The sequence below is a fragment of the Apium graveolens genome, chromosome 6 (genome assembly GCF_009905375.1).
Source record: "Apium graveolens cultivar Ventura chromosome 6, ASM990537v1, whole genome shotgun sequence".
Taxonomy (NCBI): Eukaryota; Viridiplantae; Streptophyta; class Magnoliopsida; order Apiales; family Apiaceae; genus Apium; species Apium graveolens.
The window spans coordinates 8,182,658-8,254,746 of NC_133652.1; the positions used below are offsets into that span (position 1 = coordinate 8,182,658).

General features: G+C 36.8%; 5 protein-coding genes across 14 annotated transcripts; 2 read left to right on the plus strand and 3 right to left on the minus strand.

The window, feature by feature from the left end:
• Positions 1-22,157: 22,157 nt before the first annotated feature.
• LOC141664508 (uncharacterized) lies at positions 22,158-22,562 on the minus strand. The gene has a single exon (XM_074470461.1). The coding sequence runs from the start codon at positions 22,560-22,562 to the stop codon at positions 22,158-22,160; it is 405 nt and encodes a 134-aa protein (XP_074326562.1).
• A 6,297-nt stretch (positions 22,563-28,859) lies between these two features.
• Positions 28,860-34,213, minus strand: LOC141666404 (uncharacterized). 3 transcript variants are annotated; one of them, XR_012552197.1, is made up of 3 exons: positions 34,065-34,213; positions 31,241-33,321; positions 28,860-29,711 (listed from the first exon to the last, which is right to left on the minus strand). XR_012552197.1 is itself a non-coding variant. In XM_074472389.1 (2 exons), the coding sequence occupies exons 1-2, from the start codon at positions 34,150-34,152 to the stop codon at positions 31,412-31,414; spliced, it is 1,998 nt and encodes a 665-aa protein (XP_074328490.1). In that variant the 5' UTR covers positions 34,153-34,213; the 3' UTR covers positions 31,053-31,411. The 3 variants fall into 3 exon arrangements, 2 of the variants coding, with proteins under 2 accessions (XP_074328490.1, XP_074328491.1); XM_074472389.1 differs by lacking the exon at positions 28,860-29,711 and having other exon boundaries at positions 31,053-33,321; XM_074472390.1 differs by lacking the exon at positions 28,860-29,711 and having other exon boundaries at positions 31,053-33,321; positions 34,055-34,193.
• A 660-nt stretch (positions 34,214-34,873) lies between these two features.
• On the plus strand, positions 34,874-38,339 carry LOC141664196 (actin-related protein 3-like). Of its 5 annotated transcripts, XM_074470097.1 has the most exons (5): positions 34,874-35,895; positions 36,062-36,112; positions 36,664-36,741; positions 37,460-37,570; positions 38,081-38,339. In XM_074470097.1, exons 1-3 carry the CDS (start codon positions 35,755-35,757, stop codon positions 36,739-36,741), a joined length of 270 nt encoding a protein of 89 aa, XP_074326198.1. In that variant the 5' UTR covers positions 34,874-35,754; the 3' UTR covers positions 37,460-37,570; positions 38,081-38,339. The 5 variants fall into 5 exon arrangements, 3 of the variants coding, with proteins under 3 accessions (XP_074326198.1, XP_074326199.1, XP_074326197.1); XR_012551877.1 differs by having other exon boundaries at positions 34,874-35,039; positions 35,749-35,895; positions 36,062-37,570; XR_012551878.1 differs by having other exon boundaries at positions 34,874-35,039; positions 35,762-35,895; positions 36,062-37,570.
• Positions 38,340-45,621: 7,282 nt separating this feature from the next.
• On the minus strand, positions 45,622-50,863 carry LOC141665904 (uncharacterized). 4 transcript variants are annotated; one of them, XM_074471890.1, is made up of 3 exons: positions 50,806-50,863; positions 47,847-49,934; positions 45,622-46,287 (listed from the first exon to the last, which is right to left on the minus strand). In XM_074471890.1, exon 2 carries the CDS (start codon positions 49,927-49,929, stop codon positions 48,013-48,015), a length of 1,917 nt encoding a protein of 638 aa, XP_074327991.1. In that variant the 5' UTR covers positions 49,930-49,934; positions 50,806-50,863; the 3' UTR covers positions 45,622-46,287; positions 47,847-48,012. The 4 variants fall into 4 exon arrangements, with proteins under 4 accessions (XP_074327991.1, XP_074327989.1, XP_074327990.1 ...); XM_074471888.1 differs by having other exon boundaries at positions 50,680-50,810; XM_074471889.1 differs by lacking the exon at positions 50,806-50,863 and adding an exon at positions 50,670-50,787.
• Positions 50,864-52,557: 1,694 nt separating this feature from the next.
• Positions 52,558-53,295, plus strand: LOC141664509 (uncharacterized). The gene has a single exon (XM_074470462.1). It carries the CDS (start codon positions 52,558-52,560, stop codon positions 53,293-53,295), a length of 738 nt encoding a protein of 245 aa, XP_074326563.1.
• The last annotated feature ends 18,794 nt before the right edge of the window (positions 53,296-72,089 follow it).

Below are 72,089 nucleotides of genomic sequence, written 5' to 3' on the forward strand. Positions count from 1 at the left end.
CCTTATTGTATATAAGTAACTGGGAATGTAAAATGATGCGTTACAGTTTGATGAGTTAGCTTAGGGGATAAGCTGTGTTGTCGGGCCGTCAGGTAGAACGAAACCCATCCTAAAAAGGGATTAAAGTGTTTAAATGTGAACTATGTTTTGTTATATGAAATGGAATGTTTAAGTAAGTATTATATTCTAGTGACGTGTCAGTTAGAATAAAGAATTTATTGTGAAGCATAAATGAAACGCTCAACGTCGGGTCGTCAAGCAGAACGCACCCCGTTACGCGGAAAAAGGGGTATAATAATAAAAAGGGAAATTTTGTGATCATATATGAGTTGTGATGTGTGAATATATGTGTTAGCTTGTCTGTGTGCATGATTATGTGATCTGTTGATTTTTAAAATGATTTAAGGGATTTATTTGCTTAAAAATGGGGTTTATTGAACCTTTATACATTTTTATAAAATTACCCGAATAAGGTCAAGGCGTGAAATTTGTTTTGTTAACTTCAAAATAGTCCTAGAGACTTTCTAAAAATGATAGACGGATTTATTTCATGATCGGTGTATTTTAAAATGATTTAAGTGAGTTTTATCTCTATTTTTAGCGCAATCTTGTAAAATCTATAGAAAATAAACCCTACACTCAAAAATTATTTTAAAAATATGGTTGGAAAGATAATTTCGAATTCTATATTTTAAAATTGATATTACTTCCATTTTCATCTTTTTTGAGAGAGCTTTATAATATTCAAATTCGTTTTTGGGATTGAGAATAAAAGAAATGAGAAGTGAAAATCAAATTATGGCATAATTACCATACTACCCTTGCCACACCATTATATAAACCACTCTACCTTCTCTTCTTCCCTCACTTCTCTCCTCTCTCTCTCTCTCTCTCTCTCTCTCTCCCTCTCTCTCTCCATCCCTCTCCTCTCTCTTACATGCAACCTCAAATTCAAAGATCTACCCATCAATAATCATTATTTTCAGCCCTCAATTCATTTACACTGTGCATGTAAGTTTTAAGCAACTTTTCGTAGCTTCATCTCTTTGGTCATATTCAAGAAAGTGCAATTTCTTGGTATGTGATCATGAGGGAATATAAACAAGAGTGTTTTGTGATTCTAAGGTCCAAAACTCAAAGAGGAGACCCGTGATTGGGCACTCTTGAGTTCGACAACCACCAGCTGTGATAAACGGAGAGCCGGTGGGATTTTAGAAGTGTGATGTTTCTAGTGCTATAATGAAATCTTGTTAAGATATAAATTGCATGTTTGATATTTGATGAATTCTTGAGTTTTGATGATAAATGAAGTTTTGTGCTTAGAAGATGGGATATAAGGTTTATTACTAGATGATTTTGTGTTTAGTTGAATGAAATGGGATGCATGCCATAGGGATCTATATGCATGTCACTAAAAGTCATTGCATGTTAATGTTCTAAGTTTCTTTTGGTTTTGAACATTTGATAGGTTCGAATTTTTCTTAAAAATTGTGTGGGAAAAATGATTTTGATATGTGATCGTATGAATGGTAGCATTAAAATGGTTGCAAGTGATTTGGTTGGTTTTGTGTTAGTGTTGGGTTCGAATTTTTATAAATAAAAGGAGATGAGTAGTTGTTTGCTTAAGGTAAATAAGGTTTAAGTATCAAAGAATCTTTTGTCATGATTAAATGGTTTTTAGTTCAAATTTTCACTTTTTTTTTAAAAAAAGGGGTTTTTTGATTTTGATTCAAGTTTACAAAGGATTTTGGTTTGAGGATCTAAACTTGCTTCGGTTTTCTTTGAAAAAGGTTTTAAAGGATAAATTTTGGCTCGAACTAAAGATTATAAATGACCCTTATACTTGCATGTCAATTTGTGGTGTTGCATGTGATATTTCTTTGGAAATTCGAATGGTATAAATCAAACTTATAGAAAAATTAAGATGAATTATGTGCTTAAAGAGTTGCTTATGTGTTTCCATGAATTATAATGATAACCAGGAGTTAGATTTGGATGAAATAATGATTGCATGTTAAGATATGAGGTTGTATTTGACAAGATTAGAATCTAAAAGAATCATTGGATTTCTTGTTTGTGTTTTGTGATAAAGCCGAATGGATTATGGTTGTAAAATTAATTGATTTGAATCCAATATCTTACCAAGTGAAGGCATGTGAGATTTCTAAGAATTATGTGATTTATTTATTTGTTTTGGTTCGAATTAAGTGATATATAAGGGGGGTTTGAGTCGTCTTGATATGAGGTTATATATTTGATATGATAACTCAAGTATAGAGTTTGAAATACAAGGATTTAATGCTATATGTCGTATTTGCATCGCAATACGTGATTCGAAGTCTATTTGGTTAAAGTATGCGGGTTTTGGTTAAAGTATTGCGATAAAGGGAATTTTTAAGCATTCTGGGAACGTCGAGTGAGAATCTAATTAGGGTTTAATTGTTGAATTGTAGATTCGGAGCGTGAAGGCATTCGGGCTAGGAAAGGGAAAGGTATACTAGGTGGCAGTAGTTCAACCTCTATGAAACAGGAAAGCGAATTCAGGCACGTAACTCTACTTACTTATGTAAAATGTTTTAGAAAGGATATTGTTCATGCCATGGTAGAGTATTAAACTTTTATAGCGTTGTACACCTATCATTGATTCTTGAGATGCCCTGTCATTGTCCTTGTGAAATTGTTATTGATAAGATTATTGTTCAAACCTTTTTGTAACCTTTTCTTATCCTGGTCACCTGTTAATACCTTGAATTCTTGTAAACCCTATAAGAACCTTTACGAACCCCTTGTGTAATGATCCTTCATTCCTTTGTAATCTTATCCATGATGATCCTTAAAACTGCTATGATTCTCTAACTTGTATACCCTGTGATCATTCGATCAAGATCCATAGCATTGAACTTTTCTTATCCTTAATTCATTCACCTTTTTTGAATTCTTGAAATTGAACTTAAGAATGAGTTTCGACTTGAAAGAGTCTGAATGATTTCATATTCTTGGTAATGATAAAGTGAATTTAGTAAAACCTTTCTTTTCCAACACAAGGTTTTCCAAATGAATTCCTGATGGATTGGATTTGAGATGTAAGAGACTAGTGGGAATAGTCCAGTCATATAAGAGGCTAGCGGGGCTAGTCCAATTTAAGGCTGAAATTATGCCATAGGTACCTTAAAGACCAGATGGAGGTCGGTACGGGCTGATCACCCGTATAATTATGAATTGAAAGTTAAAGTAGTCCAATCAAGGGTTCCATAATTATAAGAGGAATTGAATTCCTTATTCAGTAATTGATTGTTTGAAAATTTAATGGCTTATAATGTTTTGAAAAGAGTTGATTATGATATTGATTAGCATACAGTTTGTGAACCCTGATTCTTATAACATTATCAATCATAAAATTGATTTCCAAAGATGAATAGATTCTCGCTTTCCATTTGAAAGATCGTTTGAGATCCTGTTAATGATTTGTGATGAATGTCGGCTTTCACCCTATCTTGAACTTTGTATCCTGAAAGCCCAAAGCCTTTCTTCATAACCCTTTCATAGCCCAAAGACATAAATCTGCCACCTAGAGATATTAAAGTAGAATGCCTTGAAAACAATAATGGTATATTTTGGATTTTGTATCGTAGAATTGTTATATAGTTACTTGCTGAGTTTTATACTCATATGTTTTTGCTTTGATCTAACCATGGCAATTAAGCAAGAGGATGGCCAGACTTAGGTGCACTGCTCGTAAGAGCGTACCTGGCGGTCCCTACCGTGTTGTAGGTTTCCAGATGCCAGAGCAGGTAGTACAGGTTATGTGTGAACAAGCGTTTATCCAGAAAGTTATAGAGATATAATGGGTTATCTGTCGGTTCCAAGTCGGAATCGATTATATAAACTTGGTTTTCTTTTGGGTTGTAATATGGTTGGTAGTTGTAATCTTGTCTCAGACTTTATCCTGTTTGATCCTTTTAGTATTTAATCGGGGTTTATGCTTATTTATTCATAATTTAATGGTGTGTGGGTCCTCATTTTCTAACCCTGAGATTGAGTGCGTCACAATTATCAAATCTTATACATCATAAATGAACAATGAACAAAAAGTATCCAGAGAGATCGAGAGGGAACGAGAGACAGAGAGAGAGTGGAGGGAGAGGGACAGAGAGAACATAGAAGTGAGAAGCAGATGAGTGAAATGATAAAAGTGTTAGGTCACACTTTCACTGTAGAGGGAGTGAATACAGTGTTTATTACAATCAAATCAAACTTCAAGAACTTATGTAACAGAAAACAAACTTTATTTAAACAATAAACTCTGTTACAATCTGGAACTGTTATCTCTCAGTGATGAACAAAATATCACGAGAGCTTCTAGAGTTATAATAAATAATATTCTCGATAATGATAACACCTCTAGTGTAAACTCTATTTCTGTGTTTATATACTACACAGTTACAAGATATTCGCTAATTGATATGGAATATAATTCTGCTTCCTAAAATATATCAATCAGATATCTTCTATTCCAAGTATTCCATTCTTCACGGAATTCCTTCTTCATGCATATCTCTTCTTATGTTTATCTTGATCTTCTTAACTTTAATCAGCTACTGTCCTTATCTGATCGTCCTTCAGCACTTAAGTTCTGATATCTATCTCCTGATAACATAAGTACTGATATCCCTTAAGTTCTGACTTCCAGTACCTTAAGTTCTGACTTCCAGTATAAGTACTGATCAGTTAAGTACTGATTTGTTCTGTTCAAATAAGATCTGAAATCTAAACATAAAACATATTAGCCATGACATTATCAAATATATCTAACAATCTCCCCCAACTTGTAAATTAACAAAATATACAAGTTTAACAGATATTTGATGATGTCAAAAACATTAAGTACAAATGCATGAGAAATAGACAAGATAACTACAACTTACAGTCCTTAAAGTTTTTACCAATTCAACTTCTGATAACAACTTCAACCTGTATAAATATCAGAATTTAAGCAGTTGTAGATCTTCGACTTGGCTTCATCATTTTCTGATCTCTCTGATGTCAGGAGTTGTTCTGAGATAATTCTTCAACAAACATTTCTCAGCATATCTGAGTTCATCAATCAATCTCCGTTTGACATCTTTAAGCTCTGCAGTATCTTCACCAGTTTGAAATATTGCAGCTCTGAGATCATTAATCTTTGCTTTTCTCAACTCCCGATCTAGTCTTATGACATAAGCTTTGTTAGACTCTAGATTGAATTCAAGCCCCTTAATACCAAGATATGTTCTGATCTGTGCAGTATTAGGCTTCATATCAACAATATCACCATTGTGATTTCTGTACTTTGGAACATATCTGCTGTCAGACTTAACAGAATAAAGTCTTTTCTGTCTCTGAATCTGTTCCTTTAAGTAGTTTGCAGCAGTCTCTGTTATTCTGTCATCCACTTGAAGTAAGAATAATACATGCTCCAATTCTTCAAAATACTTCAATGGAATGGCATTTTGTCTTATATGATAAACCCTACCATCTGTCATGAAATACAACATGATGTATTCTTTCAAGTAGGTATGGTAAACCATCTGTACAGATTCTAGTTGATTCAATCTCTCAGGAGTTGCTCCAATACCTGGTTCACTCAAGGAAGTTGGATCATCAGTAGTGTTGTGTACTCTTCTTTCATCAGCACTTCCCAATCCAGTTTTATCTCTAGCTTCCTTTCCAGTAACTACTCTTGCTTCAAAACCACTTAAAGTAGTCTTCAAAGATTGAGTCTGTTTTGCTTTAGTGAATCCTGGTAGGAGTGTTTTAGATTTATCTTCTGATATCAAGTTAACTTGAGCACTGTCAGAGGTTACTTGCTTCTTCTGAATATCAGAACTTACAATTTCTTGACTCTAAACAACTTGAGCCATGTCAGAGGTTGTTTTAAGAATTTTTCTTGAAGTCAGAGCAAGATTATGTTTTCCATCAGTAATTTCTTCTTCCTCAGGAGGTACATAAGGCTTGATAGGTTCACCAACCTTTTCTTTACCCTTGGATCTTGGATCTATCTGTGGTTGTGATCTAGCCAAAGTTTCTTCAGTATGTATCCTCTCTTTGATCACAATGCCTTTAGGTTTTGGAAGTAACTTTTTACCAGAAGCTTCAGATTTAGATGTGATTTTCTCTGATTTAAGTCTGGCTTCTTCTTCCTTTAAACTTTCCAAGTCCATCCCTGGATTTTCTTGAAGAAATAACTGTCTTGACATTTCCTCATCAAGATCTAGAAGTTCATCAGAACTTATCCTTTTACCAGCAGCAGAACTTATTCTTTTCCCAGTATCAGAACTTGTTCTGTGACTAGCTTGTCTTGATGTAAATCTTCTACCTTGACTATGACCACTACCCATTCCAGAGTTTCCTTGGTCATCTTTTCCATCATCCTTTCCTTGCAGTGACTTGTTGGTTTTGCATTTGGACTTAATTACCTTCTCCCCCTTTTTGGCATCAGCAGGTAATAAAAGAGAGATAAGTAGTTCCACTGAGGTCTGGATTTCAGTAAGTTGCGATTGCTGAGAAGCTTGATTTGTCAGAATTTGATCAATCTGAGCTTGTTGCTTCTCTTGAGTTTTCTCAATATAAGCAACCCTGTCAATGGTAGGTTGGAAGAACTTTTTCTTATCAAGTTTCCAAACTTGTTCCTATTTAATAAAGTTCTCCTGAATCTTGTGTAGCTCTGCATGAGTGTTGGAATGAAGACCTTGTAGATGTTTAGTACTCAATGCAGTGACTCTAAGCTGGGTTTTAAAATCATCAGAATTTAACATTTCATCAGCTTTAGTCAAGTGCTCAGCAAGATGTAAAGCATTTGGAACACATGAAACTGAGTTCCATTCCTTAGTCCACTCCTGTCCTGCAGGAGTTTCACTCCAAGGTACTGGTGCATCCCTGATAACAAACTCCTTTAGCAGTTCAGACTTAGGAAGAGTCAGTGGAGGAGTATGTCCTGAAGGACCTGCTGCATCAGCATCTACAGTTGTAGCAGCTTCACCAGTATCTCCAACATTTGCAGCATCAGAACTTAAAGAATCAGTATCTTCTGATAAGACAACTGTATGAGTAGCAATGGAGGCTTCAACATCCTCTAATTGCTGATCTGATACTAAGTTCTGATCAACAGCCATATCCTGATGCTCACCTAAAATCTGATCATCATCTTGATGCAGAGAAGGTGTTAGTGATAACTCAGGAGTTTGAACAGCATCAGTAACAGGTGTTGTGGAAGGATTATTTGCTGTTGGAGCTTCTAAGAAAAGTATTTCAGGCACAACCAAGTTCTGAATATCAATTTCAGCACTTGTGCCTGGATCAACAAGAGATAAAGAAGGTAAATTAGCCTTGTCAGATACAGGTTCCTGAAATGGAGTTGATGGAGAAGAAGTGACTGGAGCAAATTCCTTGTCTTGTGAGATCAGAGATTCCTGATCCCCTTCCTTAGCAGCTTCCTCCTCATCATCTGAAACTGGCCTCTGTGCCCTCTGTTTCTTGTACTTCCTTGTTGATTTGGATTCCTTGGGAGTTGCAGGAACAGTCATACGTCTAAGCCTCTTGAGAAGCCTAGAACCCCCAATTGCAGAATCCTTCTGAGAAGTTGCCTTCTCAGCTTCATCAATCATAGGTTCTGAAGAAGGAACCTGATCTTCAGAATCTGTTTCATCTCTCAAAGTAATCCTCCTCTTCTTCTGAGATGTTTGAGGAACAGTCTTTGTTCTCTTTGGCTTAGAGGATGTAGGCTTCACAGTAGGTGCTGAAGAAGAAGGTTGAGCAGTCTGTGAAGTGGAGAGATATGATTTGAGATAAGTTCTGAGGGTAGGTTGAGTAGAATGAGAGGTAGGGACTGAGGTTGATGGATTTTGGTTATGGTGAGTTGGTTGAACATTTGAGTAAACAGATTTGTAAGTAGCTGGATCAGCATTTACCAGAATCTGTTTCACAGACTGAGGAATCTGTAATTGTCTCACCATTGATTTCTTTGTGTCAGCATTTATCAGGTCGTTAAAGTACCTTTTTGCAACCTTAAAAGGTGGGGTTTGAGTGCTGACTAACTGGGGTTCAGCAGTACAATACGTATAAATAAGTTGACAGAATCTAGCAAAATAAACAACATCTCGATCCTCTGTCATCCTATCCCCAATAAAACCAATTATTCCAGTTGCAAAATCAAAATGAGTTTGATGGATAATAGCATACCCGATGTGCTGACTCAGAATTGGGATAGCATCATAATTAGAACATTTGTTCCCAAAAGCCTTGGTGATGCAATCGAAGAAGAAACTCCATTCTCTTCTGATATGAGCCCGTTTCAACTGTCCAAGTTTCGTCAGACTATGTTCATATCCCAAATCAGTCATTAACCCCCGAAGTTCTGATTCCTCTGGTATAGAGAAGGTACAATCTTCTGGAAGATGTAATGCTCTTCGTACTGTACCAGGAGTGACTACATAGGAAGAATCACCCACTTGGAAGATAATACTGGGAGTTCCTCGTTTACCACCATCATCAAAAATTCCAGTCCTCCAGAACCGCAGAACTTGTTGACTTGAAAATAATTCAGGCTGAGTTAAGGCGTACCCAACCTCACTATGTGCAAGAAGATCTTGCACAAAATGCAATTCAGATGGAGCGTCAGCATGATCAAGAATTGCAGCATAGTTGTTTGGAACAAACTTTGCTCCATCAATGATTAAATCCTTTGGTGCCATGTGAAAAAAATATTGAAATTCAAGTATGCCTGTTAGGTGTTTGAGATAATATCTGTATGAAAACAACGGAAATAGTAAAGTGAAGGAGAGTAAAAGTAAGAAGAGAGATAGAAGATGAAGAAATTAAAAAGATTAAAGAAATCTTCTCTCTGCTGTACTTATACAAAAGAAATATTACCGTTGGACACCTGTCAGACATGCAGTAATAACGGATAGTTACTGGGCTCGAGAAAACAGTAATCATGACTTACCCATTTGCCGAGTTTCAAGGAAAAACTGTTCCATTTATCAAGGGAAACAATTCAAATTTTAACCCGTTATCACTGATTGGATTATTTTGCACTGCAACATTAATATTCTGAAAATGAATCATGTTAAAAATGACCGAGATAATTTCGATGAATAAGTGCTGACAAAGAATCAGAACTTAAATCAGAACTTAAGACAAAATTTAAATGGTCATCAGAATATCAAGCAGGATTTAACAACACAAGATAAAATAACTCAGAGACAAAATCTTGAAGTAAAAACAGTTTTCATTAATATATCAAGTCAATACATAGATGAAATAGAAATTACATCAATACAAGATTTTTCCTAAGCTTCTAATCCTAACGTCAACAGCTTTAGTCCTAGCTAAGAAGCCTGACAAAGCTGAGGATGAAGAAGAACAGGAAGAAGACGAGATTAAGTCATCTTCCTCTTCCTATCTTCGACAAACAAGATGGCGAGTCGAATGATTCGCTCTTGCTGACGGATAGCTTCCCGCCGTTCCGCCTCCAATCGATCAAGATGAAGCTGGTAGTCCATCTCGAAGAACAGAAGTTGGTTCAGCACCGCCTGTGGGACAGAGCCCCATATCTCTTCAGGAATGGCAGTTACATGCCACTCCTGCTGCCAGTCGGCGCAGCTTAGCTCCATATGAAAATTTTGGTAATTCAAAAACATGTTGTATCGAACCATGATGCTTTTGAAAAAGAATATGAAGTTAAGATTGTGAGAAAAATTAATGAAAGGGCTAAAGTGAAGTGGCTGATTATATAGGCAAGAGAATGCCAGGAGACGCGAAGATATTGAATGCAGACAGGTAGAATTAAATCTACCTCGTCTCCCTAGACTTTGAAAAAGAATAACAGTCATTGGAAAAGGAATGTGCACATGGAACAAGAGTGAACTGTTCAAGGACGAGTGCCATTATGTTTTAACCATAGACTATTAATCTTCCACTTCAACATTTCGAAATTAATCTGAGACTGTTACCAAATTTTATTTACAGATAAGTCAAGTAAAGGGTTAGACTGAAAAATCAGAACTTAGACCTATATCAGAACTTAACAGTCATCAGAACATAATGTCTTAACTCGAACAAGGAATATCTATCTTAGTAAATACTCATACAAGTTCTTAGTTATGAACGTCAGAAATTAATCATCAGAACGTGTAACTAGAACTTGTCCTCAGAATTTGTGCAGAAGTGACACAATGACTGTTTATCTAAAATAACATAGACCACCACAGAAATTTCATCATTCATATGGAGTGATGTGTGTGTGCATTAAGCTAAATAACAGACAAAGAGTAAAGTCTGATCTACTTCAGTACATCTTAGAAATAAGTCATAATTAAAATTTTGCTAAAGATCTGTCATTATCCTGAAACCTACTGATAAATGAGTTCATGCATGAGTTCACCTCTACTGTTTTTGTGCTAATTTTATGCATCTTTTGAAATTCTATTTTACAGAGGCTTCTCAGTGTAAGTGAGTCACGACTGTTTATTAGAATTTATGCTATTATCAGAGTATTTCTCCAGTAATCATAGAGTGTGAAAAGTCACCAAGAAAATATTTTGCTTTTCTAATGCATATTTACTTAATACCAGCAATGCACTTGGGTCGTCCCTTTCACATTTTTACTCTAGATCTCAAAGGAGTACCTGATATTATTCTTTGATTATTGTTCTTCTTCTTTTGATAAGTGAGGTTTATCAGCACTTAGTACATTCAGCAGTTTTACTAGAATCAGAACTTAAACAGATGAGTAGCATTATTCTAATTTGTGACTTAGTAATAAGATATACAAAGTAAACTTAACTAAGCTCAGTTATCAGAATTTGCTTGTGTCATAAGATTTCCACAGAAATAACTACTTCTTTCATGGGATCATTTGTTTATTGAAGACTAGTAGGTCAGTATCTAGCACAGTTATCCTCATAGGATAGAATAGTTACTGAAACAGACATATCACTTATCAGAGTTTAGACACATATATCAGACAACAGTCAGTACTTGAAGACATTTATCAATTAATGCATAGAATATACAAAGAGATTAATTCTGTAAATACTAATCATAAAGTCTGATAACATAGAACAAGTTTAAGCAGATTTAGAGAAAGAACCTGAAATCATTCCAAGTTCATTTACCAATTTTGAAAAGGTAGCTTCACACAGTGGTTTTGTGAAGATATCTGCTACTTGTTGATCTGTGGGAACAAAATGCAATTCCACTGTACCTTCATCCACATGTTCCCTGATGAAATGGTACCTGATGCTGATGTGCTTTGTCATAGAGTGTTGAACTGGATTACCTGTCATAGCAATAGCACTTTGATTATCACAGTAAATAGGGATTTTGAAATATGTTAACCCATAATCCAGTAACTGATTCTTCATCCAGAGAATCTGTGCACAGCAGCTTCCTGCAGCAATATACTCTGCTTCTGCAGTTGATGTGGAAATTGACTTTTGTTTCTTGCTATACCAAGAAACCAATCTGCCTCCAAGAAATTGGCAGCTTCCACTTGTGCTTTTCCTGTCAATTTTGCAACCTGCAAAATCTGCATCTGAGTAACCTATTAATTTAAAATCTGATTCTCTAGGATACCATAATCCTAGATCAGCTGTTCCTTTAAGATACTTAAAGATTCTTTTTACAGCTGTTAAGTGAGGTTCTCTTGGATCTGCTTGAAATCTTGCACAAAGACAGGTAGCAAACATGATATCTGGTCTACTAGCAGTTAGATAGAGAAGTGAGCCAATCATACCTCTGTAATCAGTAATATCTACTGAATTACCAGTATCCTTATCCAGTTTTGTTGCAGTGGCCATGGGAGTGGATGCACTTGAACAGTCTTGCATTCCAAATTTTTTCAGCAAGTTTCTGGTGTACTTAGATTGACAAATAAAAGTTCCTTCTTCACTCTGCTTGACTTGAAGGCCCAGAAAATAACTAAGTTCTCCCATCATACTCATCTGATATCTTGACTGCATTAGATTGGCAAACTTTTTGCAAAGTTTGTCATTTGGAGACCCAAAAATGATATCATCAACATAAATCTGGATCAAAAGTAAGTCCTTGCCATGGTTGAGATAGAACAATGTTTTGTCAATAGTTCCTCTGTTGAATCCACTTTCCAGAAGAAACTGAGCTAAAGTCTCATACCATGCTCTAGGAGCTTGCTTAAGTCCATAAAGTGCTTTATCAAGCCTGTAGACATAATCTGGATGTTTGGAATCTACAAAGCCTGGAGGTTGTTCAACATATACTTCCTCTTCCAATTCTCCATTGAGAAAAGCACTTTTCACATCCATTTGAAAGACAGTAAACTTTTTGTGAGCAGCATAAGCCATGAATATCCTTATGGCTTCTAACCTAGCAACTGGAGCAAATGTTTCATCATAGTCAATTCCCTCCTGTTGAGAATATCCTTTTGCAACCAGCCTTGCCTTGTTCCTTACAATTATGCCATCACTGTCAGTTTTGTTTCTGAATACCCACTTTGTACCAACAACCGATCTATTCTTGGGTCTTGGCACTAAGGTCCAGACTTTGTTTCTTTCAAATTCATTCAACTCTTCCTGCATTGCTTGCACCCAATCAGCATCTTGAAGAGCTTCTTCCACTTTCTTTGGCTCAGACTGAGAGAGAAAAGAATTGTAAAGACATTCATTCGAAGTACCTGTTCTAGTTCTGACACCTGCCTCAGGATTTCCAATTATTAAATCAGGTGTATGTGATTTTGTCCACTTCCTTGCTGATGGAAGATTTTCTCTAGAACTGGATGCTCCCCCATAATTCATGCTGTCTTCGATTTCATTTTCTGATGCTCCCCCTGAAACTATGCTCTCTGAGTTGGATCCTTCAGTATTTAGATTTTCAGCACTGTCAGTACTTGGCTTATCAGAACTTGACGAATCAGAATTTGACGAGCCAGATGTATGTTCTGATGCTTCTTGAGATTTGATAAAATCTTGAGTATGCTCCCCCTGCAATGGTGCATCTTCCTTTGACGTAGTCACCACAGTTTCAATAACATCAGAGTTTAATCCATCAGAATTTACAGTATCAGGACTTAGACTGTCAGGACTTGAGGTATCAGAATATGAATCTTCATTTTCAAATCTCAGCTTATCATGATCAATGCAATCTTCAAGTCCAGTGATCTTCTTGTCATCAAAAGAGACATTGATAGATTCCATGACCACTTTTGTTCTCAAATTATAGACTCTGAAGGCTTTTGTAGAAAGTGGATATCCTACAAAGATTCCCTCATCAGCTTTTAGATCAAACTTGGATAGCTGTTCAGGATGAGTCTTGAGAACAAGACACTTACATCCAAATACATGAAAGTATTTGAGATTTAGCTTCTTGTTCTTCACCATCTCATATGGTGTTTTTCCATGCTTGTTAATGAGTGTTGCATTTTGAGTAAAACAAGCAGTCTACACAGCTTCAGTCCAGAAATAGGTTGGAAGCTTTGCTTCTTCAAGCATTGTTCGTGCAGCTTCAATTAGAGTTCTATTCTTCCTTTCAACAACTCCATTTTGCTGTGGAGTTCCAGGAGCAGAAAATTCCTGCTTTATTCCATGATTTTTGCAGAACTCTTCCATTATCAAATTCTTGAATTCAGTGCCATTATCACTCCTCAAAATTTTCACAGAATCTTTGATCAATTTATCCAGATGTTTGACATGATCAATCAGGATAGATGCAGTTTCACTTTTTGTGTGCAAGAAATACACCCATGTGTATCTGGTGAACTCATCTACTATGACCAACGCATATTTCTTCTTTGCAATAGACATGACATTCACTGGACCAAATAGATCAACATGAAGTAGATAGTAAGGCTCAAGAATTGATGATTCAGTCTTGCTCTTGAACGAAGATTTTCTTTGTTTAGCCTTCTGACATGAGTCACAAAGACCATCAGGAACAAACACTGATTTTGGCAGTCCTCTCACAAGATCTTTCTTGATCAGTTCATTTATCTTGTTGAAGTTTAAATGAGAGAGTTTCTTGTGCCAATTCCAGCTTTCTTCAGTTGAGGCTCTACTCACTAAACAGATTGCAGAACCATCAGAACTTGTTGAAAGCTTAGCTTCATAAATGTTACCACACCTGAATCCCTTCAGAACAATTTTTCCTTTAGATTTACTAACTATTTCACAATGTTCTGCAAAGAAATCAACATGATAACCTCTGTCACAGATTTGACTTATACTCAGTAAGTTGTGTTTAAGTCCTGAGACCAGAGCTACATCTTTAATAATGACATTCCCAAGATTGATATTGCCATATCCCAAAGTTTTTCCAATGTTGCCATCTCCATAAGAAACACTTGGGCCAGCTTTCTCCACAAAGTCTGATAGCAGGGCCTTATTTCCAGTCATATGTCCTGAACATCCACTGTCCAGAACTAGAATATTTTTCCTGTTGCCCTGCAATCAAAAAGACCACTAATTATTAGTTTTAAGGACCCAGACTTGCTTGGATCCTTTGGCCTTTTTAGGTTTGTTAACATTTGCAGCGGATTTAACATCAGATTTTATGTTAACAGTTTTCTTATCAGACCTTATACTAGAAGGAACAACAGAAACTTTCTTTAAAGAAGGTTTTATTTGATAATAATCATAGTACAAACTATGATATTCCTTACAAGTATAAATGGAATGCCATAAACTACCACAATGAAAACAAGGATTTTGTGGTTTGTATCTAACAGACTGACTCTTAACTCCTGACTTTGTAGATAAGGAGTTAATATTCTTATTCTTCCTGCAAAAAGAAGCCAGATGGTTAGAACTTCCACAGTTATGACATGCTTTCCTAGGAGCATCAGGAACAGATTTATAGTTATTGCTTTTATTCACACCTTCCTTTCCATTCCTGTTTTTCCTAGGTGATTTTACCTTGTTTGCATCCTTAACATCTTTCAGCTTATGCTTAAGCTGCTTCTTCGTCATTAAGCCTATGTTAACTTCAGCTGTCTTTTCCTGTTTTAGTTTGTCAGAAGCTAATTCCTTTTTAACTTCTGATTTCTCATTTTCGGATTTTTCAGTTACAAACTTAACAGGTTTTAACTTCGGCTTTTGCTTATCAACAGGCTTAATTTCTACAGTTCCTTTTTTATTTTCTCCATAGCCTAAACCCTCTTTCCAGTTTCCACTGCTTAGCAAATTTTGAGTTGTTTTGCCAGAGTTAGTCCAAGTTCTGATAATCTCTCTCTCCTTTTCTAACTCAGTTTTTAGAGATTCATTCATTTTTAGCACTTCATCCCTAATATAAAAAGCATTATCTCTATCCTGCTGAGTTTGATGAAACATGACTAACTCTTTTTCTAAGAAATCATTTCTTTTCTTAAAAGCAAGATTTTCAGAAGTTAATCTTTCACATGTTAAAGTTTGATCTCTATAACTAATAAACATGGTTTTAAGATATCTTCTCAACTCATCAATATCATCAGTATGAAAAGCATAAGTAGTCTGAGGTACCTTTGTTTCAGCAGCTTCAGAACTGCTTTCAGAACCTGATTTATCAGCATTTGCCATCAATGCATAGTTCTCCTCACTTTCAGAGTCTGAGGTGTCTGTCCAGCTTTTCTGCTTTGTGACAAGAGCTTTGCCTTTGTCATTCTTGGTCTTCTTGCAATCAGGAGATATGTGGCCTTTCTCACCACAATTATAACATTTAACATTAGCGTAATCTCCTCTGTCAGACTTTCCTCCTTTTCCTTCAGATCTTCTGAAATTCTTCTTATCAGAACTTATGCCTTTCCTGGAAAACATCTTTCCCTTCCTGAACTTCCTGTATGCAATCTTTGTGATTCCTTTCACCATAAGAGCACACAGCTTCATCATCTCCTCATCAGCATCAGTTTCAGGCAAGCTTTCAGAATCTGAGTCATCATCACTCTCAGAACTTGATGACTCAGTATCAGATTTTATGATAAGAGCTTTACCCTTATCTTTCTTTGAGGAAGGTGGTTTGGGGGATTCCTCTTCAACCTTGAGAGCAACTGTCCTTGACTTTCCTCCTTTTCTCTTGCTTCTTTGTTCCATCTCAAGTTCATGGGTCTTGAGCATTCCATAGATTTCATCAAGAGTTGTTTCATCAAGATTGTAGTTGTCTCTTATTGTTGTTGCCTTCAAATCCCAACATTCAGGAAGAGCTAACAGGAATTTGAGGTTTGTATCTTCAAGATCATACTCCTTATTTACTAATGACAAGTCATTCAAGAGTTTGACAAATCTATCATATACATCAGTCAATGACTCATTAGTCCTAGAGTCAAGGTGTTCATACTCTTGAGTGAGTATTGTCTTCCTGTTCTTCTTAACTGTTTCAGTTCCTTGACACCTTGTCTCCAGTGCATCCCATATCTCCTTAGCAGTCTTGCAGTTGATTACCCTGTTTGACATTACATTATCAATGGCACTATGCAATAAGTGACGTACCTTGGCATCCTTAGCAATAGATGCTATATCTTCAGCAGTGTAATCAGTCTTTTCCTTTGGTACGGTCATTGCTGCTTCACCTGCAACTACAACAGCGAGCTTGGTAGGTTTGTGAGGCCCTTCCCTGATTCTATCAAGGTATTCTGGATCTGTTGCTTCCAGAAACATGGTCATCCTTACCTTCCATATGGGATATTCAGATGGTCTCAATATGGGAACTCTGATAGTCTCATATCGACTCTGAGTTGATATCTTTGATGATTCCTCAGTTTTGGTAGGCTTAGTTGGAGTTTCTGTGTCAGACATGATTGTGTTTGGATCTTTAACTGTATGTGTGTTAACAGATAGCTCTGATACCACTTGTTAGGTCACACTTTCACTGTAGAGGGAGTGAATACAGTGTTTATTACAATCAAATCAAACTTCAAGAACTTATGTAACAGAAAACAAACTTTATTTAAACAATAAACTCTGTTACAATCTGGAACTGTTATCTCTCAGTGATGAACAAAATATCACGAGAGCTTCTAGAGTTATAATAAATAATATTCTCGATAATGATAACACCTCTAGTGTAAACTCTATTTCTGTGTTTATATACTACACAGTTACAAGATATTCGCTAATTGATATGGAATATAATTCTGCTTCCTAAAATATATCAATCAGATATCTTCTATTCCAAGTATTCCATTCTTCACGGAATTCCTTCTTCATGCATATCTCTTCTTATGTTTATCTTGATCTTCTTAACTTTAATCAGCTACTGTCCTTATCTGATCGTCCTTCAGCACTTAAGTTCTGATATCTATCTCCTGATAACATAAGTACTGATATCCCTTAAGTTCTGACTTCCAGTACCTTAAGTTCTGACTTCCAGTATAAGTACTGATCAGTTAAGTACTGATTTGTTCTGTTCAAATAAGATCTGAAATCTAAACATAAAACATATTAGCCATGACATTATCAAATATATCTAACAAAAAGGAGTGAAAAAATGGGCTCGTTTAGGCCCATTGTCATGGTCCATCTCCCGCGAGTTTTAAATCAAGATTAGGTCACTTAATATTGTCAGCTCATCAATAATATTAATATATTATTATTTATTTTTTTAATTATATTTTTGACACTATTTTTATTAAAATTTATTTCAACAATTAATACTTAAAATTCATAAAATATGTATATATAAGTATAATTTAAAGTAAATATCAAATTAGAACTTATAACATCGTTTCCATGAGAGTGCCCTGTCACGTTCTTTTTCAGCAAAAGAGACTAATAAAAGAGTGATTGATATTTCAAATTGGGTATAAAATTGTTATTCCCAGATTCCTTCAGAAGGATGAACAGGCTTTGGCCTCCGTGATGATGCCTTCGACCTTGACTAGAAAGTGAAGAGAATGCGAAGGATTGTTCCCCCGATTCACCTCTAGTGTGAGAATAAGAACCTGGTTGTAAAGTGGGTAGAAAATACAAGAAAAGTAGAGTGTTGAGAGAATCAGTGTGTGTATTTCTTACTTTCCAAGGGATTTTATACCCATATTTGCTATAAATGTTCTTCCGTTAATCATCATTAAGGAGAGAGTGAAAAGGGGGCGTTACGCTTCTTTGTTACCAACGGTTTGGAAGGCGAAGTGGGCCACATCCCGTGGCCTTCCGTGGGCCTTCGGCTCATGGGCATGGTGGACCTTCGGCCCAATAGTGCAGTTGTCAGATGGGCCTCCGTTCAGTGGGTCGTATTGGACCCATAGCCAACATGTCCCTGTCCTTCGACCGGGACTCTGGCCGGGCCGATGGATATTAGTTTTGGCCCATATTGAGGCAAAGAAACCCTAGGACGACTACTTCAGTTTTTCCTCGATCTTCGTTCTTACACGTGGCAAGATTTTGGAAACTTGTGGGTGCATTAAAGTGACATCTGTTGGCACGTCGTTCCATGGCTCAATCTCGGCCATTGAATCTCAACCGTTTCAATCTGGGACGTCGATTTCAAAACCCCCCAAACATCACCCTTTTTACCACTTAAACTCATTTCTGGGCGCCTATATAAGAGTCATAGTGTGTTTCTTTTTAGCATTTTCCAGTCCCTAATCACAAACAACAACAACATTGTCGAGTTTTCCAATCACGGGCAACAACAACTCTGTTTTTCAGACCATCCCATTTCAATCCAAGAGCATCTTCAAATCAGTAAGCCCCCTTTTCCCTTTTAGTGTACTTTACATTTTCATGCATGTTTTCCACTTTTATTGTTTTTGCATGTGAGTCCAGAGGCGCTTTTCTGGGCTTTTATATGTGTTTTGCTGCTTTTTGGTGTATGGGATATTTTCTGGGTAGTTTATAGGAGTTATATGGGTTTTGTTTGTCTTAGGGGTGCCCCATAGGTTTTAAGATGGCATGCGAGTCGTTTTCTGGCCAAGAACTCTCTTCGGGGGGTTCTTGGCTTTAGAACATCCTTCGGGAGCCGACCCAGGGTGTAGATGTTTGGTCTGAAGTTTAAAGATGGCAGGCAAAGGGGTTTGGGGGGCAAGAACTTCCTTCGGGAAACTATTCTGCTGGAACACCCTTCGGGAGCCGACTTTAGGCTCTTTCTCTGTTCGCTCGGTTCTAGGACATGTACTCGGTCCTTCATCTTTTTTACTTTTCCTTTTGGCTTAATCTTAATACATGGACTAATGTCTCTCTGTTTCCGAATACAGGGACATGGACCGAGCGAATTACCCACCAGAGACTTGGGACCCAAGGTCAAACAGTTTGGCTGGGTCATCTTCTATTCGTCCGGAGAGGACGGGACGAGAACTCTTCGGTTCTGCGGTGAACTACCCGGCGACGAATAACCGATCAGAGTTGTCGAAGGAGAGGGTAATTCATATGTACTCTGACTTCTTCGTTCCCCGGGGCTTCTTCTAGATTTATGCCCCCAAGGAGAATGAACGGATCTACGACACTCCAGGAGTGCTGGAGGGGTATGATGACTGTGCCGTTGGAGTTTCGGAAGCGACGTTCAAGTGCGGCTTCAGAGTGCTGACGCTGAAGATTATGAAGCATCTCTTCAGCCATATAGGGATCGTCATAGGGCAGATGGACCCCAACAGGTTCATCCATATTAATTGCTTCCAGAATAGATTCCTTCACGCCGGAATTACTCCCAACACGCGACTATTCTGGCATCATTATGACTTTTGGAAGAATTCGAAAAGCCCAGGTTTCTACACCATCGCTCGTCGGGCTGGCCGGGCGGATTGGACGACCACTAACTCTAGCAACAAGACTACCCACACTCACTGGTGCTTCGTGAGTGGGTCGAGGCTGGCCACAATGTCTGTCTGGCGTGATGTAAATGCTTCGTTGCTCCTCATGCCGAGTTTAACAGAGGAGGAGAAGGAGAATTATGCGGCTCTGGTTGATGTCCGCGTGAGCAAGCTGGGTCCCGAAGAATTTCGGGACAGAGACTGGCTGCTTAGTTTGTGGGGTGGGGTAACAAACTTCACCTTCGTCTATTTCCTTGTAGCTTTGCTTTTATTATTTTTGTAGTTTTTTTCCTTTGTTCGTACACTAACACCTTCATTCTGTCTTCCTTATTCACTTGCTTCTGTACATATTGGGACTGACTTACACTTTGTTTTATGTTTTAGTGTCTTCAAGGGAGGCTTTTATTGAGAGGAAGAAGGCCAGGGCGGCCGAGAAGAGGGCCGCGGAGGCGGCGGCGAAGAAGAAGGCTGCTGAAGAGAGAGCTACGCCGAATCCTTCTGAGGAGACGAAGGAGAGGCCCCAGGCTGAGAGGGTCTCGTAGCTTCGCCAAGTCCCGCTTGCTTCGGAAGGCGGCGAAGGGGATGACTTGGAGTTCGTGGGAGAAGGGAACCCTTCTAAGAGGACCCGTAGCCGAGAGGGGGTCGTTCAGTCTTATCTCCCTGGATGGGGTGTGTTGACGTCCGACCACACAGTCTACCCGGCGAGGAAATCTACGAAGGAAGTGACCTCAGACTTATGCCACGACCTTCAGCTCCCTGCCGATCTTGTGACCTTTGCTTCGGCTTCTACGACCAAGGCTTGTACTGAGATTTTGTCCTTCTTGTCCCTGGTACGTATTTAAATTTGTTCATTTTTATCCTTCTGTCGGTTTCTCTTATTCGACTGACATTTATGCCTTGTGTATTTTTGCGCAGGTTGCTCCGGGCTGCAGCCGTGGAGGACAAGGTTAGGGATATGGAGACTCAGATGGCCGAGGTAAAGGAGTTGGAGAAGAGGGCCACGACGGCCGAGCAAGAACTTGAAAGGGTGAAAACCTAGAATGAGGTGATGGATGGTCAGGCCACCGTGCTGAAGGGTGACAAACGCAGGCTGGAGGAGGCCCTCGAGAGGGCGAATAGGAGGATCGCCCACCGAAATATCCAGCTGAAGAATTCCCGCAAGGAGCTTCGGAAGAATAAGAAACAGTTGGACCTGACGGAGGAGCGCTGCTTCCAGTTCAGCGCTGATTATATCTTGGAGAAGGCTCACGACCTTAACTGGGATTATAAGCAGATGCTGGACGATAGCCTGGAGGATCCTATCGGCCGTCCAGCAGTCGAAGCCCCTCCTGTCTCCTCCGAAGAAGACGAAGAGCTCTCGGATGAAGACCCTCAGGCCTATGCTTTCAGCCCCGAGGTGCTTGACATGACTGAAGATGATCTTGTTGTGAAGTCTGCTGTTGGTGTTTCCATGGTCATACCTAACTCCTGCAGTTGCTTCACTCGTTCATATTTTCTACTTGTAAATTTGTTTTTGTAATTGGTACTCTTGCCTTCGGGCTTTTGTAATTTAACTAGCCTTCGGGCTTATATATTTTAATGCATCTTTCATCTTTTTCCAGCATTGTTTTTACTATATCTCTGTATTTTATTGCATCTCCGGCTTTATTTTTTTATTTTTTTTGCCTTAGCAATTTTAACAGTTTTAATCGTATCTTCGGCTTTATCTTTCGCCTTAGCAATTTTCAGAATTTTTGCTTATGGCCTTGCTACTTCTTTCTGCCCCAAGTGTCAAAGGCCGAAGGGAACTTCGGGTTATTGGCACTAAGGAGGGCTTTTGCCGTACGAAGGAATAGGGATGATGATCGTCTTTTGATTGCCACTTGACCTCGTTCCTTCAGTCAATATTGGTACTTGTGAAAAGTAGTTGTTATTAATCCAAAAAGAGGATGGGCTGGTCTTCTTTGGGATCGTTTCTAGACCAGGCCTTCATCGCTCTGTATATGTAGCGAATACATGCATGATCGAGGCCGAGGGACCTGTCTTCTTTGGGATCACCCCTAGACAGGGTTTCCTTCGGTCTTCTTTAATATCGTTATTGTGAACCATAAGGGAAGGACGAAGGAGAAGATCTTATCTCAGGATTGCCCCTAAAGATTCTTCATTCGTCCTTGCCACTTGAATATAAAAAATTAAATAATAATGGTGGAGCGAAGGATGTTTGATTTTCGTAGGATTGCCCCTATATTTTTATTCATTCATCCTTCGTTAAGAAACAAAACAAATGTGTTGGCCGAAGGGTTTATCTTCTTCAGGATCGCCCCTAGATAATACTTCTTTGGCCACTCAGTTTGTATTTAATAAAAAAATGCGACAAAAAGTGCATTCTTATTCATCAATAAACTTCCTTACACTTTTCATATAAAATTCAAAATACAAATTTACTAAAGGAAATTTCTTACTGACAGAATTTTCGAAGGCGACTGACGTGCCAGGTGTTTCTGATTGCTTTGCCTGTTAGCGTTTTAAGCTTGTATGTTCCTGGGCGAACGACTTCAATCACCTTGTATGGCCCTTCCCAGTTCGGCTGAAGCTTCCCTTGTCTTGCTGGCATAGAAGCAGCCAGCTCCCTTAGGACTAGGTCTCCCACTCCGAACGACCTATTCTTAATGCTAGAGTCATAGTGCTGGGCTGCCTGTAGCAAATATTTCATGTTTCTTTGGTGGGCAGCCTCTTTTTCTTCTTCCAACAAGGCCATGTCCGCCCTTAGCCCAAAGCTGTTAGTTTCCATATTGTAGACCTCAGTTCGGTATGATTCCAATCCTACTTCGATCAAAACTAGGGCTTCGGTCCCATAGGCCATCCTGAAAGGAGTTTCCCATGTTGAAGACCTAGGGTCGTTCGGTAAGCCCACAATATCCAAGGGAGTTCTTCCGACCACCTTCCTTTAGCTTCGCCCAACCTCTTTTTTATCCCTTGAAAGATTATTTTATTTGCTGCTTCGATTGCCCCATTCCCTTGCGGGTGGGCGACTGAGCTGAATCTTCGTTCGATTCCGAAGTGGTGTAGAAACCTTCGAAACTTGTTTACAATAAATGAGTCCCATTATCAGAGATGCAAATCTTCAGAATTCCGAATCAGAGAATAATCTGCTCTAGGAAGAACTTCTTTGCAGCTTTTTCAGTTATAACCGACAATGGTCAGGCTTCGGTCCACTTGGTCATGTAGTCGATGGCGATTATGCAGTATTTTGCTTGTTTCGTGCTAGTGGGGAGAATTCCAACTATGTCCACGACCCACATGACGAACAGAATAAGGTTGAGAACTGAAGTCATTTCTTCAGGGGGTTGCTTTGGAACAGTGGCGAACAACTAGCATTATACACACCTCTTAGCATAGTCGATGACATCGGCCTTCAAGGTTGGCCAAAAGAATCCTTGATGAAGGATTTTGAAGGTGAGGGACCGACCAGCCAGGTGCTCTCCACAAATTCCCTCGTGTACCACTTCAAGAGCTTGATGTTGTTCTTTGGAATTTAGGCATCTGAGGAGGGGCTGGCTGACAGACCAGCAGTACATTCTTCCATTGATGATGGTGTAGCTCGATGCTCTTTATTCTACCTTTAGCGCTTCTCTTCTGTCGGGAGTCAGGATGCGCTTCTCCAGAAAGTTTCTTAGTGGGGTCATCCAATTAGCTCCTTGGTGAATTTCCATACATTCATTCTTCTCGATCGAAGGTGTCTTGGCTTCGGTGAGATAGATGGAACTAGTTAGGCTCTATGTCTTAGCCGAAGCTAGCCTAGAAAGGGCGTTTGCCCGTCCATTGTTCTCCCTGCCAATTTGACTTAGCTCAAAAGTTTCAAATGACAGAGAAACATCTTTTACCTTGGTGGCGTAAGCCCTCGTCCGTGGGTCCCTTTGCTCATATTCTCCTGAGAAGTGCATTACTACCAGCATAGAATCGTTGAAGGCCCTCAGGTGCTTCTCCTCAAGTCTTCGTGCCAACTCCATTCTTGTGAGGAGTGCTTCGTACTCTGCTTCATTGTTCATTAGAGGAAAATCGAATCTTATATCCTGACATATCTCAAACCCTTCGGGGCTGGAGAGTATTAAGCCGACCCCACATTTCTTCCCGACGACCGATCCATCTACAAAGAGTTTCCATTTCCCGGGAGTCCGAATGAGCTGTTCCTCCGGGGCGATATCCTGCGGCCCCGAAAATGTGCATTCAACCACAAAGTCAGCTAAGGCTTGGGCTTTAATCTCCGTTCTGGGGATGTATTCAAGATCGAACTCCCCTAGTTCGATGGACCAGGCTACCACTCACCCGGAGGCTTCGGGTCTTGTCAATATTTTCTTCAAAGGTTGACTAGTGATAAATTGAATCGTTCGGCTTCGGAAGTAGTGTCGCAATTTTCGGGAGGCCATAACCAACCCATATGCGAATTTTTCAGCATTGGGGCACCTTATTTCTGCATTTATAAGGACATGAGACACATAGAACACAAGGTGCTGATTGCCTTCATGATTCTTCACGAGAACCGCCCCTAGTTTTCTGTCGGACACAGTTAGGTAAAGCTGGAGGGTTTTCTTCGGATCAGGCCTCATCAAGAGTAGTGCCTTAGTGAGGTACTCTTTCACTTCTTCGAATACCTTATGACATTCAGGCCCCCACTCAAAATTCTTTGACCCCTTAAGTACGGCGAAGAATGGGAGCGCCTTCTCGGCTGATCTGGAGATGAAGCGCCGAAGGGCGGCAAGCTGGCCGGTCAACTTTTGGATGTCTCTGATGCTTTTAGGGGCTTCCATGTTAATAACTGCCTCGATCTTCTCAGGGTTCGCCTCTATCCCCCGGGCGCTGACCATATAGCCCAGGAATTTGCCACTAGACACTCCGAAGGTGCATTTGTTCGGATTGATTCTCATGTTATTTCTTCGGAGCGTCTCAAAGCATTCTTTCAAGTCTTCGACGTGATCTTGAACAATGACTTTACAATCATGTCGTTCACATACGCTTCCATGTTCCGGTCGATCTGCTCCTTAAAGACTTTGTCCACCATCCACTAGAATGTGGCTCCAGCATTCTTGAGTCTGAAAGGGCATTTTAATATAAGCATAAGTCCCCTTCAGAGTTATGAACGCTGTCTTGGGCACATCCTTGTCATTCATAGCGATTTGATGATAGCCAGAAAAAGCATCCAAAAAACTAAGTACCTGGTAGCCAGCCGTTGCGTCTATCAGCTGATCGATGTTGGGCAGGGGGTAGTGGTCCTTCAGACATGCCTTATTGAGGTCCGTCTAATCTACGCACATCCTCCACTTCCCGTTCGATTATTTGACAACCACCACATTGACTAACCAGTTTGGGTATTCAATTTCCTCTATGAACTTGGCCTCCAACAGTTTTTCTACTTCGGCTTTTATTACCTTCTGTCGTTCGACTGCGAATGTTCTCTTCTTCTGCTTCACCGATTTGGCCTCGGGCTGTACGTTCAAGCAGTGCTTAGCCGTCTTGGGATCCAAACTGGGCATGTCTTCCGGCCCCCAGGCGAACACATCATGGTATTGCCGAATTACAGCTATCACCTTCTCCTTCAGATCTGATCCATATTTTTCCCTATCCGAACCATTTTTCCCGAATGGCCTGCGTACAGCTCTACCTCTTCGGTTTCTGCCGCGGGTTCGGCGATCGGACTTGAAAGATCTGCCCCAAACTTTTCTAACTCAATATTCAGTGTTTCTCTGCTTCCCCTGGGCTCTGCTTCGGCCCTTTTTCTTTTCCTGGTTTCGTGCGACCTCTCATATTCTTGATCTTTTTCCAGGTCTTCCAGCATTATAATTCGGGCAGTTTTTTGATCGCCCCTCATTTCTCCTACCCCTTTCTCAGTTGGAAACTTGAGTTTGGGGTGGGGTATAGATTCCACTACTTCAAAGGTTGACAAAACGGGTCTTCCGAATATTGTATTGTGTGGACTCTCAATCCGAACCACATAAAACTTCATCGGCTTTTCAACAGTATACAGAAGTTTGCCCAGGAGGACGGGAAGAGTGATTGTTCCCTCAAACTATATGGGGTGTCCTCCGATGGCATAAAGAGGAGCCTCATTATAGGGCTCCAACTGTTCTCCAACCAAGTTCATCTTGCAGTAGGTCTTGTGGAACAGTATGTTGGCCGAACTTCCGGTATCTACCATCACCTTCCATATTTTATTCTGCTCGATGATGGGGTTAATGATGAGGGAGTCTTCGTGCGGATGAATACGTCCTCGTAGTCTTCAGTGGTGAATGTCATGGGAATGTGAGGCTTCGCCTGACCGAACTGATAGAGATTGTACACTTGTCGGGCATAATTTTTCTTTGCTGTCTTGCTCTTCGGCTTCTGCTTCCGCCTCTTGGTTTTCCTTCGATCTCAGTCTGTCCCTCAGATCTCGGACGAACTGATTAAGTTTGCCTTCTTTGATCATTCGCTCAATTAGCTTTTTGAGGTGATAGCATTCATCAGTATTATGCCCATTTGTCCCTATGATAGTCGCAGTATTTGTCGGGGTTCTTCTTATGATTGAGGACCTTCATCTTGGCCGGCCGAACGAACCCAGGCTTGCCCTTGATTTCATGGAGAATCTTGGAGATTGGCGCATTCAAAGGAGTGAATACGGCCGAATCTTTATCTCGGCACCGTTCGACCCCGCGATCCGTCTATTTTCTTCCTTCTTTTCTACCATCCATTCGGTCAGAGCCTGATCTTGAGCTTTCGTATCTGTCAGCTCGCTTCGATCGGTCATCCCTTCGGGGGTCCTTATATCCCCCAATAATTTCCATTTTTCGGCGAATGTTCTCGCCCCTCACATATATATCATTGAGGGATTTTGGGGGAAAATCTTAAAGAGAGGAGCGAAGCTTTTTACATTTGTAGGGGTCCAGCTCCGCCGTCAAGAAGCCCATTGCTTTGACCTTGTCCAGATTAGTGATCATTCCAGCTTCTTCTTTAAACCGAGCGAGATAATTCCCCAACTCCTCGTTCTCCCTTTGTCTGCAGTGGACCAGGGCTTCAGTATCCTTCGCCTTCCAGCACAGGTGCGAGTAGTATTCAGAAAATTTCTTTTCAGTTGCTCGTAAGACCCGACGGACCTAGGTTTAAGGTAATTGTACCACATCGAGGTTGATACCTTCAGATAGATCTTGAACATTTTGCAGAGCATGATATCATTGTGCCCCATCCCAATCATCAGCAATTCGTACTTTTCGCAGTGGTCCTCAGGATCTCCCTTTCCGCTAAACTCACTCATATTAGGGAACTGCCTCTCTTCGCCTGGAGGGGGATGATACTGTTCAATTTCTTCTGTCACGATCGGCTCTCGGTCAGCCCTCCTATCACCGAATAAGGCCTTTTCTAGGCGAGTGAGCCTGAGTCGGGAACCATCGGGCTCTTCGTCCGAATCAGATGAAAAGGGTTGCTTCGTCCTCTTTCTTCGGGGATGCGAATCAGAGTCAGACTCATTTTCTTCGTCATGCAGCCTAGGGTCCTTCTTGTGCTTATTCGTCCTTTCTGGCTCGTCAGCCCGCAACGCTTCACGTAAAGCTTTTTCTTGCAACTCAATTTCTTCTCTTTGCAGCTGTAGGGCCTTCAGCCGTAACACATCAGTCTCTCTTCGTTTTGCGCAGGCCTCTGCCTCTTTTTCCATCTGGTCATTTTTGACCTTGCCCTTCTTCACAGCCTTTTCCGCCCGGATCTTTAGGAGCAAGGCTTCTTCCTCAGGGGTGAATGTGATGACTCCATCGGCGTCCACCAGGGTGGCCGGCTGCCCCTTTTCGGTAAAACTTGGTGGTGGTGAATGCTCATGAATTATTTCTGTCATTGTTTCAATATCTCGTCTTGTGATTCTCGTAATTCCTACAGACGGCGCCAAATGTTACGCCCAGAATTCCTTCAGAAGGATGAACAGGCTTCGGCCTCCGTGATGATGCCTTCGACCTTCACCTGAAAGTGAAGAGAATACGAGGGATTGTTCCCCCGATTCACCTCCGGTGTGAGAATAAGAACCTGGTTGTAAAGTGGGTAGAAAATACAAGAAAAGTAGAGTGCTGAGAGAATCAGTGTGTGTATTTCTTACTTTCCAAGGGATTTTATACCCATATCTGCTATAAATGTTCTTTCGTTACTCATCATTAAGGATGGAGTGAAAAATGGGCGTTACACCTCTTTGTTTCCAACGGTTTGGAATGCGAAGTGAGCCACATCCCGTGGCCTTCCGTGGGCCTTCGGCTCATGGGCCTGATGGACCTTCGGCCCAATAATGCAGCTGTCAGATGGGCCTTCGTTCAGTGGGCCGTCTTAGCCAACAAAAATATTTTTACAAGATAACGTGATATAGGTGAAAGTGAGTATTGTATACCCAATTTTTATACCTCTAAATTTTCTTATTAAAATTTAGATGTATTGTTTACTTGATGCGTTATACAAACAAATCAAATTTTGGTTGTCAACAATAATTGAATCGGAGCCAGGAACATGAGACGAAAAGAGATAAACCCTTGACCCAGTAAAGTTGATATCCAATTATCCATAAATATGAAAATAAAATGTGTGATTAATAAGGATAGTTAATAATTATCATTACTGAAAATATTGTGCTGGTAGAATGAAAACATGAATGCCCATTTTCTTGAGAGCCGTATTGATTTACCACTAAGATGAAAACCAAGTAACTTGGCAAAAAGTTAAAAAGTTAAAACCGAGTAAACTTCCATAAATTTCACATTTTTTATATAACATGCCCTCTTTCTTTTTCTTATTCCCAGGTTCATCTTTTACATTTTTCTCAATTCACCACATTAACAGAAAACAAAAGACTGCAGGAAAAATGATGCTAGCCATTGGACTAACACGCTTCAAAGCCAATCACCATTCTAAAGCCCTTTGGTGATCAACAATCTTGCTCAGAACAATTGTAGAACATTATAGTTGACAAGCAAGCAAGTTCACAAATCAGCATCAAATCCAAAATTCCACTCTAACACTACATGCATGATACATATATTCATCCTAGCGCCATCAAGATGACACAATTCAACAATGCAGCTAAAGTTGAAACAAATACTGGATACTGTATTTCTATTAAAAAGGGCGAGTCTGAATAACATTGTGGCTGTGGAGAAGCAAAAAACTCCAAATACAAAGATTACATTTCTCGGTTAATGATACAAATATGACGTCTGCATGAAGCTGCATCGACAGATCACTCCATAACATACTTCAACTTCTTTCAAACACAGTAATTACAATGTAATACCATGCCCGAAAGAAGATCATAAATCTTCTTCTAAAAAATAAAGATTATCAGATGAAGTACAAAATGTTGTGCTTGTATACTCCACCTCAATCCACCTCAACTACAGGCGGATAGAATACATCACCAAATATTCCTAGATTATGGTACAGGGGGGAACTTGAATGATTATATCACCAAGGCTAAAAATACAGAGAACAGTCTGATTCAGCACCAGCCATGGCTCCATCCAGCTTTACAAGTACTAAATAAAAACTTTCAGTCTTGACATACAGACAGATAGACAGGCATGCATGCAACCCTTAACAAAACTAGAGCCCTACAAATTACAATATACAAGCAGGTTACATCCAAAAAAATATAACCTACAGGGAAATGAACAGCCATAAGAGGCGATGCTCATACTACATGCCTACCCGACCCCATTAAAAAATTAACAAGTTAGAAGACAATCACCATTACAACACACTCACAAAAAAGGAGATGAGCCGGATTACATTTTTTGAATCTAATATAAACAACTATGAACTACAAAAATTGGTGCTCTATATGCAGATTGATGGTCTCTTTCTAGACATAGTTTTGAAGGAACATAGAATTTTAGTTCTCCCCAATTAAAAAAGATAATCAATCTCATATATGCTGCTTTGGCAGACCACAACCAATTTCAGAACCACCCAAGGAAAGCAGCAAATTTAGCACACCTTTCTCCAGATAACCACATGGCTGATTCATTAGAAAAACAAAAGGTTACTCATTCTCAAATAACCAGTTATTACTTAGCAAAAATAACCAGTTATTCCTTCTCAACAAAAGAGGTAAATTACAAGGGGTTACTTTATTGTCATAGATTATCAAGCTCCCTAGACATATAAACTTTTTCCTAATTGCCAAATAACTATGCAAACTTGTAGAACTATGCATTTGACCATTACTAATATGACTGACTCTCACTCAGTGCTCCCTTACCATGTTCCTAGATAGTCAAATGAATAAAAAAGAATTTTATCGCACATCAGATGATGGCATGTGGGAAATATAACATATAATAGAGGTGAGATTTTAACTAGAAGGTTAACAAATCCTCCAAAAAAACACATTAGACATTTATGATTTCTCAAATAGAGGTGAGATTTTAACAAGAAGGTTAACAAATCCTCCAAAAAAACACATTAGACATTTATGATTTCTCATTCAAATTGTAAATTCTTATTTAGTCAAGTTTGAGGGACAAAACTATAGACATATTCATGCATGCTTTAAAAGTTAATCCCTGTAGGAAATAGAACATTTAAGAGAGGTGAAATGATAACTAAAATGTTAACAAATCCTCCCAAAAAAACTAGATATTTATAACTTCTCATTCAAATTGCAAATTCTTATTTAAACAAATTTGAGGGACGAAACTATATAGATAGGGAGTATGCATGCATTTACAGTTAATCTCATGCCCTAAGAAAATTAATAAAAACAAAATACCTAATAGACAACTTCTGTGGTACGCTCAATATAGACAAGTATGCAAATAGTACTGTTATCCTATCAACATCCAATTATCCGTGACTAAAATTTGATAACAAAAGAGATGTTTAACACGGTCATGTGGGATCAATGTCAGTTTGACAAAGAGGGTTTTTATTTTACGTAAAAAGGTTTCACATAATTTATAAGTAGAATAAATTTTCACATAGAATAGAAGCAAGTTATGCCAGCTAAAATGTTTGCATTATTGTATCATACACACACAATGGCATGCATTAATGAAAACAATGATTATTGAGACCAAAAAAACATAAAATATGGAAACCCATTAAGTGGCATTGAAGATTTAATGAAAATAAATCACCAATAAAATCTAACATCCATAAAGAGAAGTAAAGATACGGAAATATCAGAAATAAAATGTGCAAACCCACTAACATCAATGAAGATCATAAATAAACCTGGCATCAATAAAGAGAAGTAAATAACAGAACTAGCGCAGACATATACAAGATTACGACCCAATTATATCAAGTTTGGCAAAACCCATGCTTTTATATCCACAAAATAGAAGATCAGGCAGAATTGGTTTTTACCTATTTAGATAGGTTACTATAAGTTTAATATTCATAAACAATTAATTACGGAACACTACCATTGTCACCAAAGTATATGACCAACACACAAATATTTAGGTGGTTCAGTCTGTAGAGAGCTGAAAGGAAAGAAATAGATAACTATTCTTGCCTCCAACCCAAAACACTGAAACTTACTTTTTCAACTTCAACTTGCAGGCTGTGCCATCATCAATCAGAAAATAGGCAGCTGTAGATGCATCAGGCATCTGGCGATGGGTATTAAAAACATAAATATCATATAAACTCCTATGGGGGATGGGGGTTTTTTTGGGGGGGAGGGTGGTGTCAGAAACTTCAGTCTAACTGCTAGCGTCTCCGTCTTCCATAATCTGCATCTCTCGATCGAGAGCGAGACCTGTAATCCTCTTCTGGCATCGTGCGAGATCTGCTCCGAGATCTTGATGAAGTATGTCCACGATCCCAATCATCCACGTAACCAACGTCACGATCTTTCTTCCGACGGTTACGATGATCATCCTTTTCATCCCTGTACCGGTGCACCCTATCGTATCTGTCCCTATCCCGATCCCTCTCATCATGGCGCCTCTTGTCAAATTTTCCTGACCATTCACGGTCAGAGGCTCGTTCCTTCTCATGTGAAGCAGCATTTGATCTGGCACCTTTACCATTACCGGAGTCGCCATACCCATACTCTTCGTCACCATCTTCGCCACCATAACTTGACTCTCTTGTCCTTGGGCCATGTTCCTCCCCTCTCCATCCACCCATGTTTGCATCATGCCACATCCCCGCATGAGGTGGTCCATCCATCCCAGGGTTCCCCATCATCCCGATTCCATTAGCAGCCATTCCTCTGCCAAAAAATGACGGGTTTACATGAGGAGACACACCAGCAAGTCCCATAGCATTAACATTGGGGAAAGGAGGAATCATCCCAGGAAAAGCAGGACCTGGAAAGCCTCCATAACCGGATCCTCGTCCCATGTAAGTTGGATCAAATCCTGTACCCATCATACCCTGAGGATGCATAAAAGCACCTGGAGGCCCGCCAAAAGGAGCTCCACCAATGCCGGGCCCATAACCTCCCCCATTTGCAACATTTCCAACCCCAGGGGAATTTCCGACCATGTTCTTTGGTCCAATAGTGCCTCCTCTTCCCCTCATATTCCCAGCCCCTCTATTGACTGTTCCCTGTCCTCGTGCCCAACCGCCTCTTCCAAAACCACGCCCTGAATCTCCACTGGGATAGGTTGTTCCACCACCTCGTCCGGCACCATCATTCATAGGCCTCCTTCCCAGCTGCTGAGGCTGAGTCTGGACATGAGATTTATTACTCATCTGTCTCATAGCTTGTGGAGAAGCAAATGCCACTACACAAGCTCGTCCATTGAATATGTGACCATACATGCCTTCTTTGCAGGCAGCAGCAGCAGTTGAGTCATAAAATTCAACCTGGCAGTAGCCTTTGGATTTACCACTAGCTTTCTCATCGAAGAACTTAATCTCCTTAACCCTCCCATAGTAAGATGCTGCTCTCTCGATATCTACATCAGTAGTCCACCAATGTAATTCTCCCACATAGAGCATGGTAGCACCATTAGCAGCGGGTGGCCTAACCAGATTATCATTGGCATTTGGGCGGTTCATATTCACGTGAACATTCATTTGACTAGATGGAATCTGTGAAACACCTCTTTGGGCTCCTGTATTACGATTTAGCAACGGCATAAACTCATTCTCGACTTTACTTGAAAAATTAACAGAGTGAACTCCAGTTTTCTGTGCAACAGATGAAGAGCCGCGAAACCCCGAATTCAGTCCTTGAGTGTCATGAGTCATACTTAGACCACTGGTTTTTCCTAGAACATTCATTACTCCCGAATCCGGTTCAATCTCTGCAGCGAGTCGTTCCTTGGCCTGAGAAAACCCCGAATTTATATACTTTCCATCAGTTGGTACTCCATGGATGTTTAACTCGTTTATCACCAATTTTTCTGTAGTAGGTTCAGGAGCAGTAGTTTTCTGTGTATGGAAGGCCCTACTCATTAAACCAGCCGATGGACCCGGCACCTCAGATTTCGGAAGCTGAAGGAAACCTTCTCCAACATTAACATCATTGTAAAGATCATCGTACTCGTCATCTTCACCTATCATTTCATCCTCTGCAAGTGCAGAAATTGCTCCGCCTCCATGATATGTTATTTTCTGAGATCCTCCATATACCTCTTCTTGATAAGCCATGGGGTCCATTTTCACTGAATTCAGATTAAAAAAAGTGAGAAATATCGAAAACCGACTGACCAGAATACGACAAAAATAACCAACTTAACTTGTCAGAATACGACAAAAACAACAACAAACAAAATAATTAACTAAAGTATGGAAAAAACCGTAACTATACACCATAATGTCCTAATTCTACAGTCAGCACCTGGCGGGGAAACATCAAAGCTATGACGCACGAAATTTCCCTTCACACGATCACAATCATGCCGCAAAAACAATTAAGTCAGTTTCAGCAATCCAAAGCTAAGCTTTATTACTTTCTTGTTAAATACTAACTGTCATCTTAACTTTTAACACGATCATCAGTTCCCAAGGAAACAAATTCTTACACATCGAAAAATTAAATCACCATAGCGTAAATGAGCACAACACAAACCAAGAAACAACCCACAATTTGCCACACCAACAAACACATAGAAACCCTAAGCATCCCAAAAATCAAAGATCTAGCTCATACAGAAAGTAAACTTTTTTGCAGAACATATATAAACCCTCACACACAACAATTCAACACACACACACAAAGCTCAATTAAGGCCTTATAACATAAACAACAGTACCATGACTTTCATCATCATAAAATCATCATCAAAACATCATCAATTCAGCATGAAAATGTAAAATAAAAAATACCCACATCATAATTTCACATAAAGTAGACACAATTGTGAAAAAGATCAAATTTTGAATTAAAAAAGTTACCGAGATATACCAAGGCCGTAAATGAAGAAGTGAAAAAGGGGGCAGAAAAGCTGTACGATTATGTATACGTTGTGTGTATTTATGTAGTATATATACATACATGGATGTATGTATAGTTTCCTGTTTTCTTCTTCTTCTTCCACGAACTGGCAAGTTAAGTCTTCTTTTTTTCCCGAGTAAATTAAATATATACACGGATGTATGGCCGTAAAAATCGGGAATCGTTGAACATCGATCGAATTATCGATTTAGGAAGGATTAATCGAAATGAAAAATGAATATATTAAAATAAATAATTATATATTTAATATATTATTATAATTATATTAGTTATTTATTAACAAATATATATTTATTATATTATATTTAATTTATTACAGTATTTTAATTTTAATAAATAATTTTATATACTCCAATAAAAAAAATCTTAAGAATTAATCAAATTTCAAAAATTAAATCGGTCGAATACTTTACAGTGAATTAATTGGGGATTAATCTGTTGAATCGAGGATTTTTAGAATATTGGATGTATCTATAAATTTTAGATGATTTTTTTGTATAATTAAATAATTATGTTGATTATTTACCGAGTTCAAGTGGTAATTCCGGGTTTCACTTCATGTTAATACTTGTAACGGGTTAATTTGGAATTAAGCTCTAATCACCTCTAGGTTGATATGAATTATTTTTTCTCGTTACACAATATTTTATCTTTGTAAATCGAGTTGTGAATTGGATGATTACGATTGAAACAAATGATAAAATCAATACAACATAAATGGTTTTCGGCAACACCCAAAAACGGTGTTGGTAAAATAATGTTACCTTATGTGGTAAAAAATTAAATAAGAGGATGTATGGCAACATCATATTAGAAAGTTGCCTTGTATGTTGCCGTAATCTCTTCCCGTAGTTTCACTCGGTTCAATCTCTTTGGCGTAGCTTGGCTTCTTTCCACTTTCTTTCCATAGCTCCATTCATTATTGTAAGATATATGTTTTCGCAAATTATAAACACTAATTATGGGATTTTATACATCCTAATTTTGTGTATTTTAATTTGTTGATTTCTAATTTTTAAGGGGTTTATAAACCCTAAATTAAAGGTATATTTGTATATGTGTAACTTTTGGGGGTTTTGAATGCATATATGCGTATATAGATTTTTAGCCTATTTTTAATCCACTTGTTTATGCCCTGTTTTTATGGCTCCTGTTTTATATGATTTATTAGTTGAGGATATCTAGTATATGAAATATCTATATTAGGTGTATGTGATTTACCTGTTATTATGTGTATCAGTTTCGAATTTGTTTCAAGTCACGATAATGTATAAAATATTATCCGGTTTGATGAAAGACTAAATTGACCAAGAATTACTAGGACTAGATTAATAACTTGTATTTTTGGAAATGTGTTGGTGTTGTTGCTGTTTTGGTGTTTGGGAAAGAGGTTGGTCTTAATAGCACATTATGGTCATATTAAGAGGGGTGTAGTAAAATATCATTTTAAAACACTGTGAAGTATAACAAAGGTTTGAACTTCCTATTTTTGAAAGAGAGGTAGATGAGAGTGGTAGTATGAATAAGTATGCGCTTGATGATATGCATCTGAGTCGGATTAGTTCAAGTTCATGAATGTTTTATCGTTTTTCTGTTTTTTCTTTGTATATTAACATAAAAATACACTTTTCAGTGTGAGATGACAGGAGTATTAGTAGATGTTGGTGATGGGGCTACCCATATTGTACATGTTGCAGATGGTTATTTTATTGGCAGTAGCATTAGGTCAATTCCTCTTTTAGGGAAAGATGTGACTCTATTTATTCAGCAACTCATGCGGGTACTTAATCTAAAATTCTGTCTTTGAGTTACTTTCAATATTATTTTGAACCTTAAGTAGAGTATTCCTAAAGGCAGAGTGATCAAATACGGATGAAATTATTCTTGACTTTAACGTAAATATAGTAGTTCTTTTTGAGTATTCATTTTGACACACTCTTATGCAGGAAAGAGGGGAGCATATTCCTTCTGAAGATTCTCTTAAAGTAGCTCGAAAGGTAAAGGAATCTTATTTTTACACTTGCTCTGATATTGTCAAGGTTACCTTTTGTAACTCTCTAGCTGAAAAAAACAAAGACTTGTGAATTGTAAATATAAATACATCTTTCATTGTGCCTGTATTTCATGCATGCTACGTTGAATGGAGTTAAAAAGATATTTTATGTTGGCTTTAAGATTCTGAATATTTCTCTTGCAAGTTTTAAAACCTAATTTAAGTACATGGAGGTTGAAAGCAATGTGGCTAAGAGAAGGAAATTGAATAGATTCCCTTCCTCAATTCAAGTATGAAATCGTTCGTCTTCAAGAATTAAGAGAGCCAAGTTCAGTAGTAGGGGCTGTCGTGTTAAAAGTAGTATCCACAACAGTAGAGCGAAACCAAAGATGGTCGATAATAGTTTTTAAGCAAAGTACCTCTTGACGTCTTTCATGATATCCTCAAGTTCCTTTCGTCTGATGTAGGAAGATCCTATAATATAAATGTGCATGTATTTGAAATCCTTATTTTTTTGTATTTGAGGTTAACATATTTATGGTGGAAAAATTGCAGGATCTTATTGCATGCTCACAAGTCTGTAGATATCTCAGCTTTGTTGCTTCTGATGAAACCCTGTGGCGTCACTTTTGAGTAATCAATTTAATTTGTTTATTTCTTACTCCAGCTAAACAGCTATTGTCTTGATGCCTAGCTTTCAAGTAACATACACTTATTTTTAACACTATTTAACTTGTCCTGTAGTTTTTGAGGTAACAGTTGAGAATGCATATGTTTGTTTAGCTTCTTCCTCCTAAAAACACTCAGAAACACAAGAGAGTTACTTAGCTTATTACCCCTCTCTTCCTCTAATTGTAAACCTGCTATTTTAATTTTCTCCCTTCTAAAACTTGGAAACATGCAGTTAAGGTATCGATCATATGAACAAATTGCGATATTTAATCATGTACCTAACAAGTTTCATCAGGGATTTAGTTCAAAAATTTTAAGTTCTATATCCTTAGTTTAGATAATTTGAGGTAACATTGAAGCGATGATATTGATCCACTGCCGTGTTTGCATTGCTGAAGTCCAAAATCTTGCCTGAACAAACAATCTATATCAAACACAACCTGATATACACTATACTAACTCTACAAATTTGCCAATCTCCAGCTTTTTGAGTGTCTAATTTGGTTAATATTGCTATGTTGAGATTCCAGAATCAGAATGAAAGGTCATGTGTGCGGGAACAACCATGTCTGTTTCGACAGTTCTGGATGACCATCATATCCCAGTTGACCTTTAGTGCTTACTTTATAGTACATTTGATTATGATTAATTTAAAATAATTATTATATTTGGTCTACAGCGTGATGAAGAAGAAACGATTTAGTATATCAAGAATTGTCCATCTGAATGCAAAGAGTATTACATCCAAATGCACATCCCAAAAAGATGCCAAGCTCCTATACCTTCTCAGGTAATTAACGTCTACTCCATCTTTGTCACTTTTTACATTTTCCCAGCAGTGAGCGATTCTGTGTATACTCTCTAGTTTTGAGCTTGTATCAATTTATGGACCCTGGATTGTATTTAAGATCCTATGATTGTTATGCAATGAGAGGTGACACTTCTATGTGATTGCTATGCAATGAGAGGTGACACAGTGAAATTTAGTAAAGGAAGAATTACTCTCTCAAATATTGACTCTCTAATGACATGCGATTCGGAGCTTATCGTATTCACTGGCATGTGCTGGCAATAACCTCACAATGTAGAGAGTAAACTATTTTGAAGGGGAAGAATGTACCTGATATATGTTTTATCCATGGTTATTTAGAAAATAGAAAATATATTTGTGGGTATGCACACTTACTCTTATTAAGTGTCTCTAACTGTCTCTTACTAAAATTTATATGTTTTAGGATGAAGTTTTGTTAAGAATTATGATTTTAACTGATGCCTTCAATTTTTCCCCGATCATTCTCAGATAAGAGCTCTAAAGTCGGCAACCAAGGAATTAAAAAGAATGATGAAGACTGTGAAGATTCAAGATATTAATCTTTTGAACTTAGAGTTTTACAATATTGTATATAAACCCTGTATTAAATTTAGGTTGGTATTGTTATATAAGTTTGAGGTCAAACTTCCTACGTGGAAGCTCTTTATTGACGTATGTATGCTAGATTTAAAATTGATTTGCATTTGGTTATGTATATTTGCGATGAATATTGATTAATATTGGTATATTCGTTAAGGATTTTTTTTTTTTAAAATTATTACAAAAAATGTTGGCTTTACTTGTAAAAAAATGTTGCTAAAACTTTAATAGTGTTAACTTGTTTGTGTTGCTATAATATGATTAGGTGTTGGAAAAAATAAGAAATGTTAATCAACTGGGTTGTTATAGATGGAAAGAGATTTTGCAATACGATTTAAGACAATACCCTGCACCTGTTGCTATTGACTAGAGAGTGTTGTTATAGAGGTAAAGCCACACCAGTGCTGGTGTTGCTATTAAGTAAAAAATGTCGCCATAAGAACCTAAAACAACATAATATCAATGTTGGCATAATTTTCTAAAATGTGTTGGCATAATATCAAAGGCCACATGCAAATTTTCAACACCCTCAAAATGGACAAAAATGTTGCCTTATATCTTATGACTATATTTTTCAGCATTTTTAATATTTTTTTTCGATGTTGTTGAAGGCCATTTATGTGGTAGTGAATTTTAGATTATTCAGAATGCCAGCTTATATTTATTATTCACTTTATAAGAAAAAGATTTGTTCCATTAAATAAAGAGATAATAGTTATTTTAAGGGAACTGATAGCTGGTGGTTGGTAGATACAATTTGACATTGAAACTATGATCTGAAACTAATCTGTATCATTAATTGAGATGGATAACAACTAAATTTTCACCCGCCTGATTGAATCACTAACTGTAGTTGTGTTGAGATAGATAACAACTAAATTGTCACCGTTTGGATAAGTGATCAAAATTTATGTAAAAAAGGAATGATCAAATATAATGTTGTGGAGAATATGACCGTAAATTATAAATTTGTAAAATATTAATTTAAAAATTAAATTATACTAACGGAATCGAGTTGATATATTCAAATTAAGCCTTATTTCCACTGAATAATTCAAAAAAATGATGATTTTATAAGAATTATCATCTACTTTTATCAAAATAACGCTTTGGATTTTATTGGGGCATATATAGCCATCTAATATGTAATATCCGTATTTTTATTTTAATTATTATCTATTTAATATTTGTATTAGTTAGAAATAGATTAGAATTAGTAATAATAGTAATTTTTAATACAATTTGATTTGGAATAGAATTAGTAATTATATTATTAATTAGATTAGGGATAGGATTCTATTAATTGTGGGCTTGTGGGCCTATAAATATATATATATATACAAGTTATGTCCTATTCTATGTCTTTTTAATGGGAGCCGCTCTTAGAGGCTAGGGTTTGAGAAGACAAGAAGATCTTAGAAGTTTATTCTTGTGTTATTCGATTGATCAAGGTACGAGAATCGATCTTTTCTTCTTCATAATCATATCATGTTCATCTTCTTATTTGTTTGTGCTGAAATTCGTATGTGATAAAATCAGCATCTCGTATCTGTTGTAAAATCCATAACTTATTCGTTTGTACACGGAATTCATTGATTCTTGATTTTCTGGAAAGCTTGTTTCGATACCTACAACTTCCATGTTTACATATTTTGTGGAATCAGCCTCTAACTATGTGCAAATATCCATTCTTTGTGACCCTTCAGATTTATGACGTGAACAGTTTTTCATACCTTCTAAAATTCGTTATAAATCGATCTTATGTCGGAAAATTACTCATGATATCAATCTGGAAAGCTTATGAAATTCTCTTTCATTATATGGTATACCCATTATATATTTAAATCTTTTAAATTGCCTAAATTGCCTTACAAATATTCTGGTCTGTTTATACTTATCAGCATAGTTGTTTCATGTTCAAAAATTCATATCTTCTTCATTATTCGTCATAAAATTATGATCTTTATAAATTATGAAACCTCTGAGAATTCTCTTTCATTGTCTAGTTATAGTCGAAGTGAGATCAGATTGTCTTTATTGTCTAAATTTGCCTTCTTTGTAATCTGTTCCTGAATAATTTCTGCTGTGATACCTGAACTTCAAAAATTCATAACTAATTCGTTATCAGTGCGTTTTTGATGAATCTTATCATTTTGGAATCCTTGTTAAATCTACTTTATTTCTCCAGTTGACCATTATTTCAAATCCTTAACTTATCTGCTGTTAAAATTCGAATTAGTATAAGTTGTTCACTTTCAATCGTATTTCAACAATCCGATTTAATGGTCCATCAGATGAGGTACGGATTTCATCCCCTTTCTTTCAGTGCTACTCCTTTTATTATTAAATATATCTGATTCTTTCCCTTCATATTTTTATTCATTCCGTTCTTATTCGTTTGATCTCTGAAAATTATTTTAAATCTGTTCTGGAAGTTTTAAATATTTAATCTTGCGAGCTTTAAAATTATGTTTGTTAAATATCTGTTTAGAATATTTGAAATATCTGCTGCAAGTGATTCTTAAAATTGTGAAAATTATTTTATTTGAACCCTTAGAGTGAAATAGGGTATACCGAGTTAACCAGCTGTAGGGGTACTACAGCCATGTCATTGCGGCACCATTGGCATGACACTTCCATGACAGTGTGATTGGTCATGGCGTATCCTTTTGATAGCTCAGGAGGAGAGCTTTGGCCATTGTGATATTTGTTTCAGGATACGTGGGTGCACCCAGAGTTTGATTTGTGATTTGATTCGACAGTGACGTTGTATATGCCGTACTCGTTAACTGGTTTGTTGCACACATTAGGTACCCTATGATGTGTGTATTTGTTATTTGTTTTGCTCTCGGTATGAAATATCTTAGCCCTCGTTGTTTCAGCCTGTTTTATTTAAACTTGCTGTTTTATATTAAACTGTCAAATGTTCATCTTGTTTTATGTTTTATAAATTTATTCCAATCCGTACTGGGCATTTGTCTCATGCCGTATTCTTCTTCTGGCAGGTACTTAGGGGGACTTTTGGGGCTGTGTGATGGAGAGCTACCCTTTATTTCGTTTTTAGGATTTCAGACTTCTATCATTATTTAGACTTAATTTCTTATTAGAGATTTCAGCATTTATATTTTTGGTTTAGATATTTTGAAGATTTAATATTATTTTTTTTTGAGATTTTAGACTGTTTAATTATTATTAGAAATATATTAGTGCTCTGTTTGCAGGTTTTGGATTTTAAGTAATATTTCCCTTCTATTTTAAGAAGGGGGTGTTACATAATACCACCCTCTCGAATACGTATTTCACTTTTAAAAATGTATCATAATACATATTTGTTTGTTAGACTATGTATATGAATATATCATATATGTCTAACATTTGAAAAGAGAAGATAATTAAGATAATCAAAGAAAATCGAGAGTCTCAAAAGAAGAAGTCACGAATAGAGAGAGTGTTGTGACAGTGGTGCAACCTACGTCAATGTAAAAAAAAGCCAAACAGATGGCAATTGAGTAATATATGCATGCATATTAACCCAAATTTTAAATGTATAACAATTATTACCGACATTGATAATGCCTATTATATATGTATATTACTCATATAATAACCCGCGTATTATACTTATTACCCATATAGTAAATATGAATGTGCCGATAACTTTTTCCCAAAATGCGTAATACACCAATAAAAATGACCATAATAGAAATAGGTATTCTTGTCATTGCCTTATAAAATTCGGGCAATTTTGGCCTTAAACAGAACAATTGCAAAATTGAAGTTTGCTTAATTATCTAATAACTTTGTGTAATTATTTTTGGGATCTAGGTCATTTTTCACTTGTTCATTTCAAATAAATTTTTATAATTGAAGTCGCGAATTTAGGTCAATTTTTATTTGGTTCATTTTATTCACAGAATTACTAATATCAAGAATTATTATGTATTTCAACAAAAAGACCTATTTGATAGTTGAAAAACTAATAATAAAGCAATTTCCACACAAAAAATTACTTGCCTACAAAAACTATTACCTTTCATGAAAAATACATTGATCTTATGGGAACAAATATGATTCTACCAACTCCTTTACTGCCCATGCTAAGATGACAAATAATATACAAATCCTTCGAACTCAAACTCACGTTTTTGGCTTCCCAAATTTACACGGGGATTATTGTGTTACCTATAAAAATCTTATAAATTTTCGCAATTTCAAAAAACAAAAGCTGCTGCAGCAGCAGTAGCAGCAACACCAGCAATGATGGATACTTGAAGCCCCGGAGCAGCAACAGAAGGTTCACCCGAGGGAGACTCGCTAGAGCTTTGAGAGAAAGCACCGGATGGAACTGGTCCGCCAACTGGTGCTGCACCCTCATTTCCATCTGTAGTTCCAATGTCGTCGTCAGAAGGTGCCTCAGCAGGTGCAGCAGCAGATGCCATGCCAATTATGGCAAAGCAGACAAGAGTGAGAACGATGATTTCACGAGGAGCCATATTATAAATTTTGAGCAATGTAGATAACAAACTATAAGAAAATTGCAGCAAAATTGTATTGATAAATGAACAATCAAGACTCTATGAAGATGAATGTACAAAATAAATGAATGGCTGAATTACTAATTTTTGACTATATTTTGGCCTGTTGTTAAGCGTTAAGTTCGGTTAAATACTGTAGGCGCATATTTCAGAAGCCATTGATTTTCTTTGGTTCTAACATGGTATATTACATATCCTTATTTTAGTAAACACGAATATAGGCATATAGCTATTCAAGATATACGCTAAGATGCATCATGCATATGCGCAAATGCTTCTGTTATGCAATATCAAAAGTTCAATTTTCTTTTTTACCAAAAAAAGTTTGAGATCCTGAGGGTCAAATATTATTTTCCGGTTCACAAGTGCATGAGAAATAATCCAATATACAAGTATCAGGGATGAGAAAGATGGCGAAATCTGACTGCCAGAACAGAACATAACTAAAACAGATATCGAATAAACCAGTGCAGGAACCAAGTCAAGAGATGCATAAAATCACATTAATACTTAAAACTTCTGCAAAAAGCATAAACAGAAGCCAAAAAGTATCTCTACATGAAGGATTACCACCCAATTTATCAGTCATCGGAAAACCATGTGAATGAGTATTTTAGAAGCTCATAGATACCTCCTCGTACCTTTAACTGAAGTCTTACAACCCCAACAACATCTAATCCATATTCTGTCACAATCAGGAAGAGATCTTTAAAGACACCTGCAGCTCTAAAATTTCTCTCATGACAGGGTGACATTATGCACCAACAGATTTGTACCATGAAAGGAGAACATAACAAATGCAACAAGAATTTGGACCAGAATATACTAATACTAAAATAGAAGCTTAACATATAACTTCTATATAAGAGGAGGATCTTTAGAAAATAATTTTGCCATGGACGAGAAAATACTTTACAAATATAAAGTGCAACCCAACAATATTCTTGTAACTAAATACACCTTGATTCGCCTAACGATTCCTAATGACAAAATGAGCAGTCACATACTCACATACAGCACCTTAAGGGCTTTCACCCAGCTTGGAGGCCTCTAAGATACCTAGTTTCTAAGTACCTCAGTATACAAGCAAATTAATAGGCATGAAACTTTACAAATTACTACCCCTGGCTTTACATCATAACTGCAGAATTTTAAAAACTTTGAGCTTACAGGAAATAAGTAGTGACAATACTCATACATGATAAGGTATTAGCCCCTCCCCCAAGACAAATTTGCAAAATATAGTAACATCAAATATTAATGGTTAACAACTTTATATCAGATTCATACATGGATATACACATATAGCAGAATAGGGAAACATTGCCATGTACGTCATAACCTCGAAAGTGAGGATAATGCATTGAAGGTAATTAATTATCAATGGGGCAAACACTAAAATTAGGTATTTAAAAGAAAATACTCTGATAAAAACACAAAGTTTATAATGTATTTAAAGCAAATATTTCGAGAGAAGCCTGAGTTTACAATGTATTTAGCTAGTACAAGTTTTTAGGTGAAGCGGTCTTTGGAGAGTTAAAGAAAGAATATGATGTCAAAAGGCATGTGTCCGATGATACGAGCTCCTTTTTCGATAGTCAGCACCCCTCGAACGAGATCTATGACTCACATTCCTGCTGCTTCCTCTTCCCGCTCCACTACCTCTTTCTGCATTATCATTCATACATAGGCCTCTCTTCTTCCATAAAGCATCCGAAGAAGCAATTAATACTTAAAATTTATTTCAACAATTAATACTTAAAATTCATAAAATATTTATATATAAGTATAATTTAAAATAAATTTCAAATTAAAACTTATAACATCGTTTCCACGAGAGTGTCCTGTCACGTTCTTTTTCAGCAAAAGAGACTAATAAAAGAGTGATTGATATATCAAATTAGGTATAAAATATTGTTACAAGATAATATGATGTAGGTGAAAGTGAGTATTGTATACCTAATCTTTATAGCTCTAAATTTTCTTATTAAAATTTAGTTGTATTGTTTACCTTGTACAAACAAATCAAATTTTGGGTGTCGAATCGGAATTCAGGAACATAAGACAAAAAGAGATAAAATTTGACCGAGTAAAGTGGATATCCAATTATCCATAAATATGAAAATAAAATGTGTGATTAATAAGGATAGTTAATAATTATCATTACTGAAAATATTGTGCTGGTAGAATGAAAAAATGAATGCCCATTTTCTTGAGAGCCGTATTGATTTACCATTGAGATGAAAACCAAGTAACTTGGCAAAAAGTTAGAAATTAGAACAGAGTAAACTTCCATAAAGTTCACATTTTTTTATAACATGCCCTCTTTCTTTTTCTTATTCCCAGGTTCATGTTTTACATTTTACTCAATTCACCACATAAACAGAAAACAAAAGACTGCAGGAAAAATGATGCTAGCCATTGCACTAACACACTTCAAAGCCAGTCACCATTCTAAAGCCCTTTGGTGATCAACAATCTTGCTCAAAACAATTGTAGAACACTATAGTTGACAACCAAGCAAGTTCACAAATCAGCATCAAATCCAAAATTCCACTCTAACACTACATGCTGATACATAAATTCATCCTAACGCCGTCAAGAGGACATAATTCAACAATGCAGTTGAAGTTGAAACAAATACTGGATAATGTGTTTCTATTAGAAAGGGCGAGTCTGAATTACATTGTGGCTGTGGAGAAGCAAAAACCCCAAATACAAAGATTACATTTCTCGGTTACTGATACAAATATGACACCTGCATGAAGCTGCATCGACAGATCACTCCATAACATACATCAACTTCTTTCAAACACGGTAATTAGTAATTACAATGTAATACCATGCCCGAAAGAAGATCATAAATCTTCTTCTAATACAATAAAGATTATCGGATGAAGTACAAAATGTTGTGCTTGTATACTCCACCTCAACTACAGGCGGATAGAATACATCACCAAATATTCCTAAATTATGGTACAGGGGGGAACTTGAATGATTACATCACCAATGCTAAAAATACAGTGAACAGTCTGATTCAGCACCAGCCATGGCTCCATCCAGCTTTACAAGTACTAAATAAAAACTTTTAGTCTTGACATACAGACAGATAGACAGGCATGCATGCAATCCTTAACAAAACTAGAGCCCTACAAATTACAATATACATACTACAGGCTGGTTACATCCAAAAATAATAACCTACAGGGAAATGAACAGCCATAAGAGGCGACGCTCATGCTACATGCCTACCCCATTACAATATTTACATGTTAGAAGACAATCACCATTACAACACACTCACAAAAAAGGAGATGAGCCGGATTACATTTTTTGAATCTAATATAAACAACTATGAACTACAAAAATTGGTGCTCTATATGCAGATTGATGGTCTCTTTCTAGACATAGTTTTGAAGGAACATAGAATTTTAGTTCTCCCCAATCAAAAAAATAAGATATTCAATCTCATATATGCTGCTTTGGCAGACCACAACCAATTTCAGAACCCCCCAAGGAAAGCAGCAAATTTAGCACATCTTTCTCCGGATAATCACATGGCTGATTCATTAGAAAAACAAAAGGTTACTCATTCTGCACACTAAATATGATGTAAAAGAAAAATAAAAGTTGCCAGTTATTACTTAGCAAAAATAACCAGTTATTCCTTCTCAACAAAAGAGGTAAATTACAAGGGGTTACTTTATTGTCATAGATTATCAAGCTCCCTAGACATATAAACTTTTTCCTAACTGCCAAATAACTATGCAAACTTGTATAACTATGCATTTGACCATTACTAATATGACTGACTCTCACTCAGTGCTCCCTTACCAAGTTCCTAGCTAGTCAAATGGATAAAAAAGAATTTTATCGCACATCAAATGATGGCATGTAGGAAATATAACATATAATAGAGGTGAGATTTTAACTAGAAAGTTAACAAATCCTCCAAAAAAACACATTAGACATTTATGATTTCTCAAATAGAGGTGAGATTTTAACTAGAAGGTTAACAAATCCTCCAAAAAAACACATTAGACATTTATGATTTCTCATTCAAATTGTAAATTCTTATTTAGTCAAGTTTGAGGGACAAAACTATACACATATTCATGCATGCTTTAACAGTTAATCCCTGTAGGAAATAGAACATTTAAGAGAGGTGAAATGATAACTAAAACGTTAACAAATCCTCCCAAAAAAACTAGATATTTATAACTTCTCATTCAAATTGCAAATTCTTATTTAAACAAATTTGAGGGACGAAACTATATAGATAGGGAGTATGCATGCATTTACAGTTAATCTCATGCCCTAAGAAAATTAATAAAAACAAAATATCTAATAGACAACTTCTGTGGTACGCTCAATATAGACCAGTATGCAAATAGTACTGTTATCCTATCAACATCTAATTATCCGTGACTAAAATTTGATAACAAAAGAGATGTTTAACACGGTCATGTGGGATCAATGTCAGTTCGACAAAGAGGGTTTTAATTTTACGTAAAAAGGTTTCACATAATTTGTAAGTAGAATAAATTTTCACATAGAATAGAAGCAAGTTATGCCAGCTAAAATGTTTGCATTATTATATCATACACACACAATGGCATGCATTAATGAAAACACGGATTATTGAGACCAAAAAAACATAGAATATGCAAACCCATTAAGTGGCATCGAAGATTTAATGAAAATAAATCACCAATAAAATCTAACATCCATAAAGAGAAGTAAATATACGGAAATATCAGAAATAAAATGTGCAAACCCACTAACATCAATGAAGATCATAACTAAACCTAGCATCAATAAAGAGAAGTAAATAACAGAACTAGCGCAGACATATACAAGATTACGACCCAATTATATCAAGTTTGGCAAAACCCATGCTTTTATATCCACAAAATAGAAGATCAGGCAGAATTGGTTTTTACCTATTTAGATAGGTTACTATAAGTTTAATATTCATAAACAATTAATTATGGAACACTACCATTGTCACCAAAGTATATGACCAACACACAAATATTTAGGTGGTTCAGTCTGTAGAGAGCTAAAAGGAAAGAAATAGATAACTATTCTTTCCTCCAACCCAAAACGCTGAAACTTACTTTTTTAACTTCAGCTTGCAGGCTGTGCCATCATCAATCAGAAAATAGGCAGCTGTAGATGCATCAGGCATCTGGCGATGGGTATTAAAAACATAAATATCATATAAACTCCTACGGGGGATGGGGGTTTTGGGGGCGGGGGGCGGGGGGGGGGGGGTCAGAAACTTCAGTCTAACTGCTGGCGTCTTCGTCTTCCATAATCTGCATCTCTCGATCGAGAGCGAGACCTGTAATCCTCTTCTGGCATTGCGCGAGATCGGCTCCGAGATCTTGATGAAGTATGTCCACGACCCCAATCAGCCATGTAACCCACGTCACGATCTTTCTTCCGACGGTTACGATGATCATCCTTTTCATCCCTGTACCGGTGCACCCTATCGTATCTGTCCCTATCCTGATCCCTCTCATCATGACGCCTCTTGTCAGATTTTCCTGACCATTCACTGTCAGAGGCTCGTTCCTTCTCACGTGAAGCAGCATTTGATCTGGCACCTTTACCATTACCGGAGTCGCCATACCCATACTCTTCGTCACCATCTTTGCCACCATAACTTGACTCTCTTGTCCTTGGGCCATGTTCCTCCCCTCTCCATCCACCCATGTTTGCATCATGCCACATCCCCGCATGAGGTGGTCCATCAATCCCAGGGTTCCCCATCATCCCGATTCCATTAGCAGCCATTCCTCTGCCAAAAAATGCTGGGTTTACATGAGGAGACACACCAGCAAGTCCCATAGCATTAACATTGGGGAAAGGAGGAATCATCCCAGGAAAAGCAGGACCTGGAAAGCCTCCGTAACTGGATCCTCGTCCCATGTAAGTTGGATCAAATCCTGTACCCATCATACCCTGAGGATGCATAAAAGCACCTGGAGGCCCGCCAAAAGGAGCTCCACCAATGCCGGGCCCATAACCTCCCCCATTTGCAACATTTCCAACCCCAGGAGAATTTCCGACCATGTTCTTTGGTCCAATAGTGCCTCCTCTTCCCCTCATATTCCCAGCCCCTCTATTGACTGTTCCCTGTCCTCGTGCCCAACCGCCTCTTCCAAAACCACGCCCTGAATCTCCACTGGGATAAGCTGTTCCACCACCTCGTCCGGCACCATCATTCATAGGCCTCCTTCCCAGCTGCTGAGGCTGAGTCTGGACATGAGATTTATTACTCATCTGTCTCATAGCTTGTGGAGAAGCAAATGCCACTACACAAGCTCGTCCATTGAATATGTGACCATCCATGCCTTCTTTGCAGGCAGCAGCAGCAGCTGAGTCATAAAATTCAACCTGGCAGTAGCCTTTGGATTTACCACTAGCTTTCTCATCGAAGAACTTAACCTCCTTAACCCTCCCATAGTAAGATGCTGCTCTCTCGATATCTACATCAGTAGTCCACCAATGTAATTCTCCCACATAGAGCATGGTAGCACCATTAGCAGCGGGTGGCCTAACCAGATTATCATTGGCATTTGGGCGGTTCATATTCACGTGAACATTCATTTGACTAGATGGAATCTGTGAAACACCTCTTTGGGCTCCTGTATTACGATTTAGCAACGGCATAAACTCATTCTCGACTTTACTTGAAAAAGTAACAGAGTCAACTCCAGTTTTCTGTGCAACAGATGAAGAGCCGCGAAACCCCAAATTCAGTCCTTGAGTGTCATGAGTCATACTTAGACCACTGGTTTTTCCTAGAACATTCATTACTCCCGAATCTGGTTCAATTTTAGCAGCGAGTCGTTCCTTGGCCTGAGAAAACCCCGAATTTATATACTTTCCATCAGTTGGTACTCCATGGATGTTTAACTCGTTTATCACCAATTTTTCTGTAGTAGGTTCAGGAGCAGTAGTTTTCTGTGTATGGAAGGCCCTACTCATTAAACCAGCCGATGGACCCGGTACCTCAGATTTCGGAAGCTGAAGGAAACCTTCTCCAACATTAACATCATTGTAGAGATCATCGTACTCGTCATGTTCACCAATCATTTCATCCTCTGCAAGTGCAGAAATTGCTCCGCCTCCATGATATGTTATTTTCTGAGATCCTCCATATACCTCTTCTTGATAAGCCATGGGGTCCATTTTCACTGAATTCAGATTAAAAAAAGTGAGAAATGTCGAAAACCGACTGACCATAATATGACAAAAATAACCAACTTAACTTATCAGAATACGACAAAAATAACAACAAATAAGATAATTAACTAAAGTATGGAAAAAACCGTAACTATACACCATAATGTCCTAATTCTACAGTCAGCACCTGGCGGGGAAACATCAAAGCTATGACGCACAAAATTTCCCTTCACAAGATCACACTCATGCCGCGAAAACAATTAAGCCAGTTTCAGCAATCCAAAGCTAAGCTTTATTACTTTCTAGTTAAAAACTAACTGTCATCTTTACTTTTAACACGATCATCAGTTCCCAAGGAAACAAATTCTTACACATCGAAAAATTAAATCACCATAGCGTAAATGACCCCCAACACAAACCAAGAAACAACCCACAATTTGCCACACTAACACACACATAGAAACCCTAAGCATCCCAAGAATCAAAGATCTAGCTCATACAAAAAGCAAACTTTTTTGCAGAACATATATAAACCCTCACACACAACAATTCAACAAACACACACAAAGCTCAATTAAGGCCTTCTAACATAAACAACAGTACCAAGATTTTCATCATCATAAAATCATCATCAAAACATCATCAATTCAGCATGAAAATAAATAATAAAAAATACCCACATCATAATTTCACATAAAGTAGACACAATTGTGAAAAAGATTAAATTTTGAATTAAAAAAAGTTACCGAGATATACCAAGGCCGTAAATGAAGAAGTGAAAAAGGGGCAGAAAAGCTGTACGATTAAAATAGGATTGTGTATATGTTGTGTGTGTATGTATGGAGGATAAATACTTACATAGGAGGATGTATGTATAGTTACCTGTTTTCTTCCTCTTCTTCCACGAACTGGCAAGTCAAGTCTTCTTTTTTTCCTGAGTAAATTAAATATATACACGAATGTACTCGAAGTTTAAAAATCGGGAATCGGGAAATATCAATCGATTTAGAATTAATTGAAAATCGGAGATTAATGGGAGTAAAAATCGAATGTATTATAATATTAAATTATATTTAATATATTATTAAGATTATATTAGTTATTTAATAACAAATATATATTTATTATATCATAATTTCTATAATTATTCATATTTAATTTATTATAGTATTTTAATTTTAATAAATAATTATATATACTCCAATAAAAAAATTCGTAAGAATTATCAGATTTCAAAAATTGAATCGGTTGGGTACTTTGCAGTGGATTAATCCATTGAATCGGGGATTTTTAGAATACCGGATGTATGTATAAATTTTAGATGATTTTTTTATAAAATTAAATAATTATGTTGCTTATTTATCGAGTCCAAGTAAAGTGATAATTCCGGGTTTCAGTTCATGTTAATCATGTTAATACCTGTAACGAGTCAATTTCGAATTAAGCTCTAATCACTTCTAGGTTGATTTTAATCATTTTTTCTCGTTACATAATATTTTATCTTAGTAAATCGAGTTACAAATTGGATGATTGTGATTGAAATAAATAATGAAATTTTAGATTATCCAGAATGCGAGCTTATATTTATTATTCACTTTATAAGAAAAAAATGTGTACCTTAAATTAAAGAGATGACAATTATGTTAAGGTAACTGATAGCGGGTGGTTGGTAGATACAATTTAATGTGTCATCTGAAACTTATTTGTATCATTAATTGAGATAGATAACAACTAAATTGTCACCGTTTGGCTAAATGATCAAAATTTCAGTAAAAAAAGGAATGATCAAATTTAATGATTGTTGAGATTATGACCCTATATAATAAATTTGTAAAATATTAATAAAAAAAATTAAATTATACTAATGGAATCGAGTTGAACGAATTCAAATTAAGCCTTATTTCAACGAAATAAATGAAAAAAATGATGATTTTACCATAATTACCGCCTACTTTTATCAAAGTAACACTTCTGATTTTATTAGAGCATATATACCCGTTTAATACCACTCTCTTAAATACATATTATACTTTTAAAAATGTATCACAATAAATGTTTGTTTGTTAGGCTATCTATATGAATATATATATAGGCCTATATATATTACTCATATGATAATTGCATATTATACTTATTATTTATATAGTAAATACGTTATGCTGATATCTTTTTTCCAAATACATAATATACCGGTAAAAATGACCATAATATCTAGAAATAGGTATTCTTATCATTCTCTTGTAAAAATCGGGCAATTTTGACATTCACCAGAACAATTGCAAAATTGAAGTTTGTTTAATTATCTAATAACTTTGTGTAATTACTTCTGGGATATAGGTCAATTTTCACTTGTTCATTTCAAATATTCTTTTATAATTGAAGTCGCGAATCTAAATCAATTTTCATTAGTTCATTTTATTTATAGAAATACTAATATTAAGAATTATTATGTATTTCAACAAAAAAAAACCCGTTTTATAGAAATACTAATATTAAGAATTATTATCTCCAAATTTTGTCTTGTCATCTGACATGGGAGTCTCGTCTTGATATATTCAAGGGTTTCGTGTCTTTCTGTTCTAGTTTCGTCTGTCATTTCGTTGTCAATTAGTTTTATCATTCCTATCATTTCTCATGGCCTCAACTAGTAAGATTATTGAAATTATGAATAATATTAAATTAGATGATGAAGAAGATGAGGGACCGGCGTTGGAGGTGGAAGCAAGGGATCAAGATCTGGACAGTAACACACAGATTAATGCAGAATTATGCCTAGTAGGGAGATTCTTAGTAGAAGGAGTAATTGATTTTCCATTAATGAAACAGACCATGGCTGCATTATGGAGACCAGGAAAAGGAGTGTTCATTAAAGAAATCGATGTTAACCTATACGTGTTCCAGTTCTATCACATGGTGGATATGAAACGAGTTATAGATGGTAGTCCGTGGTCTTCCAACCGGAAAGTTCTGGTAATTGCAAGAATGAAAGAAGGGAATATCCCTCGTGCTGTAAATCTTAATACCATGGATTTATGGGTTCAAATCCATGAGTTGCGTGCATGTTTTATGACTAAAAAAGTAGTTAAGGAAGTGGACAACTATATTGGAAGTTTTGTTGAGTCATGCCCAAGTAATTTCATCGGCGCTTGGCACGAATATTTGAGAGTCAGAATTCAAATACTATTGGATAAACCAATGAAAAGACGCATGAAGATTCGTCGAGCTGGAAATGAATGGTTCTGGATTGTGTTTAAGTATGAAAATATCCCCACATTCTGTTTCATATGTGGTATATTTGGACACTCATACAAGTTCTACAATCATTTGTTTGAGACACCGGAAGAAGAAATTTTAAAGCCATATGGCCCATGAATATGTGCACTTCTACGAAGATAGACAAAATTGATTGGTGCTAAATGGTTGCGCGACGGTAATGGAGTTGGGCGAGATTCTCTGGAAAATGCACCTTGGACCAGAAATAGGAAGATGGCTGATATTCCAACAAATCAGGGATTGAGTGGAGAGAATGAAGGAACTGTCACAAACCAATCAGGAGGGAATGACGCGAAAAAGGTTTTTTTAAACGGTAGTACGTCAATGATGGAAAATAGTCAATCCAATCTCGTGAAAAAAGGGTGACAATAATAGAGAATAAAAAAAGGAGGACTGATTATGGATTGGGCCAGCTGGGGTGGGGGATCTAACCAATAATACAGAGTTGGATATGGGCTCAGATGAAGAAATTATAGTGGGAATGGATCAAGATGTACAAGGAAACCCAAATAAAAAAGTGATCCAAAAAACGTGGAATTGGCGGGCCTCGTAAATGGGGTTCTCCAGACATTATGAGTACTTTGAGTTGGAATTGCCATGGGCTTGGGACCCCATAGCTTTACAATTCCTTAAGGAGTCTATACTCCAAAAGAGCCTAGACTTTGTTTTTCTTAGTGAGATTTTGTGTAAAGCAGATAGGGTTGAAAAAATAAAAAATATCATAGCTTTTGAAGGTGCATTCACAGTTGACTCTCGAGGGCATAGTGAGGGGATAACATTTCTATGGAGAAACAAGAAAGATGCCACAGTGATGTCATATAGCAGGAACCATATTGATGTGGTGGTGGAATCGAAAGGATGGATCAAATACAGTTTAATAGGCATATATGGAGAAACTGACTATGCTAAAAGAAAGGAGATATGGGAGTTAATATGCAGATTGCACAGCCAAGTAAACATGCCATGGGTGCTGATAGGGGATATGAACAACATCCTTAGTCATGAGGATAAAAAAGGAGGAAGATAATACCCAATCTGGTTAATTCAAGGCTTTCAGAGGTGTGTTGAGGAGTGTGACTTACATGACTTAGAGTTGAATGTTATCCTTATACTTAGGAGATGGGCTACGGAACAAAAAACTGGATTGAAATCAGATTGGATAGAGCATTGGTATCTAGCAATTTTATGAATCAATTTGTCGACGCCAAGCTAACTAATATAAAAATTTCCACCTCTGACCATAGTCCCATTCTCTTGGAACCTTTTACGCAGTCGTGCCTAGTCAAAGTTAAGCGATTCCGTTTTGAGAACGCTTGGTTGAGAGACCTCATGTGTGGAAAAATTGTTGAACAATTGTGGCAATTAAGTTAGGGGAAGTCGTTCACAGAAAAGATTAGTTTTACTGCAGAGGTGCTAGAAAAATGGGGAAAAGAGATTACGGGAAGCTTCAAATCTCGTGTGCAGCAGGTGAAGAAAATTATGCAGCGTACAAAGGGAAGAAAAGATGATTTCTCAGTTCATTTGTATGAGGACAGTGTTAAAAGGCTGATGGAAATTTACAATGATCAAGAAGTTTTCTGGTGACAAAGGTGCAAACAACTGTGGTTACGCGAGTGAGATAGTAATAGCAATTTTTTTCATGCTTCTACAAAAACACGACAGAAACAAAATAAGATCTCTAATCTGTCAAATGAGAATGTGAAGCAATTGGGTGAGGGTCTGGTTTGGAAGAAACAATGATAAATTATTTTTCGAATTTATTCTTAACCACAAATATGGACTCGAGGGTCTGGTTTGGAAGAAACAATGATAACAAGCATGTACCCGACGGATGATCAATTCAAATATCTGTTGACAGTGACAACATAGTCACATGCGTCGAGTGTTTGCAAAAGGAATGTGGCAGCCTATTTAGCAGGGTTTTGAGAATAAAGAAGCATTATCATTTCCATGCTATCATGAAGATACTCAAAGATGCTGGAATAGAGTAATGAAGTAGCATGGTATTAGACTTGATAGGTTTTGTTTTATTATCTTGTCTTATTACTATGTAAACTTGGTGATATATAAACCAAGTGTAGCAATTAGAACAAATAGACAAGGCTAAGAAAACATATTCTCAGAGAAACATTTGTAAGCTGTATCTTGTAGCATTTCTCTATAAGTTTTGTTTGTTCACTTATACAAGCAGCTGTGAGCTATTCAAGCTTCACAGGGTTCTCTTGATATATATATATATATATATCTCTGGTGGATACATTCAAATCCACCAGAAAGTTTTAAAGACTTGTGTTTTTATTACTTTATGTTGGATTAACTTAACTCTGTATTCTGCACTTTGCAAATCAAATAGTTGGATATAAATTAAGTTAGAACCATTTTTCATAAATTTCAAAAAGAAGCCAGAATTACATTCAACCCCCCTTATGTAATTCTTGTTGTATTGTTAGGGAATAACATATGCGTAGTTGCATATGTTCTCATGAATGACTAGTTAATTGTCTTAACAAGTCGAAATTTTAATTAATACGACGGAAGCCTAGCTAATCGTCCTAGCTAGTTTCTATGGGCCAAACCAATTGAGCTGGTCATTTTCTTAGCCGGTTGATAATATTGCTTGATATGGACTAGTTATTATTTTGCTAAGTTCCACTTTTAAACAAATTTTTATTATTCCACAATGCATTATAAATGCAAGATTTAATTGTTGATGAAATTTTCAAAGAATGATTTAATTGAGACCTAACTAGGTCGCCCACTCGAACAAGGATTCATACCCAGTTTTTTGAAATATTTTGTTTATGAAATGTTCCATTCTTTCGTTTATATAACGAATATCCATTTAAAATCATAAAGTGATTGAAGAACAATATACTTCCTTATTTGTTAATTATTGGATATAATTATTTCTTTCAAAATAACATCATTTTGAGACCTTAATGGTTAACCTTTGATTGGGGATGTTATTCGAAATTTCTTTCATTATTCGATAATAAAGGTATTATTTCAATGGGGAAATCCTACAAGTACCATTCGTATGATTTTATTATTCAACAATCATTGCTTCTAAGGGATATTCCCTATAATATCATAATATGAAATTCTAAGGACATAGAAGGATAATCCTTGTTGTATTCGTCCTTCCAAGTTATAAATCTTTTGAGTGTTGCGACTCTTTTATTCAGAGCTCATTATTTCTTCAGATGTTAGATTTTAAAATCTTGTTAAGATTGTCTAAATTACATCGATATTGTGAAAATCATTCTTGCAAGGCTAATTGCCTTCCGAAAAAGAGAGAGGCATAATTGAGAACCAATTGTTGTATTATGAGATTGAAGACTCAGTGCTAAGATGGTGCAATCGGAGCATCGTGATGAGTAAGTTGTTTTAAAAAGGAAATACCATGTTTAGTTGTTATCATAAGGATCTTTAACATGGTTATTGAAGAACGATAATAGAGATACCAACGTGATTAGTGAGGTACGCTTCTATGAAACATTATTGGGATAGGTACTAATAAATTCGGGAAAGTGTTAGATATATTTGATAATGTCATGGCTAATGTGATTTATGTTTAGTTTTCAGATCTTACTTAAACAGGATAAATCAGTACTTACTGGAAGTCAGGACTTAAGGATATCAGTACTTAAATTATCAGGAGATAATTATCAGAAGATGGATATCAGAACTTAAGTACTGAAGGACGTTCAGATAAGGAAGGCAGCTGGTTAAAGGAAAGAAGATCGAGACAAACATAAGAAGAGATATGCATGAAGAAGGAATTCTATGAAGAATAGAATACTTGGAAGAAAAGATATCTGATTGATATATTTTAGAAAGCATAATTATATTCCATATCAATTAGCGATTATCTTGTAACTGTGTAGTATATAAACCCAGACATAGGGTTTACACTATAAGTGTTATCACAATCGAGAAGATTATTTATTGTAACCCTAGCAGCTCTCGTGATATTTGTTCATCACTGAGAGAGAACAGTTCCATACTGTAACAGAGTTTATTGTTTCAATAAAGTTTGTTTTCTGTTACTTGAGTTATTAAAGTTCGATTTGATTGTACTATACACTGTATTCACCCCCCTCTACAGTGTGTGTGTGACCTAACAAGTGGTATCAGAGCCTATCTGTTAACATACAAATAGTTTAAGATCCAAACACAATCATGTCTGAAGCAGAAACTCCAACTAAGCCCACCAAAGCTGAAGAACCTCCAAAGACACAAATTCAAAGCCGATATGAGACTATTAGAGTTCCCATATTGAGACCATCTGAATATGCCATATGAAAGGTGAGGATGACCATGTTTCTGGAAGCTACAGATCCAGAATATCTTGATAGAATCAAGGAAGGGCCTCACAAACCAACCAAGCTCGCTGTTGTAGTTGTAGGTGAAGCAGCAAAGTCTGTACCAAAGGAGAAGAGTGATTACACTGCTGAAGATATCGCATCAATTGCTAAGGATGCTAAGGTACGACACTTACTGCATAGTGCTATTGATAATGTAATGTCAAATAGGGTAATAAACTGCAAGACTGCAAAGGAGATATGGGATGCTTTGGAAACAAGATGTCAGAGAACGAATACGATCAAGAAAAACAGGAAGACAATACTCACTCAAGAGTATGAATACTTTGACTCAAAGGCTAATGAGTCATTGACTGATTTATATGATAGATTTGTCAAACTCTTAAATGATTTGTCACTGGTTAATAAGGAGTATGATCTTGAAGATTCAAACCTTAAATTCCTGTTAGCTCTTCCTGAATGCTGGGATTTGAAGGCAACAACAATAAGAGACAACTATAATCTTGATGAAACAACTCTTGATGAAATTTATGGAATGCTCAAGACTCATGAACTTGAGATAGAACAAAGAAGCAAGAGGAAAGGAGGAAAGTCAAGGACAGTTACTCTTAAGGCTGAAGAAGAATCCCCCAAGGCAGCTACCTCAAGGAAAGACAAGGGTAAAGCTCTCTTCACAAAGTCTGATACTGAGTCATCAAGTTCTGAAAGTGATGATGACTCAGAATCTGAAAGCTTGCCTGAGACGGATGCTGATAAAGAGATGATGAAGCTGTATGCTCTTATGGTGAAAGGGATCACAAAGATTGTATACAGGAAGTTCAGGAAGGGAAAGAAGTTTTCCAGGAAAGGCACAAGTTCTGATAAGAAGAATTTCAGAAAATCTGAGGGAAGAGGAGGAAAGTCTGACAGAGGAGATTATACAAATGTCAAATGCTACAACTGTGGTGAGAATGGCCACATATCTCCTGATTGCAAGAAAGTGAAGAGTGACAAAGGCAAGGCTCTTGTCACAAAGAAGAAAAGCTGGACATACACCTCAGATTCTGAAAGTGAGGAGAATTATGCCTTGATGGCAAATGCTGATAAGGCAAGTGCTGAAAGCAGTTCCGAAGCTGCTGAATTAAAGGTACCTCAAACTACTTATGCTTTTCATACTGATGATATTAATGAGTTGAGAAGATATCTTAAAACCATGTTCATTAGTTATAGAGATCAAACTTTAACATGTGAAAGATTAACTTCTGAAAATATTGCTTGCAAAAAGAGGAATGATTATTTAGAAAAAGAGTTAGTCATGTTCCATCAAACTCAGAAAGATAGAGATGATGCTTTCTATGTTAGGGATGAAGTGCTTAAAATGAATGAATCTCTAAAAGCTGAGTTAGAAAAGGAAAGAGAGATTATCAGGACTTGGACTAACTCTGGCAGAACAACTCAGAATTTGTTAAGTAGTGAAAACTGGAAAGAGGGCTTAGGTTATGGAGAGGATAAGAATGATAAAGGAACTATAGATATTAAGCCTGTAGTTGTTAAATAAAAGCCAAAGTTAAAACCTGTTAAGTTTGTAGCTGTAAAGTCTAATAATGAGAAATCAGAAGTTAAAAAGGAATTAACTTCTGACAAACTAAAACAGGAAAAGACAACTGAAGTAAACGTAGGCTTAATGACTAAGAAGCAGCTTAAGCATAAGCTAAAAGATGTTAAGAATGCAAACAAGGCAAAATCACCTAGGAAAAATAGGAATGGAAAGGAAGGTGTGAATAAGAGCAATGATTATAAGCCTATTCCTGAAGCTCCTAGGAAAACGTGTCATAACTGTGGAAGTTCTAACCATATGGTTTCTTTTTGCAGGAAAAATAAGAACATAAACTCCTTACCTTCAAAGTCAGGAGTTAAGAGTCAGTCTGTTAGATATAAGCCACAAAATCCTTGTTTTCATTGTGGTAGTTTATGGCATTCCATTTATACTTGTAAGGAATATCATAGTCTGTACTATGATTATTATCAAATAAAACCTTCTTTAAAGAAATTTATCATTGTTCCTTCTAGTGTAAGTTCTAATTCAAAGTCTGATAGTGTAAATTCTGATAAGAAAAATGTTAACATAAACTCTGATGCTAAATCCGTTGCAAATGTTAACAGACTTAATAAGGCCAAAGGATCCAAGCATGTCTAGGTCCTTAAAACTAATCACTAGTGGTCTTTGTGATTGCAGGGCAACAGGAAAAACATCCTAGTTCTGGACAGTGGATGTTCAGGACATATGAATGGAAATAAAGCCCTGCTATCAGACTTTGTGAAGAAGGCTGGACCAAGTGTTTCTTATGGAGATGGCAATATTGAAAAAACATTGGGATATAGCGATATCAATATTGGGAATGTCATCATTAAGGAAGTAGCTCTGGTCTCAGGACTTAAACACAATCTGCTGAGTGTCAGTCAAATCTGTGACAGAGGTTATCATGTGGATTTCTTTGAAGAACACTGTGAAGTTATAAGTAAATCTACAGGCAAAGTTGTTCTGAAAGGATACAGGCGTGGTAACATTTATGAAGCCAAGCTTTCAACAAATACTGATGGTTCTGCAATCTGTCTGATGAGTAGAGCATCAATTGAAGAAAGCTGGAATTGGCACAAGAAACTCTCTCATTTAAATTTCAACAATATAAATGAGTTGGTCAAGAAAGATCTTGTGAGAGGACTGCCAAAGTCAGTATTTGCTCCTGACGGCCTTTGTAATTCTTGTCAGAAGGCCGAACAAAGAAAATCTTCATTCAAGAGCAAGACTGAATCATCAATTCTTGAGCCTTATCACCTACTACATGTTGATCTATTTGGTCCAGTAAATGTCATGTCTATTGCAAAGAAGAAATATGCTATGGTCATAGTGGATGAGTTCACCAGATACACATGGGTGTATTTCTTGCACACAAAAAGTGAAACTGCATCTATCTTGATTGATCATGTCAAGCAACTAGATAAATTGGACAAGGACTCAGTGAAGATAATAAGAAGTGATAATGGTACTGAGTTCAAGAATCTGATAATGGAAGAGTTCTGCAAAAACCATGTAATCAAGCAGGAATTTTCTGCTCCTGGAACTCCACAGCAAAATGGAGTTGTTAAAAGAAAGAATTGAACTCTCATTGAAGCTGCACGTATAATGCTTGATGAAGCAAAGCTTCCAACCTATTTCTGGGCTGAAGCTGTGCAGACTGCTTGTTTTACTCAGAATGCAACACTCATCAACAAGCAAGGAAAGACACCATATGAGATGGTGAAGAAAAAGAAGCCAAATCTGAAGTATTTTCATGTATTTGGATGCAAGTGTTTTGTTCTTAAGACTCATCCTGAACAACTATCCAAGTTTGATCTAAAAGCTGATGAAGGGATCTTTGTTGGATATCCACTTTCCACAAAAGCCTTCAGAGTCTATAACTTGAGAACAAGAGTGGTCATGAAATCTATCAATGTCTCTTTTGATGATAAGAAGATTACTGGACTTGAAGATTTTATTGATCATGATCAGCTGAGATTTGAAAATGAAGACTCAAATTCTGATACTGAAAATCCTGACAATCTAAATCCTGATACTGCAAACTCTGATGGATCAAACTCTGATGTTATTGAAACCGTGGTGACTACGCTAAAGGAAGATGCACCTATGCAGGGGGAGCATACTCAAGATATAACCACATCTCAAGAAGCATCAGAACATACATCTGGCTCTTCAAGTTCTGATTCGTTAAGTTTTGATAAGCCAAGTACTGATAGTTCTGAAAATCTAAATTCTGAAGAATCCAACTCAGAGCGCATAGTTTCAGGGGGAGCATCAGAAAATGTTAATGAAGACAACATGGATCATGGGGGAGCATCCAGTTCTAGAGAAAACCTTCCATCTGCCAGGAAGTGGACTAAATCACATACACCTGATTTGATAATTGGAAATCCTGATGCAGGTGTCAGAACTAGAACAACTACTTCAAGTGAATGTCTTTATAATTCTTTTCTTTCTCAGACTGAGCCAAAGAAAGTGGAAGAAGCTCTTCAAGATGCTGATTGGGTGCAAGCAATGCAGGAAGAGTTAAATGAATTTGAAAGAAACAAAGTCTGGACCCTAGTGCCAGACCAAAGAACAGATCTGTTGTTGGTACAAAATGGGTATTCAGAAATAAAACTGATAGTGATGGCATAATTACAAGGAATAAGGCAAGGCTGGTTGCAAAAGGATATTCTCAACAGGAGGGAATCGATTATGATGAAACATTTGCACCAGTTGCTAGATTGGAAGCCATAAGGATATTTTTGGCTTATGCTACTCACAAAAAGTTTACTGTGTTTCAAATGGATGTGAAAAGTGCTTTTCTCAATGGAGAATTGGAGGAAGAAGTATATGTTGAACAACCTCCAGGTTTTGTAGATTCCAAATATCCAGATTATGTCTACAGGCTTGATAAAGCACTTTATGGACTTAAGCAAGCTCCAAGAGCATGGTATGAGACTTTAGCTCAGTTTCTTCTGGAAAGTGGATTTAACAGAGGAACTATAGACAAAACACTGTTCTACCTCAACCATGGAAAGGACTTACTTCTGGTCCAGATTTATGTTGATGATATCATTTTTGGTTCTACAAATGACATACTTTGCAAGAAGTTTGCCAAACTGATGCACTCAAGGTATCAAATGAGTATGATGGGGGAACTTAGCTATTTTCTGGGCCTTCAAGTCAAGCAGAATGAAGAAGGCATTTTTATTTGTCAAACTAAGTACACCAGAAATTTGCTGAAGAAATTTGGAATGCAAGATTGTTCAAGTGCATCCACTCCCATGGCCACTGTAACAAAACTGGATAAGGATACTGGTAAATCAGTAGATATTACTGATTACAGAGGTATGATTAGCTCTCTACTCTATCTAACTGCTAGTAGACCTGATATCATGTATGCTACCTGTCTTTGTGCAAGATTTCAAGCAGATCCAAAAGAACCTCACTTAACAGCTGTGAAAAGAATTTTCAAGTATCTTAAGGGAACAGCTGATCTGAGATTGTGGTATCCCAGAGAATTATATTTTAAACTAATAGGTTACTCAGATGCAGATTTTGCAGGTTGCAAAATTGACAGGAAAAGCACGAGTGGAAGCTGCCAATTTCTTGGAGGCAGATTGGTTTCTTGGTTTAGCAAGAAACAAAAGTCAATTTCCACATCAACTGCAGAAGCATAGTACATTGCTGTAGGAAGCTGTTGTGCACAGATTCTTTGGATGAAGAATTAGTTACTGGATTATGGGTTAACATATTTTAAAATCCCTATTTACTGTGATAATCAAAGTGCTATTGCTATGACAGGTAATCCAGTTCAACACTCAATGACAAAGCACATCAGCATCAGGTACCACTTCATAAGGGAACATGTGGATGAAGGTACAGTGGAATTGCACTTTGTTCCAACAGATCAACAACTAGCAGATATCTTCACAAAACCACTGTGTGAAGCTACTTTTACAAGATTGGTAAATGAACTTGGAATGGTTTCAGGCTCTTTCTCTAAATCTGCTTAGTTTTGTTCTGATGCATCAGACTTTATGATCAGTATTTACAGAAATTACTCTCTTTTTGTATTCTGTGCTTAATTGAAAATTGCTTAAGTACTGACTGTTGACTGATGTGACTTTCTTAAACTCTGATAGTGATATGTCTGTTTTTGTAACTATTCAATCCTATGAGGATATATGTGCTAGATGCTGACCTAGTAGTCTTCAATACACTAGAGATCCCATGTTAGAAGTAATTATTTATGTGGAAATCCATTGACACAAGCAAATTCTGATATTGAGCTTAGTTAAGTTTACTCTGTCTATCTTATAACTAAGTCAAAAACTAGAATAATGCTTCTCATCTGTTAAGTTCTGGTGTTAGTAAATCTGCTGAATGTACTAAGTGCTGATAAACCTCACTTATCAAAAGAAAAAGGAAAAAGAAAAAGAAATAAAATCAGGTACTCCTTTGAGGTCTAGAGTAAAAATATGGAAGGGACGATCCAAGTACATTGCTGGTATTAAGTAATATGCATCAGAAAAACAAAATATTTTCTTGGTGACTTTTCACACTCTATGATTACTGGAGAAATACTCTGATAATAGCATAAATTTTGATAAGCATTCGTGACTCACTTATACTGAGAAGCCACTGTAAAATGGAATTTAAAAAGATGCACAAAATTAGCACAAAACAGTTGAGGTGGACTCAAGCATGAACTCATTCAATAGTAGGCTTCAGAATAATGACAGATTTTTAAGTAAAGTTTTAGTTATGCCTTATTTCTAAGATGTACTGAAGTGAATCAGTCTTTACTCTTTGTCTGATGTACTGTGGTGATCTATGTTATTTTAGATGAACAGTTTATGTGTCAGATTGCATAAATTCTGAGGACAAGTTCTGTTGAACATTCTGATGATTAAGTTCTAAAGAATCTATATCAGAATTTGTGTGAAGAATTACAAAGATAGGCATTCATTGTTTTGAGTCAAGAAATCATGTTCTGATAACTTTTAAGTTCTGATACAAGTCTAAGTTCTGATACTACATTCTGATCCTTTACTTGACTTATTTGTGGATAAAATCTAAAAACAGTCTCCTTTTAAATCAGAATATGTTTGGGCGAAATATTAACAGTCAATATAATTAGGAATAGTGGTACACGTACATGCACAGTAATTTTTACTTGTTTCTTGTGCGCATTAAACCTAGTTTCCAAGTCTAGGGAGACGAGGTAGAATTATTTCTACCTGTCAGCATTCAATTTCCTTGCGTCTCCTGGCATTCTCTTGCCTATATAAACAAACACTTCACAACAACCTACACATCATTTCTGTTCTCACATACTCACCTTCATTTTCTTCATACCAACAAAACCATGGTCAACTACAACATGTTTTTGAACTATGAAACCTTCAACATGGAGCTGAGCTGTGAAGCCTGGCAGCAGGAATGGCACGTCACTGCCATTCCTGATGAGATTTGGAACTTGGTTCCCCAGGAGGTTCTCACCCACCTCCTGTTCTTTTACATGGACTACCATCACCATTTGGAGCGATTGGAGGAAGAAAGGCTGAAAGCTCTCCACTAGCAAGAGCGAATCATCAGACTCGCTATTCTTTTTGTCGAGAGTAGGAAGAAGAAATAATTTATTTTCTTCTTCCTGTTTTTCTTCATCGTTAGCCTTGCCCTGCTTCTTGAGCTAGGACTAAGGCTGTTGATGTTAGGTTTAGAAGCTTAGGACAATCTTGTAATGCTCTGATGTAATTTAAATTTCATGAATGTATTCTCTAAATATATTAATGAAATTTTTACTTTTTGCAAGTTTTTGTCTCTGAGATGTTTGTAATTTAAATACACTGATAAATCCTGATATATTTATATTCTGATGACCATTTCATTTTTGATTTAAATTAAGTTCTGATCTTAAAATATCAGTACTTGTTTATTTGATTTATTTTGGTCATTCTCACACTCGAATTTTTTTTTTCCAGAATATTGGTGTTGTAGTAAAAATAATTGAATAAGTGGGAACAGTCTAAATTTTGAATTAAAACTGATTTACCTCAATTCATGGAATTACTAGGTAAGTGGAACGGTTTTTCCTTGAAAAACTACAAGTGGGTAAGTAATGATTACTGTTTTCCCGTGCCCATTAACTATTCATTATTGCTGCATGTCTGACAGGTGTCCAACATTTATATTTTTTTACCAAGTATAAGTAAGAATGAGAGAAGATTATACAATTTTTTATTTACTTTTACACTTTATCTCTCTTTCTTTGCTTTTACTCTCTCTCATCTCCTGACGTTGGTTTTTCATACCGACATTCTGTCAAACACCTAACAGGCAAATCTTAAATTTCAATTATTCTCATGGCACCTAAGGATTTGATCATTGATGGAGCTAAGTTCGTTCCAAATAACTATGCTGCAATTCTCGATCATGCTGAAGCTCTGTTTAAGTTACATTTTATGCAAGATCTTCTTGCACACAGTGAAATTGGGTATGCATTGACCCAACCTTCAGTCTTTTCAAGCCAACAAGTTCTGACGTTTTGGTGGACTGGGCATTTTGATAATGGTGGTACAACTGGTACTCCCAGTATTGTTTTTGAAGTGGATGATTCTGAACATGTGGTAACTCCTGGTACAATACACAAGGCCTTACACTTACCAGAAGGCTGTATTTTCTCAACACCGGAGGAATCAGCTCTACAAGAGTTAATGGCAAGTTTGGGGTGTGAACAGAGTTTGGCTAAGCTTGGACAGTTGAAACGGGCTCATATCAGAAAGGAATGGAGCTTCTTCTTCGACTGCATCACTAAAGCCTTCGGGAATAAGTGTTCCAACTTTGATGCCATTCCTATAATGAGTCAGCACATCGGGTATGCTATTATTAACCAAACTCATTTTGATTTTACAAATGCTGTGATAGGTTTTATTGGGGATAGGATGACAGAAGATAGGAATGTTGTCTACTTTGCTAGATTTTGTTAGCTTATATATACTTTCTGTTGTGCTGATGAACCCCAACCTACCACTGACTTAACTCCACCTTTCAAAATTGCAAAACGAGCCTTTAATGACTTGGTAAATGCTGACCTAAGAAAAAGTTGGTTAGACCTTTACAGATTCCTCAGTCTGTAAAACAGATCTTGGAAAATGCTGATCCTCAAACCTATAGATCTGTTTATCCTGATGTCCAACCCACCACCACAACCCAAACACCACAACAACCATCAGAACATACCACTCATACATTACTTCCTCAACCTTCCCTCAGAACATATCTCAAATCATATCTCTCAACTTCACAGACAGCTCAACTTTCATCCACAGCACCTACTGTGAAGCCTTCATCTTCCAAGCCCAAGAGGACAAAGACTGTTTCTCAAACACCACAGAAGAGAAGGAGGATTGTTCTGAGAGATGAGTCTGATAGTGAGGAACAGGTTTCTTTATCAGAACCTGTTGTTAAAGAAGCTGAGAAAGTTCCTTCTCAGAAGGATTCTGGAATTGGGGGATCTAAGCTTCTCATAAGGCTTAGAAGAATGACTTCTGCTGAACCTCCCAAGGAATACCCACCTTCAAAGAGATACAAGAAACAGAGAGCTAAAAGGCCAGTTTTAGATGATGAGGAAGCAGCAGCTAAGGAAGGAGATCGGGAATCTCTGATCTCACAAGAACCAGAATCTGCTGAAGCCATTGTTTCTCCATTGACTCCAACTCATGAAGCTGCTACAAAAAATGCCAACACACCATCTGTATCTCCTGTTGATCCAGGCACAAGTGCTGAAATTGATATTCAGAACCTGATTGTGCCTGAGGTACTTTACTTAGAAGCTCCAACAACAATTAATCCATCAACACCTGTTACTGATGATACTCAAACTCCAGAATTATCTACTACACCTTCTCTGCATCTAGATGATGATTTTCAGAATATAGGTGAGCATCAGGATATGACTGTTGATCAGAACTTGGAACCAGATCAGCGATTAGGGGATGATGCTGAAGCCTCAATTGCTTCTCATACTGTTGTTTTATCAGAAGATGCTGATTCTGTAAGTTCTGATGCTGCAAATGCTGATGATACTGGTGATGCTGCTCCAAATGCAGATGCTGATGAAGCAGGTCCTTCAGGACATGCACCTCAACAAACTGTTCCTAAATCTGAACTAGTTAAGAAGTTTGTTACAAGAGAAGTACCAGTGCCTTGGAGTGAAACTCCTGTAGGACAGGAGTGGACTAAGGAATGGAACTCAGTTACCTGTGTTCCATCTGCAAAGAATCTTGCTGAGCACTTGACAAAAGCTGATGAGATGTTAATTACTGATGATTTCAAAACACAGCTTCGAGTCACTGCATTGAGTACTAAACATATACAAGGTCTCCATTCCACTACTCATGCAGAGTTACATAAAATTCAGGAAGAATTAATCAAGCAAGAACAAGTTCAGAAACTTGACAAGAAAAAATTCTTCCAACCTAACTTTGACAGAGTTGCTTATATTGAGAAGACTCAAGAGAAATAACAATCTCAGATTGATGATATTTTGAAAAATCAACCTTCTCAGCAATCTCAACTTAATGAAATCCAAGCCTCAGTGGAATTTCTTGTCTCTCTTCTCTTACCTGCTGATGCCAAAAAGGGGGAGAAAGTAATTAAGTCCAAATGCAAAACTGATAAGACACTGAAGGGGAAGGATGATGAAAAAGATGACCAAGGAACCTCTGGAATGGGTGGAGGTCATAGTCAAGGTAGAGGTTTCTCATCAAGAAAAGCTGAAATCACAAGTCACATGACAAGTTCTGATGCTGGAAAAAGAATTACTTCTTCTACTGGTAAAAGGATAAGTTCTGATGAACTTTTAGACCTTGATGAAGAAATGTCAAGACAATTATTTCTTAAGGAAAATCCAGGAATGAACTTGGAGAGTCTGATGGAAGAAGAAGCCAGACTTAAATCAGAAAAAGTCAAATCTAAATCTGAAGCTTCTGGTAAAAAGAAACTTCCAAAACTCAAAGGCATTGTGATAAAAGAAAGGACAAATCCTGAAGCAATCATGGCTAAATCACAACTGCAGATAGATCCAAGGTCCAAGGGCAAAGAGAAAGTTGGTGAACCTATCAAGGTTTATGTGCCTCCTGTGAATGAAGAAATTACTGATGAAGATGCTGATCTTGCTCTGACTTCAAGAAAAGTTTCTAAGACAACCTCTGACATGGCTCAAGTTGTTCAGAGTCAAGAGATAGTTAGTTCTGATATTTCGAAGAAGCAAGTAACCTCTGACATAGCTCAAGTTAACTTGATATCAGAAGATAAATCAAAGGAAACCTTTGACATTGCTCATGTTAAACCTTCAAAGATACTCCTACCAGGATTCACTAAAGCCAAACAGACTCAACCTTTGAAGACTGCTGCAAGTGGTTTTGAAGCAAAAGTAGTTACTGGAAAGGAAGCAAGAGATAAAACTGGATTGGGAAGTGCTGATGAAAGAAGAATACAGAACACAACCAATGATCCAACTTATAACGATCCGTGTATTTTTGAATTATTTAATATGTAATTATAGAAATTATTAAATAAATAAATATGTGTGTTCGTTTTGACTTCTATGTGTTGTTGGATTATTATCCATATGTGATTTATGGTGTACCGGGTTGTCCGCATGGTTAATTATGGAGTCGTACTAAATTATTTTCAATTTCAAAAGTGGATTTAGTGCAAATTCATTTGCATAAATATTGGGAATGTTTCTAAAATTGTTTTTATGATTTTATAATTACAATAATTATTTTTAGGATTTTATAAAATTGAGAAATCAATATTTTATTAATTATTTATCTTTAAATAATTTTCTGAATGCTTTTATTTGTAAAATCGATATTTAACTCTAGAATTCTTCAAAAATTATGAAACTCATATTTATTTAAGTTTAGAATATTTCGAGAATTTTAAAATTATTTCGGAAATTTTTGGGATTAATTTCACCAGCGCGTTGTTGCATTAATTGTTAAAAACGGGTATAAATTGTACTTCATAAATTATTCCAAAATTATGAAATTTACGTTTCTATTAACTTTGGGATATTTATACCATTTTATAACTTTGGGATATTTTCCTTTCAAATTTAATTGTTTTCCTCGAGTTTTGCTCTCTGATTGGGACAAACAGTGTTATGGTAAGACGCTTTGTCGGGATGACAAAGAGTCGGGTGGGACGCCACCTACTCATGTGCTGTATGCCATATGGTATGAAAGACTGGCCATCTTAAGTACCAATGTGGTTGTCTCATGCATATTCAAATTCTTATTTCTTCTTTCTTTTCAACTCTAATTTTTGTTGAATTGTGAATCCTTCTAGTTGTTTCGTTATACCATCATTCTTTGCAAGAGTTTTTCAATCAGAAATCAACGTATTAGGGACCAAGCGGGCAAAGTTCCATCTACCTCTCACGCATGGAAAGCAAACAAGGGCATATGGCGAGAATTGTAAATTACTAACCCAGTCAGGGATGCACTAAGGATCAAAGGAAGCTACTCCAATAAAGAATGCGTCTTCGAGAATGAAAATATGCGATTTTCCTGTGAAATATGTTATTCAGAATACATACGTGATGACATGGATGATTATGATGAATACCTTATGCGTTAAAGTATTAAAAGATGTGAGAAAAACTTAATTGTTTATCCCTCAAGGTTTTGTTGATGAGATGAATTACTTTGTTGAATTGATAAGATTATGATTAAAGGACTAGCAAGTCAGAAATGTGTAATTGTTAAATAAGTGAATATCAATGATGGAATTGAGATTTCTGGAAATAAGTTGTGAAGAATTGATATTATTTGAGATAAGAGGACTTGACATTATTCTAATGAATGGATTAACTATGGAAGCATGATGCCCAGTCGACCCATCGTGATGAAGAGATAGTCTTGAAAACGTTAAGTGAGAATCTGATGAGGTATAAAGGAAAAAGGAGGGTTAAGAATTTGTTAACGATGATTATGGTGATCAAGATGTGAGTGTTATGGTGATTATGAGATAAATAAAAGTCAGAAGCAAACAAAATTTGAAGATTCTATTGCAATTAAGGAGTTATCAATATTTCCTCCCGATAGAGAAATAAAGCTCACGATTGACGTAGCACCTGAGACAAAGCCAGTGACCAAGGCCTTACACAAAATGGCACTAGTTAAAATGAGGAAGTTAACAAAGCAAGATGCAAGAAATGCTAGAAGAAGAAGCGATTAGACCCATTGAATCCCATGGGGTGCACTGGTACTAATTGTTAATAAGAAAATGGAAGTATGGGATTATGCGTCGACTAGAAAAAACTCAACAAGTTTACTATCAAGAGCAAATATCTGTTATCTTGACCCCATGATTTGTTTGACCAAACGAAAGAAGCAAAGTACTTTTATAAGATTGATTTAAGACTTGGTATTTCACCAACTGAAGATTAAACCCATGGATATATCAAAGATAATTTTCAGAACTAAGTGTTGTTCTCGTATTGCCATTTGGATCAACCAATATACCCGTAATAATTGAACTTGAGAGACAAAATCTTTAAGGAATATCTAGGTGAACTGTATTTGTGTTACTTAAAGTCAATGGAGGACCATGCGAAGCATTTAATGACAACTGAGGAATCGGAAAAGAAAGAAGTTGTATGTAAAGTTGCAAGGTGAAAGTTTTGATGATAGAAAGCATAAATAATTAGTGAGGAGGAGATCAAAGGAGATCCAGTAGAAATTAAAGTCACCATGAATAAAGAAAGGCCAAAAGCATCAACAAAAGTAAGAAGTTTTACCATGGACCAGCTATATCGAAAATTTGTACAAGATTTCTTGAAAGTTGTAATACCTTTGGCGAAGCTAATCAGGAAAAACAATAAGTGAGTATGAAATGGAGAAGGGTGAAGAAAGTTTTGTGGGGTTAAATGAAAGAATGGTTATAATACCTGTTTTATCACTTTGAAGGTATCAAGGGGATTTGGTAGTTTATAGTGATACTTCTCATAAGGGAGTAGGATGTGTGTTGATGCGGTAAAATAAAGTTATGGTATATGCACCCAGACAACCGAAACCTTATGAGCAGAAGTATCCTACTCATAATTTGGGACTAGCAGTAATAATAGTCACTTTGAAAGATTAGGAAACATGATATGTATGGAGAAATGTGTAAGATCTATATGGACCATAAGAGTTTGAAGTATGTATTCACGAGGAAAAGCAAATGTAGAGGCAAGTGATAAGCAAAAAGGAGAGAACGAACATAGAAACTACACCAGAAGAATTATCTATGGAATTTTAGAAGTTGGAATTAGAAGTCAGAATTTATAATCCAAAATGAGTAAGGATGGATAGTATGACCTTTTAATCGAAGTTGTTAAGGGAAAGATAAGGAAATGTCAAGAGAAGATAATGGATCATGATTTTAGCAGTTAGTAAGAGGAAATTTATACGTCCAGGAGAATGATTATGCTATCCCCAGGTTTTCTTCGAGCACTTGAATGCTGTAAGTAAAAGGATTAAGAAATGAGATCCCACAGGGAATTCACAATATAAACTATTTAATTTACTGAAGAAATGCCAAAATATACGGAAATTTAAAGAAAAATAGTGATAACCAGGTATAGGAAGGAAAGTTCAAGATGGATTAGGAAGTGTGGACATGTCAAAGGATTAAGGCGAAATATTGGAGGCCTAGTAGATAAGGCAGACCCAGGAAGTGATTTTACAAGAAGCAAATCGTGAAGTGTACCGGTGATGTCAAAGGAGAAAAAAATGAATGAAAGTATAAGAGTATGTGCTGATTATCTGGAGTCAACAAAATAACAAATAAGAATAAGTGACCCCTATAAAGAATTAATTACTTACAAGACCTAATTCAGGAAGTGTGTTATGTTTCGGGGATTAACTTAAGATCCGACCTGAGAATATATCGGAAATTATGAATAGAATGAGTAATGAGCCTTGCAAGCTCCGGTGATATCATGTGAAATAACAAGTGTATCAGTT

Coding starts and splice junctions, on each gene's coding strand:
- LOC141665904 (XM_074471890.1), bottom strand. CDS start 49,929: ATGGACCCCATGGCTTATCAAGAAGAGGTATATGGAGGATCTCAGAAA.
- LOC141666404 (XM_074472389.1), bottom strand. CDS start 34,152: ATGTATATATACTACATAAATACACACAACGTATACATAATCGTACAG. Junction 33,322..34,064: donor CTTCTTCATTTACGGCCTTG/GTATATCTCGGT, acceptor ATCTGAATTCAG/TGAAAATGGACCCCATGGCT.
- LOC141664196 (XM_074470096.1), top strand. CDS start 35,755: ATGACAGGAGTATTAGTAGATGTTGGTGATGGGGCTACCCATATTGTA. Junction 35,896..36,061: donor TTATTCAGCAACTCATGCGG/GTACTTAATCTA, acceptor ACTCTTATGCAG/GAAAGAGGGGAGCATATTCC. Junction 36,113..36,663: donor CTCTTAAAGTAGCTCGAAAG/GTAAAGGAATCT, acceptor GAAAAATTGCAG/GATCTTATTGCATGCTCACA.
- LOC141664509 (XM_074470462.1), top strand. CDS start 52,558: ATGGCCTCAACTAGTAAGATTATTGAAATTATGAATAATATTAAATTA.
- LOC141664508 (XM_074470461.1), bottom strand. CDS start 22,562: ATGGCCTATGGGACCGAAGCCCTAGTTTTGATCGAAGTAGGATTGGAA.